Source organism: Plectropomus leopardus, chromosome 4 (assembly GCF_026936395.1).
Source record: "Plectropomus leopardus strain MGB_pleo_1.0 chromosome 4, ASM2693639v1, whole genome shotgun sequence".
In the NCBI taxonomy this organism is placed as follows: Eukaryota; Metazoa; Chordata; class Actinopteri; order Perciformes; family Serranidae; genus Plectropomus; species Plectropomus leopardus.
In genome coordinates, this window is record NC_142179.1 from 36,903,368 (window position 1) to 36,975,456 (window position 72,089).

The 72,089-nt window shown below is 38.3% G+C and overlaps 2 protein-coding genes across 2 annotated transcripts; one reads left to right on the plus strand and one right to left on the minus strand.

Moving 5' to 3' along the window:
• The first annotated feature begins 215 nt into the window (after positions 1–215).
• npr3 (natriuretic peptide receptor 3) lies at positions 216–41,645 on the plus strand. The gene is made up of 8 exons (XM_042489008.2): positions 216–1,211; positions 29,137–29,259; positions 30,546–30,721; positions 30,991–31,126; positions 31,669–31,763; positions 32,395–32,512; positions 32,605–32,689; positions 37,276–41,645. The coding sequence occupies exons 1-8, from the start codon at positions 551–553 to the stop codon at positions 37,385–37,387; spliced, it is 1,506 nt and encodes a 501-aa protein (XP_042344942.1). The 5' UTR covers positions 216–550; the 3' UTR covers positions 37,388–41,645.
• Positions 41,646–65,230: 23,585 nt separating this feature from the next.
• sub1b (SUB1 regulator of transcription b) lies at positions 65,231–70,746 on the minus strand. Its single transcript, XM_042488405.2, has 5 exons — positions 70,613–70,746; positions 68,850–68,919; positions 67,588–67,707; positions 65,778–65,886; positions 65,231–65,594 (listed from the first exon to the last, which is right to left on the minus strand). Exons 2-5 carry the CDS (start codon positions 68,916–68,918, stop codon positions 65,515–65,517), a joined length of 378 nt encoding a protein of 125 aa, XP_042344339.1. The 5' UTR covers position 68,919; positions 70,613–70,746; the 3' UTR covers positions 65,231–65,514.
• Between the last annotated feature and the right edge of the window lie 1,343 nt (positions 70,747–72,089).

Here is a 72,089-nt window from a genome sequence, read left to right on the forward strand (position 1 = left end):
ATATCATGAATAAGTGCACCTTTGAAAAACACACAGGAAAGTTGTGTGTTTGGGCTTGTTGTTTCAGGCTCACAGAACCATAATTCCCATTAAGTCCATTAACTGAGGCTCTCTTGAAGTGACTCATTGTGAGCTCGGCTGCAGTGTCGCTTTAAGAAGGAGGTGGGCAGCGCTCCGATGACGCAGGAATAATCCTGAAAAGATGCTTCAAAACTCCAAGCCGCAGCCAGCGTGTGTGGTGGCTGCTGGCTGAACTGGAACGATCTCCGAGCCTGGCAGGATCAGCTGCTGAGAGAACATTTAAAGCAGGTTCAGGAGCCTATCGGAGGAACTCTCAATGCAGAATAAAACACGCACATCTGGGCAGATTCGCTTATTTAAAAGACAAATAGAGTTATTTACCATAAAGCCATTTACGCACGGCGGAGGGCTCTCAGTTTGCAGCTGGATGTGCACTGCCAAGTGGAGCCAACTTGAGGAAAGAAACATTTGAAGAACATCTCTGCAACACTTGGTCATTTACCTGAAGTGGGACTTGGAGAGTCGAATCATGCCAGATCTCAGCACACAGTGTGTGTACTTTTTGATGCTCCTGAGTCCAGTTATGACAGATACTATCACCGAGGACATAGACGTTTTGGTATTTTTACCTCTAAATAACTCCTACCCTTTTTCACACGCGCGAGTGGCACCGGCGATCCGTTACTCACAGCAGCGGCTGAAGACAGACGGAGGACAGTACTCCGGCTTCCACTTCAACATCCAGTTTGAGAACTCGGAGTGTGTCAATGATGCCCTGTTCAAGTTAGTGGACAGGTCGTGTGGCCAAAAGCCGGATCTGATTCTGGGTCCAGTGTGCGAGTACGAGGCGGCGGCGGTGGTGAGGCTGGCATCCCACTGGGACATCCCAGTGATCTCGGCAGGTGCCCTGGCCGCCGGCTTCAGCAACAAGAAGAGCGAATACTCCCACCTGACCCGCATCGCTCCTTCCTACGTGAAGATGGCAGAGACGTTCACCGCGATGTTCGAGCACTTTACCTGGAAGAGCGCGCTGCTGGTGTACGAGGACGACAAGGAGGAGCGCAACTGCTACTTCACTCTGGAGGGAATCTATCACCTGATGGCTAACTTTGACATTAAAACATACGCTTTCTTCCACGAGAATCGCCTGGACACTGACGACATCCTCCAAAACATCCACGAAACTGAAGGTAATGCATATTTCAATACGTCCTCTGTATCCTAAATTAATTAGATGATATAGAAACTGTTTTTAAGGTCGGCGTTGACCTTTTGACATGATAGTTTTGCATCACAACTAAGTGCTGGTGTCACTTTTACATAAAAAAAGATTAATCAAAGGGAACATATTTTTTCCCACTATGTCGTGTATTACAGTATTACAACACTTTAGAGCGTCATAGCGAGGAGAAAAGTGGGACTGATTTCCCAGGGCCAAATTAAAAGGGAGCCCTGGAAAATTAAAAGTTAAGTTTTATTTGCATTTTTTTTTATTTCTTAGTAATTAGTGACATAACTCAAAGAAAACTGACTAAAGATATTGGATAATCTTTTGAAATGTGGAGTGGCATCACTTCTTTAGCTGCATTCAGACGCTTTTCACAATATTGAGATCTCTAAACCCTTTGGGATTTCTTCCAAAAGCATGGGAATAAATGCATAAGTGTTCCACAGATTGCAAGAAATTGGTTAATTTATAAAATATTTTTAAAAGGCTTGATGAAAATGTTTTGTTTTTGATTTTTTTGTTCTAATTTTCAGGTAAATTTCTTGTACATTTTATTAATTTCTTTTGTCATTGCTCAGTGCCTTCTGTCCATATTTGAGAGTTGAAACTCTCTTTGGCCCCTCTCATGCCTTAAAGTTGCTAAAAGGTTTGACTGCCCCTGCACTAATATATGTTTCTAAACACAGCTAGAGCCAAGTAAATGACTGATTATGCTAATGGAGCAACAAAATACGATATCATGTTTTCCCTCAAGAAAGAAAGAAATAAAAGGGAAAGACAGCAAACTGACTTTGAAAAAAAAACCACATTTTAAAAGGTGCATGAGAGAAGGGTGGGGGGCCCACTGAGACTGCATATGCATAGGGCTGAGAATTTGGTGCTACGCCCCTGGCAATTCTTGTTGGCTTCACTTGTCATTCGACTTGCAACAGGATGAGATTTTTACCCTATGATAACCCTCTCCAAAAATATCATAGTGTTCACAATATCACAATATTACAGAATTAACATTAATATGAATGACCTCAAATGAACAAATGTTTCATCACTATAATTAAACTTGAAATAGTTTTTAATATTAAAGAAGTATGGGGAACTAGTCTCCCTTTTTAAAACAGCTAAAATAGAGGCACCCGGTGGCTCGGATAGAGTGGGTGCCCCATGTATGGAGGCTGTGTCCTTGCTGCAGCGGCCGCAGGTTCAATTCCGGCCTCGGCCCTTTGTTGCATGCCATCCCCTCTCTCTCTCCCCTTTTCATGCCTAAATCTGTCCTATAGATTAAAGGCATAAAAAGCCCCAAAAATAATTTTAAAAAAAGAAAGAAAATAGCGAAAATAAAGATGACATACTCTGTCCAGCTGTGTTTTTTTCAATACCATAAATAAGTAACTATTAATTTTCATATCATGGTATACCGTGAAACCGGTATACCTCTGCAGCCCTAGTTGTCATCTACACACTAGTTTGGAGCTACAAACATTACTGCTTATTAATACCCCATGAATTAATATAATCAGTTAGGCTTTGATAGTCAAGATATTCCAATTTAAAATGTCAAATATTTTTGTGTTTTTGTATGCCATACCATTAGGTATTAAATTTGAGCTGCAATGAATTATTCATTATTAATATTATTATCAATTGAATTATTTTTTTCATTGATATGGTGGTCTATAAAATGTCAGAAAATAATAGAAAATGCACATCACAGGATCAGAGGTGACATCTTCAAATTGTTTGCCCATCAACAGTCTGAAACTCAAGAGAACTACAAAAACTCATGATTAAAGAGTAGGTTTCTAAGACTCAGTTGCCCATATGTAGGCCCACATTAAAACAGTTATTAAGCATTGCAAGGTAATTATAAGATATATTATGGACACTCAAATATAATAAAATAAAAAAATATAAACCAAAAAGATTGCTTTTAATTTCTAGAATTTCTAGTATTTTCTCATTTCTAGTATTACGGTGTACTGCAGTTTTGTGTCTAAGTGGTGTTGCCATACTGCAGCAGAACACTACACATGGACATATTCAACTAACATTAATGTCTTCATTACTTAATATTTGTCACATAGCCAACGAGATGTCTGAGTCAAGTGTTGGTGTTGGCTGCATGTGAAATTTACTGTAGCACATTTAACTTTTTGCATATTCATATAGCATACTATATAGCTGTACTTGCATATGATAAATAATATTATGTCATGGAAAATGAGTTATCAAAATTTAGATTTTTTTGGTAGAGGGACCCAGCAGTCCCCTGGGCGGATTTAATCCCCTGCTTTGTTGACTCCATGGCTACGGCCTTGTGTTATTTTACTTTTTGTTCTAAAGTTTAGCCAAAAGTAGTGTGAGAATTAAGCAGTCTGAGTTAGTGAATATCTTTTTTTTTCTTTCTTTTTTTAAATTCCATTTAATTTGCAGCTCATCGTGTTAACATGATCCAGGAAAACACAGAGGGAACACTGTATTAAACAGACTGATTTTGGAGGATAATCACCTGGTGTGTTAAACTCAGACTGCTGGAGCCTTGTGTTAGCTTCAGCTGAACTGTAGAATGCATTTCACCCTGAACAAAGAGTTTGAAGTTTGTCCCTTGTCACTTACATTATAAATCACAAAAGGAATACATTTTCACTACAAAGTACCAATACAAAACACTTCAGACTACAAGTAGCACACTCTGAGCGTGCCTGAGCACGCGCGTGCTTGAGCAGAGTTCAGACTCATGCATGTGCCCAGGCACGCTGCTCAGCCGTGCATGAAACTGTTTGTACTCATTTTAAATCCAAATGTATTAGTGGAAATGCAAATGTTTGGGAAGTACTGAACCTATGACTGGCTAAATGAGGCTTGGATTATATGGCATGCGTTGTATGAGAGTTTGTTATTGATTTGCTGTTGTTAAATGTGGACTCTGTTTACTTCAATTCATGAAGAAGGTTCGACTTTTTAGGATTCTCACATGAGAAAAACAAAGTTTTTCCCACAAATGAACGGAAACAGGCAGCGATTAACTGATATGGAAAGTGTCATTTTGTAGGTGAATTGTTCCTTCAGTAATTTGAATAAGTATTTGATAGGTTATTAACATTCATGAGCTGCAGAGCTTAATAAAGACACTTCATCCATCCCTCCTGTTAGAGCTGACAGGCATCTGTGTTTCATTTTTCCTCACCCCACCCGCATTCCCCATCACTCGGACATACTTACATAATGTCCCGCTGCTGTTGGCATCACACATTACCATATGTCTACACACTAAAGAGATGAACCAAATGGGTTAGTTGTCTGAAATTGTCAAGAGGACTTTAGGGTTGGGCTAGGTGATGTGGTTTTAGAATAAAATTGCAAAATTTTTAGGCTATAGACTACTAAAATACAAAAAAAAATTAAATAAACTACAGTTACAATATAGTAAAGGAGCTATTAACCAGCAGCGATTCAATCTGATGCCCTTCTGACATGTGTCATGCCTATGCGACAGGGCTGTCCGCCAGCATACAATATAACGGGTTCGGTCTAGCCGCATTTCACCTGATGCCATCCAGCAGCATTTCATGTGCACGCAAAATGTGCCTTTCATTGTCACCAACTTGCACCAAAAGCACTGTCAAAGTGACGTTATTTTCCAAGTTCAAAATTAGAACGAGCCGGAGTGAATGTTTGTGAGCTGAGTAGCAGGTGGAACCTTTTACGGTAACCTTGGCCACCAGTGTGTGAATGTGACAAGTAGCGTGAAAGTGCTTTGAGTGATTGAATAACTAGAAAAGCTCTATACAAACGCAACTTCATTTGCCAAGTCCATTTAGACTTGTATTTAGACTGAAATACAAGTGACCAAATCATTCATCATCATCATCATCATCATCATCATCATCATCTTATTCTGAACAATTTCAAAACAAATGGCAGTATCTCAGGTGGGCCAGTCAGATATTTATGAATAACAAAAATAACTGAAATGTTGTTGGAAAAATAAGAAAATAAGACACTTTGAAATTTTCCATAAGCTTTCAAATGAGAACTTTAAACATATTAAAGGTATGATGTAGCCACATGGCCCTCTGAATAAATGATTTTGGGGGAAAGTGAACCTCAGCTACTAGTCTAATGTAACTGTGCACATACACATGCTGTGTTTTTAAAGCTAGATGATGTGACAAGTCCCGCTGTTGCAGCACTTTTAAAGCCAAACCAAATGTGAATGTGTGTGTGCCGATCCTGTTCCAGCACTGGATCAGCAGCTTACAACTACAATCCTGTGGTCATGACAGTTTCTGATTACATCACATATCAGAGAGGTGGCTGTTGTATAAATTAGCATACATTATACATGCTAAATGCCGCAGAGCCACAAAGTGCACCTGATGGCAAGAAATTAGTATTCCCGGCATGTCAGGTGTCTAACTGAGAGGTTTGAAGGGTTTCAGCAGAGATTTTACAGCTTTAATCAGACTCTGAGCAGTGTTAAAGAGGAGAGGCAGGCTTGCTTCAGCACGTTTTATCAGCATGTTTTATTGGAGATTTACATGCGTATAAAAACTCGTTAACATGTCTAGATGAGACGTGATTTTAAGATTTCCTTTTTGATGATTCTATTCCATTTCTCAGTTTTGCACACAGCTTTCAGTGCCCTGGCACTTGAGCTTATTGTGACTATGCTGCACACTGGAGTCAATCATGCTGTCACGTTTACATTTCCAGTACAACATCTACAGAAACAGAAAGATTGACGTACATAAATGTGGGGTTTTGGGTTCATGAACTCGAAAATTGTGCAAGTGCATAACAATGCAACTGCTAAAATGATCTTGTAATCAATGCCCTTCAACAGTCTCAATACAGTCATTTAAACATTTCTAATATCTATACTGTTAAAACCATTATAGACTTTCAAAATCTATACATATCTTTAACCCCTTTTCCACCAGAGGAGCTCTGGTTCTTGAACTTGTTTCGTCAGGACTCTCAGAACTTTGGTGCTAAACCAGCATGTGTTTCCAGTTTTAGACAGAACTATTGTAATATAGGATGTAACATCAACGGATGGCGTTGCACGATGTGTAATGGAGGTAAAAGCAGTCGCAGCAAGATGGTAGAGTATTGGTTACCTGCAAGGTTTTGTTATGTTATTACTGATATTAAGTTTTATCCAGAAAACAAGCATGGACCAACAATTAATGATAAGAGGGTGTGGAATACTAATACATGCCAGACCCTTTTTTAACCTGCAGAATATGACACACCCACTGATGCCATCATGGCTGGCACCTCAGGTTGAGAAGTGCCATGTTTGGTGGCTAAAAAGCAGTTGAAAACTTGCAAAAGCACAATCGTTTCTATTATTTGTCAGTCTCAAACAGTGATCTGCAGCCTGGTAGGCATCTCCTCTTGGTGACACACCATCCAACATCCTCTCTTGTCAGCTCAAATACTAAGTCACTTTAGAAAGGTTCATATGATATGTATTTGTGGTTTGAAGAAACATACAATGCCAATAATTAAATCTGGTAACTTGCCCGAGGAGTCTGATTGGTTTCCCGTTTTTCACATTTCATGTTTGAAATGTTTTCATAGGCAGAATGCTGCATCTAGCTGGGCCGTGGTCTGTTATAATATTAAAAAGAATAACTTTATTAATATAGCACCTTTAGAAACAATTGTTTACAAGGTGCTTTGACAGACTAAGCAAAGGCAGGAACTTGGGGAAGAATAAAAATAGACATTAACACATGCCAAACAGAGAAAGGTCTAGAACAGTCAAACAAATCCAAAACAAAATGCGAACACAAAGGGTCAACAAGAATAAAGCGAATAAAAGGAATAACGAGCAGATCACAAAAAAGGCAGTAAAAGTACTAAATGAAAAAAGATTTAGAAAATAAAATAACTGCAATAAAAGATGATAAAAATAATACAAGAAGCAATTCAACAAGATGACAACACATCAGTGGGAATAAAACAAAGGAGATAAAAACAGATGAATAAGAGATAGATGAACAACAAGTTAATTTCTTGCATTCTGCTGAAATTTCCTGCATCACGTTTTTTTGTTTGTTTGTTTTCTCTTTTGTTTTCCTGTCTTTTTTTTATGTAAAAGAAAACACAGGGGCAGGTGGCAATTAAAAATTAAAAATAATACTATATGTAATTTGGTAATAATAATAATAACTTTATTTATATAGCGCCTTTTAAAATAAGTGCTTTGACACAAAAGCAAAAGCAGAAATGGGAAATAGGGAAATATAGAAGGCGATACAACAACAGAAAGCCAAACTGAGCACAAGCGAGACGAAACTAGGGTAGAATTAGGATAAAATTAAAACAAGAGGACGAATAATGGAAGATGCAGGACACAAAATGTCAGTATAAAATCATAAAAACAAAAAGACCAAAACCAACAAAAAGCAATAAATGCAATAACAACCACAAATAAAGGGAAATAAAATGTCTAAAACATGAATATATAGTAAAATAAATAAAAAATAAACAAAAAGAAAAAAAGAGATAAAAACACATCATAACATAAAAGTAAGTCTATGAAAATGGGTTTCAGGAATCAATTTAAAAGAAGTCACTGATTCTGCAAGCCTTATCTCCTCAGGTAGGTCATTCCAAAGCTGAGGGGCCCTGCTCGACTTTGGAATAGCCAGAAGGTGATCACATACTGATGACACTTGCACAACAGCTACATATGATATGGAGGCTTATAGGACAAGTACTGTAGTTACCTGAATGTCCGTGACAGCAGTTCAGGGAGATGTGGATGCTGCTCTGCACAGCCATTGATCTGCATGTGTAAACTGTAGTGGCTATGACAGCAATGGAAGTTGAAGAGGGAGGGGCAGTGGCTTGTGTGGTCTCGCAAAATTAAAACTGAAATGCAACCCGCTTTAAATTCAGGATTTAGTGCCATGGGCAAGACTAAAATTTAGAAAATTAGAAAATTAATATAAAAAAATTACTTATCAAGTCACAGGGAAAAAGAGCAGGTGCTTGAGCAAGAGCACTGTGCTAAACATGTTATGTTTGATGTTATTTGATAGCATGAATATTGATGTTTGGGAAAATAAATTGTAAGCATTCACAGATTATTTCCTTTTGTGTTAATGCATCATTAGGGGGGTTTCCATCACCGGTTTGCTCATGACTTAAGCAAATATTTTTGAAGAGTAATATGATGCAATAAAACCTCTTGTAGCGCCTGCTGCATCATGCACGAGGGAGCCAGTTCCCATTTTTTCTAGAGTTACGTGTTTGCAAAAGGCATATTATTAATTACTCATTTCAATTTGCGCAGTTCAGGGGTTATTGAAAACAATACATGGGGCTCCTAGTTTAGATGCCATACATTACTTTTGTTTTTTAAAGGAACATGCAGCTCATTCCTGGCTTGCTTTAGATGCATCAGCATTTCATTTGTGTTGATGTAGTTGCTGATTGAGTTTGTCAGGTTTAGAGTTCAGGAACCCCATACAAATAATTTGCAGATAAAAGATTTACAAAATACTGGTAAATTGGTATAAATAATAAAATATAAATACATAAGCAGGTGTTAATTATCAACACCATATAATGCATTTGAAGCCTCCTTAAAAACACATTTTTTTTTTCCAGTTTATATGATAACTGATTTGCTGATTAAGATGCTTTTTTTGTACTTCAGTTAAAGCGGTCGAGGCCTCCAATATTTCACCACAGTCTTCCTAGATTATTCAGATGGCTCACATTTACATCACATTTACATTTTGAAAAGCTAATTAGACTGTCAGATATAAAGTTCATGGTGTCAAACTGGCATAATAGGCTCATTAAATCCCTACAGACAGCTGAAGGCAGCTGGACAGTTACGTTTATAAATCTGCAGACTCTGGTTGGAGAGGTGCATTATGCACGTCTGTCTACTGTATTTAACTTCATTAAATCACATGCAAATTAGACCAGCCTACCACAGAATACAGAAGAAATCCCCACACCACTACACACATCATGCTGGTCCTTATACCATCAATTTTGACTATTTAATAATAATAATAATAATAATAATAATAATAATAATAATAATAATAATAATAATAATAATAATGATATGTCAGGTTTGAGGCAGGATGAGAACCCAAAAAGCAGAAACACAAAAAAGGAGCCACAAGTACTAATAAACAGCAAGCTTTAATACTGAAGAAAATCCACAAAAAAACAACAGGTGACCAAAAATACAAAGGACAAATTAAAACATAAGCAAAAACTAAACCGTTTGTTTCAGTTTTGTTTTTGCTGCAGGTTGATGAAAAGCACTTGGATAAAACACAGGGCAGGAACCCGGCAGGGAGAACAGGAACGAAGCAGCAGGGAGAACAGGAACACAGCGAGGAAAGAAGGCAAACTGACAAAGGAAAAAGGGAAAAACAGGTATATATACAGAAAGGCACTAATCAAGACAATGACACACAGCTGGGTAGGTGGACACAGGAGCAGGAGGGAAAGGCAAGGATTGGTGAAGTAAAGAAGGTGTGATTGGGAACACTAGGGTGGAGCAAACAAGACTTGAACACAAAAGCACAGGTGACACACAAGGAGTAAAAATAACAAAATAAAACAAGAAACAGAACATCAGTAACTAGAAACAAGGAGAAAAAACAAAACCCCCAAAGTCCACATTATAACAAAACCCCAAAACAATGACATAATAATAATAATAATAATAATAATAATAATAATGATAATAATAATAATAATAACAACAACAATAATGATAATGATGGGACTTATAGAGTAATTACATACAAAATAAAGAATATAAAATACTGAAAGAGGCTTACATAAAACTCAAGGACAAATACAAATACAAAGAACAGAATTTATGGGGGAGATATTGGATTGCTAGGGCTAATTAATCATATGTTACTTCATTTTTTGCATGTGGCATTTCATGTTTTACACTTGAAATACATGACAGTGCAAACACAGTATGACGTGACCACTCATAAGATATATTCTAATTAAAACTGATATGGGGGTGGATAGATATGATTCCCCGCCATGCTTTCTGTTGACTATGTGTATTATCACTGAACTTGCCAGACAACAATATGAATTTCTTGAGAAGCAGATTAATGTGTTAAGTTATTTTCATCATTTATCAGAGGTATGAGACCAGCCGGTGAGTGACGAAGTGTGGGCACGTTTACGTGGATCATGTGACCGACCGAGGGCAACCACATACACACACACATACTCGACAAAAGGGCACTTTGGGCATCGAGAGGAAAAGGGGCAGGTGCTCCAGCACCCTCCGCCCCCCCCCCCCTGCACGTGCCAGGACCAGTGATATGACCAAGAGTTTTATTCACTTTTAATCACCTTCCAATTTGTATTCTGCATCACCCAGCCATTTGCACTTACTGCCACAGCACATACATGAACAAAAATGACATGTGCACATGGAGACACCCAAACAGTCTGTGTACCCAAGACATATCACATAACATGATGTTATACTTGTAGAGTCAAAATAGGGCTCTATTTATTAACTGTAGTGTCCTTATTTTATGAATGACACCAAGATGTCTCAAGTTAACACCAAGCACAGCTGCATGCAGTGTCTCTCAGTGTCTCTTCTTGCGTCAGTACTACAGAGTGGTATTTGTTTCAAGAGAGCATATTGTCATAAGATATTATGACATAATATATTGTACATGTATTTATTTTCATAAGATTATTAGTCTTGCAGTGGGGAAATTCACAATATTACAGCAGCTATGAGAAGAACAAAGAAGTATAAGCAACGAAGGAAACAATACGATAGTAAAAACATAATTACAAATATAAAAATATTAAGATATTAAAAATCAGTCATAGAACGGTCGGTATGATATGAATGAAAATGCATGTAAAACAGTTTGAGTTTGTTTGATATCATACAAATTAGCGGCCCGCAAATGACATTCCATCTTTTGTAAAGTTACTTACGGAGGTTAGATTTATGCAGTAAAAGTTTAGGGAAAAAAAAACATGGTTTGGTGTCACTAGGTTTAGACAAGAAAAGTTATTGTGGTTTGGTTTAAGAAAAGAAACGTGGCAAGCACATACCTTAAAATGACTCAAAGTTCAGTCAAGTTCACACGGTTCTGAACACACATCTTCAGGGGAGAGTTCTGATGGGAAAGACCAGATTTTTCTGACCAATCTACCACTCCAACCCACCTCCTTGCAAGATAGCTCTGGACTGCATCTGTGTTAACTCCCATCAGCACATTGACCACATGATCACAGCCTTTCAAAATATGTGGGATATTTATGAATTTGGGTACATTACTTTTTGTAGGAAAACATTTGAACAGTTAGAGAGAACAGCCTGTTTGGGAGCACAACAAAGACACATTTGCTCCATCACAAAATGCATAGAAAGAAAGATCCAGTGTTTTTATTATTATACCCTGGTCAATGGCCGGACGGGACGGGGTGTGTCTACATGTTTCGACCATTTCTGGGGGATGGGGAGGTGGATGGGTCCTACAAACAACCGAGTTTTGTGTGGGAGTCCAGAATTTGATTCCTGTGTGGATTTCAGAGGGGGGGTTTGTACACTTTGTGCCTTTTTTTGGCCTAAACTTAACCATCCATGACCATGATGGTCTGCATTGGTTGCCATGTGCTTTTGTGTAAAAATAAGGACAGTGTTGTGTCATCCCACCATGTGCATTTGTTGACATCACATCATGGCAACAATATCCTGGAGCATTAACAGCTGACGTATGAGGTTACCTAAAACATCATAAGTAGACACGGAAGGTCACTGACAGAGTTGGGATGAGAATATGTTGGATTAACAAACGCCATCACTCTAGACCTCCACACTTCCCTCACTCGTCTGCCCTCAAACCTTGTCATTAAACTCAGCTGTGACTCAACACCGCCCTCTGTGATTGGATCCTGAGCATCCTCATGGGTAGACTGCTGGATGTGCGGAAAGACACCACCCTTCCTCCCCCATGACTCTGAACACCAGGGCCCCTGAGGGCTACATACCCAGCCCTCTCCTGTTCACCTTATTCACTAACAACTTTTTGGCTATCCAGCTCCAACACCATTACTCGGTTTTCTGATGATATGACTATAGTCAGCTTGATCACCAACTGTGACAGGACAAATCCCTGATATATTGGTGCCAGGACAAACTACCTCCATCTGAACTTCAGCAAGACAGAAGGGAAGACAACAGGAGCGTCAGGTTCCTCTTGGGTAATATCAGTGAGGATCTGAGCTGGACTTGCCACACAGACACCATCACGAAGATTGCAAGACAGCAGCTCTTTTTCCAATGCAAACTGGAGAAGGTTCAACATTGACTCCAGGATACTCTGCAACATCTACAGGGGCATCATTGAGAAAATCATAACCGCCTGCATCACCACCTCGAATGGCAGTTGTACTACAGAAGGCTGTGAAAATGGCACATCACCAGGATGGAGCTGCCAACCATGGAGGACCTCCTCCTGCTGTCAGCATTGGTTAGAACACCTAAAGGATTATCAAAAACCCCATCCTCCCCAGCCACAAACTGTTCTGCCTGCTGCTACCTGGCAGATGGTAGCGCAGCACCAGTCCTGCACTACCAGGTTCAAGGATGGCTTCACCCTGCAGCCAATAAGATCTGAACTCTTGAGCTCATCACTTATTGTCACTACACATTTATATTTGACTTTGTTTTATAGGCTGTGTGCAACTCTCCTTATCAAAAGTTCATGTTATGCATACTATATACCTGTTTACATATGGTTTATTCATTTGTAATGGTCTACCAAAAACACCTTAAATTTTATATATAGTTAACTTCTGCCATATTTTATGTATTAGATTAGCATTTTGATTACCTTTTTTTTTTACTTGCATGTTTTTATTTGATACATATTTAATGAGAATTGTTGGAGGGAGCCTGAGATCTAATAACATCAGAGTTCAGGAGTTCCTCGCATTAGCTGGCTTAAAAACCTGAAACCCTATTCAGGGTTACACAATGGTAGCTCCCTTTTGGTCGATTTACTCAGTACAACATATACATTATGGGATATCACGCCCCACTTGACCTACCCAAAAACACCTCTATTCCCACCTCTTAAAGCAGATGATCTGTGGTGATGTATGTGAGGCCCCAGCCTGCATATATGTGTCCAGCCATGGAAAAACCAGGAACAAGTCGCCTGGGGGAATTTTGAGTTATTTGCAGATCCTGAAAGTGTAGTTTCTAAGCTTTCCAATGATGTCTAACACATTGTTGAATGTAGACACTCCTCAAACTAGTTTTGTGAGAAATCCAGCCTCAAAGTTTCTGAAAGATTCTCACCTACCTGGGGAGCCAGATAACAGTGGCTGCTCATTTACATCACATTTACATAAACCCAACCCACATACGTATGCATACATCTGTCACCACTGTCCTCCCCTGGTTCAGAAACCCTTCCCCGAGAGCTGACAGTCAAGGTCGTCTGCCTATGTTCCTTGATCATCTCTTGGAGTACGCCACTGTCAGACAGACCACTGTCTACCCACATTATGGTGCCCACTTATGGACAGTATTTGGATCTGGATTAAACAAACAAAGTTGGCTTGTTCACTCCTCATTCTATGGAACCATCCCTGGCAGCTTATCTGACCCTGTCTCATAACTATGGCATTGGAGGCCCCACAGCCCCTCCATCCAAACACTGCAAGTTCTTCCACTTTGCAGCTAGTGAAGATTTACAGAGTGCAGGCAGACCCCACCTGCTTACTGAACAGTGTAATCATGCTCCAGACATACCAAGCCATGTGTCTGGCAGAGGTGAGAACACTAGTACACCCTGCACCTCCTCAGAATGAGGTTAGAATTGCTGCAGATCACATTCTCTGTGTGTCACACTTTGCGGTGCTCTCCCATGGCAGAAAGTTGGCATCTATGGTAATGACGCAGAGGCACCTGTGGCTGATCCATATTAAAAACGCAATTGTAGTGGTTGAGGCAGCAGCAGTACTGAGGGTGGAAAGAAACACTCATACAAGAAAGTGATACCAGTGGTTCCCGCTTCAGAGGAGAATAAAGATTAGTACAGCTTTATTTAGTTATGTGAAAGAAAGGCAAAGGACTTCAGGGCCTGCAAGTGTTAAACAAATACTTCTTGACTTACAAGTTTAACAATCAATCTCCCAGATGCTTATTGTCATGTAGCAATACACCTACATCACAGATAATTTCTAATGTTTGTGTTCAAAGGCACAGTTTACAAAACCTGGTGCTGCCATTCAGCCTGTCACTGGCTTCCTGCACCATTACCAAATGTGTAGAGGCAGCTTTAGCTCCCCACCAGGAGAGAGACATTCTCATTTTGGCATATCTGGATGATGGCAAGCTCACGAGAGTGGGCAGCAACGCAGCCGTTGCTGGTTCTAGCGCACATCCAAGCACTGGGCTTCTCTGTGGATTTACAGAAAAGTTTGTTTACCCAGAGTCAGTGGGATCAAATATGGAATCATTTTGGCATGGCAGAGGTGGACATCTTGGCCTCCAAGGCCACTGTCCAATGTTCTTTTTCATAACAGACCACAAAACACCTCTAGAAGTGGGTTCACTCATGCATCTATAGCCCAATTTGCATCTGAGTGCACTTCCCCCAGTGGAATTGATACTGCCTGTTCTGGAGAGGGTTTGCCAACAGTGTCTGTTCCTGATCTGGTGGCCTCTTGGTGGCCAGCAAAGTGGTGGTATGCCGAGATAATCAGTCTGCTGGCAGTGAGTCCATTGCAGCTGCCTCTCTGCAGGGATCTCCTCTCTCAAGCAGGAGGAGAGCCTATTCATCCTCATCCAGAACTGTGGCTACTGCATGCCTACCTGTTGAGAGGTCAAATTCAATAGCTGTGGGTCTGGCAATGATCCCAAGTGCAAGGGCTTATCCACTAGAGACCTACATGTCTATAAATGGGTGTAAGCAGTGGTGTCAAGACCAAAGTGTACATTCTTTTCAGTGCTCTATTGAAAATGTTTTGAAGAGAAAATGTTTTTTCAGGAGCTGCTGGCAAAGGGTCTCCACTATTAAGGTCTAATTGGTGGCTTTATCTGCCCGTCATGTTGGTTTTGATGAAGTAATGCCAGGAGTTTGCCTTGTTGCAATGCGTTAAAATTTCTTTCATACAAGACTACACTGTTTTTCTTTGCCCTCTGCAAAGTGGGTGGGCGACTTTCATGCTTTGGCTGTGCATCCCTTTTGCACCCAGTGCACTTCAGATGGCCCCAAGGTCACATTGAGCCCGAACGCAGCATATTTGTCTAAGCCTATCCCTGCAGCCTATACCTTTATGGTTTTAGAGCTCTGTGCTTTTGTCCCCCACTGTTTGCTTCCGAGGGGCAGAGGAGGTGCATTTATTTGACCAGATATTGGTCTGTTTTGCTAATCCAGCCACAGGCAAAGCTCTGTCTAAACAGACTCTTTCTTACTGAAGGTCTTTTGCTGCTTTACAGTATGAGGGCACATTTAACCAGGGGCATTGCAACCTCATGGGCATTATTTAAAAAGGTGTCTGTGAGTGATATCTGTGCTGCAGCCAGGTGGTCATCAGTGCACACTTGTTTGCTTTTACAGTTCGGATGTGACAGCCCCTTCAGTGGCACAGTCTGTTCTTCCTGCTGGGTCTATGATCCACAGGTTTCACTCCAGTCTGGTGGCTCTGCATGACCATACTGTGTTGTACTGAGTGAACTGACCAAAAGGGAATGACATGTTTTCACTAAATTCTGTTCCCTGAAGGAGAGGAATGAAGTAAAATACTTTTGTACTTTTGTTTTTGTTTTGACAGTCAGTGTGCTGTGCAGTGTACTTTAGTCTCTTGACTTTGACACTGCTCTTATAGTTATAGCTGCAGACATGCAGACAGCAGCACAGAGGCAGGAAGACTGCACCGTAAGGTAGAGAGGTGGTGAATTTCCAGCTAACAACAACTTAATACAATACAGTCTCTGGCTTTTGTTCGATATCAAGCATTGGCAAGAAAATTTGCAATCCGTCGTTAGTGCCGTTAGCTTGTTTACTACATTACATGAATACCGCTGTCACACTAAAGTCCCAGTGAGCCCGTTCAACCCTTAAACTTTCAACAGAAAACCCCAAATCAAATCTTTAAATATATGCATTTAAATTTAGAATCTGATTCAGCTTGCATGATTCTGAGTCGAGTACAGCCCAACATTTGTGGCTTAAAGGGCATGAACAGAGGTGTCTTGAGTATCATAATATAGGCCTATACTATGATACTCCCCATCAGGGAAGAGAAGTTTAAGTTATAACATTTTGTTATCAACTTTCTTTTTGAAACTCAGGCTCTCTTCATAAGACTCAGCAGGTTTTGGTAAAAGAGGCATTCGGTGTCAATTGATACTGTTGTGAAAATGGGGCTGATCACTTGCCGCCTCCTTCTGTCAAAAGCAACAGGTCATCACAATGGTTATGAAAAAGAAAAAAAACAACAACAACCACATTGCAGCAAAATGTAACACATGCCACAAATAAGGCAAGAGGGGAATGGTGGTAAAAAAAAAATGCTGATCGTGTTAATTCATAAGTGAATATATTTATTTTAGCACCTAATGCGGTCAATGTGCCTACCATTTATTTCTAGAATGACAGCTGCACATTGTACAGCTCTTACACTTGCTTTAACTTGATGCAGCAGATTTAAATGTTACACTCAAGAACTGCATTTATTACACTGTCCAACAGAGAAGGACATGAGAAAATTTGTTTTTGGTGAAAATCAAAGTGAAATTAATTTTATTAATTAAATATTATCTTTGCTAAATACCAATAGACTAATTCCTTTTCTAATTGGTGTTCTGTTTGCAGAATAGTAGTGACAAAAGGATTTCAGCAAATCAGGACTAAGCATAAAAACGTAATCCAAATGTAGTTGTTGTTGCTTTGTCATTCTTTTAGTTTATGGAGGATATGTTGTGTAAAATTTGAAGAGATAATATTACCTGAAGCAAATGGGGGGAAAAAATGAGTGGAGGAAGACTGGAAGAGGGCCAGCTCCACCAGACTACACAAGTGATGCTGTGAAAGGACTTTCTATGAACAAAATCACCCTCGTATTCCCCTAAGGCTCCAGTGATGTGGGTGCACTCTGCTGCACTTATGACCCTAGGGAATCCTATGAAGGAATTATACCGCATTTCATAAACAAGTAAACGTCATATTGATTAATAATATAGTCAACTATTAATGTATGCTACCTGGGATTTACAGAAGGCTTCTTTTAGAGCCAGCCTGGGCAAATGGCCAGAGAACACAACAAATATATTCACTAGTTCTGTGAAAGCAAGAACAGCCTTGCAAATAGCACAGCAAACAGTATTCTTGCTCAGATTGAATGCATGTTGGCTCCTGTGGCAGAAGAATGCAACACAATACATACAATTTTGCTATTGTGCATAGTTGCATTCGGTGGCATTACCTTTGGGAATCTGCTCCAACTGTGCAAGAGGGTGACAACAGTCAACCAAAATTTCTGATTTCTGGTTTCTAAACCTAAGGAAGGAGTTTGTTGCCTATACCTATTCACACAATTTTGTTGCAATGTGCACCATTTTACTTTGTTAACCACAAGTGTAAAAGTACAACTGTTAACCAAACAAACACAGAACTTTATCCAGGTGTTTGTGTCCCATGTGAAACCAAAAGTCACGTTGAGTTGTTTTAGCAAGGTAATGTAGTGTGTCATGTGACGAATATCATGTGAGATTCGTCGCATTACATTCTGTTAGTAATAAAATATACCAATTATAAGCTAAGCCATTATGTTTTTTCTCAACCTAACCAAGGAGTTTTGTCACATTACGTATGTGACATATAACATATGTCATGTTTTGTTATGATATGTCACATTACATCACGTTACATTACGTTACATTATGTCTCATTACATTATGTCTTGTTACATTATTTCATATAACATTACATCACAATATGTTATGTCACGTTAAGTCATGCCACCTCATGTTACAATACCTCACATTACATCACCTCCCTGTAAATCACCTCATGTTACATTATGTTTGTAACAAACACACTTCTTTGAACATAATTAATTAAAGCATTATCTTTTTTCTAAATTTACCCAAGGAGTTTTTTTGCCCAAACATGACCATGCAGTTTGGTGCAACTGGGACCATTTCGTAACATTAACTTTTTTTTAAAAGCTGCAACTGTTTGGCCTTATATGAGCTCTGCTGCCATCCACCAGTAGGGGCAATACTGCGGGTCGAATTAGAGGGTGGGAACAAATGTCCTATGCGGCTGTGTGGGTTGGAGGACTTAATGCGTAACAATGTATACCTCCAGCAATGCAACCTCATGGCAACAGGATGATATTATTGCAATATGTGTTTTCATTATTGTTATTATTATGACCATACATGCTACAAGACTACAAATCTTGCATTTCATTTCAGTGGTATTACTATGGATAATTATAACCTGATAATATGCTTTATATCTATTAATTTGGTGCAGATAAACTTTTCAGCCTAAGAGGTAAAAGGAGCAGCGGCTCAAGTCACTTTAGCTGCTATGAGACCTATTTAAAGGATCTATAGCACATGTTCTGAATTGCATTGTACAATTGCATTTAGGGTGTGCCTAACTTTTGCCAGTTAAACATTGCATAATCTTGCCACAAGGTAAGGCGCAAGGGGTTGTATTTACTCCCTTAATTAATGCTAGGTGTGTTTTGGGTGTGACATGCAGTCAATCAATCATAATGTTTTCTCCTGTTGTCTTTAAAAGCCAAATGTGCTTGCTCCTGGTGAACTACTGTTTGTATGACTGATTCGGGAAATTGGAGCAGTGTGCGTTTTTTGCTGAGAGTAATTCAGTAAAAACAGTAGTGTCAGTGCAGCAAATATCACAGGACATTTAAGCAGCAAAATTTAAAAGTTTTGTTGATGGAATGGAATTAAGAAACAACTAAACATTTTGCTTCTAAAATAATTAATGCAGTTGCTCCTCAAGAGAGTTGCTGTGCACATTTACAGGTAATTTGGAGCTGGACACAAGCTGCAGCTCTGCTCTGCTCTCTGCTATATTCACATTTTACAGAATGCCATTAATATTTTCATGAACACTACAAAATATTACATTACTAACACACATACACTTGGCACTGCTGACCTCTCATTTTCAGATGATACTGAGTACTAGAACCAAAAATTCCATATTCTTTCTACAGATAGTTTGATGAAGTGTAACAGCCAACCTACTAGTGGTGTAAATGTTAAACTAACACAAAAATAACAATATCCAGCATAAACCACCATGTTTGAACAGACATTATGAACACTAGGAAAACTATGCCTTTTTTTTTTTTTGCTATATGAGACATAAAACGGCAAATTAAAGTGCAAACTACAAAGTAATCAGTATAGTACTGGGCATGATGGGAAATGTGGGCATCGCTACAATATTGACTAAGCCTCACATTCACCTTTACATCAGAATAAGTAGGAAGAATTCACCTCATCAACACAGATTTTGCAGTGCATAACACAGGTACACTCAGTTAACACCAACACAGTATATTAACTACTAACATGACCGCATCATCTGTCCACATTATTATTTCTTGATCTGAAAGTAGTGCCACGCCACTATCACTGTCGCTATCATAAGAAACACGTTGCATCATCAGCCTCAAATACTTTTTCTATTTGTCTCTGACCTTTCTGCTCCACCTTTTCATTTTTCCATTTCGAAGATGTAGCAGGATCAAGGACAAACATATGTAATTTAATTTTTTTTAAATTTGACAAATAAATCTACCTTCTACCTTCTTCTTCTACCTTTTAGCTTCTCTATCTATCTTATTTATATTTTCTCTCCAATTACTCTGCTCTTTTCTTTTGGTTTGATTTTATTTATTTCTAGCTGGTACCTGCCTCACAGTACTGATAGGCTATTGATAGTTTTCACATTGTGTAACTCCAGTAACCTCCAGCCAAAGTTGGCTAGTCTATTTTTTTATCCCTAATATTTTTTCCAACATTGCTGATGGTAGCCTTGCAGCCCACAACGTCATCTGGCATTTGCCAGAATTGCCTAATGGCACTTTTCTGCTCCTGTAAAATAGTAAATTGACATTTATAGACTTACATTTTTTATATACCTTAAGTTATGTTAGCTTTCTTTAACTCACAAATGATTGTTAACCACGGGCACAGATGCTGGCTTGCACAGAGACATGTTAACCAGTCATTTATGGCATTAACACTAAGTTTCTGTGATTGATATATTCTGTCAGTGAGACTGTCATTAAGTGAGATAGTGATTTTCAGTGCTGGCTGAAAGTCAGGCTCCTGATAACCGGGGTATTTTACACAATGCTCAATGTTCAACAAATCCAGATATGTTATCAACCTGGAATCACATCCAGAACAGAACCAGCTATCTGAATTGAGCCCTAGACAGTTCCTTGTTTTTTTTTTTAATTGCTAGGCAAGTTTCCATTAATCCTAAAATTGCACAAATTGAAAATGGGAATGTAAAACACACCTAATGGAAACGTTTCAATTTTGAAGAAAAACTCACATTTATCAAAAAGAAATATTTATACTCACATGCGGATGTATTGCAGGTGATTAAAAAAAAAAAAAGCCATATTCCGCAAAACTGAACTAGAAACACTTTTTTGGCTTTTCTAGGTCACATGATGCTATGGCAATGTGCTCATCAGTAGGAACTGGCTCCCTCAAGATGCAGCAGGAGCTACAAGAGGAGAAGTCACAGAACTGTGTTTTATCAACACTTATATTGCTTAATTATATTGCTTTTGTGCAAATCTGCAATGTTAATCCACCTACTGAGTGTATATCTCAGATTATTCCTCCTCTGCACAGTGAAACTAGGTATTCTTCATTCTGTTTGAGCAAACAACTCAAATGGGTAAAATTATTACCCAGACTGTCTGTTGCAAACATCACTTTCAGAGACTTGCTTCCTGCTTTAACTTTTACCTACTTACCTTCCCACTGTAGTTGTGTGCAGTCAGTTTTATGCTGAACAACATTTGAGGTGTGCTCACTTCTTCACTTTATGCGACCTACAGATAAAGCGATTTTGATAATCCTGTCAGGCTGTCTCATTGTGTTTCTTTACCTGTCAGAATTTTTTTGTGAGTGATGTCACCATGTTCCCAGATGATTCTCAGTAATTAACTTAAGCACACAAGGCTATCATAAGCTCTGGGAATGATTCAAAAACTACACAAATAAGACCCAAGTTGTGATAAAGTAGAATCATTACTGAAGTTTGAAGAGATTGCCTTTCTCAACAGCAATAAACCTGAGCACTGTCTGTTCCTGTCTGTGTATCCTCAATGGAAAACACAGGTTACCACAGGCAGCTGGTTGGTACATCATCAGCTTCTGTCCAACAGGTCTGGCAGAAGTAGTGCCTGAGGCTGTGCATTTATAACTGGATTACAGGTAGACCTGTGGCTGAGCTGAACAATATGACGTAACTGAGCCAAATCAGTTTCAGTTACATTGGACAGTTGTGAGACTGAAAATGATTATTTATTCTTGAAAAAATGCTGTTTTTATGGACATTTTTACCTGTGAAAGGTTTTTTGGGGGCAAGTTTGTCCTTATTGAGGATCTAGAGATAGATGTCGTATGCTGTACACATTGTAAAACCTTTGAGACATATTCAAGATTTATGATATAGATACATTACATATAATGGGTATTGTATATATGAGAATTTTTAAGTAATTATAAGGGGTGGGAATCACCAAAAGGCCCAACGATATGACTGATACTTAAGTCACTATACAAAATTATTGCAATTTTAATACAGCTGCCCCTTTAAAGTTTGAGATTCAAAAACAGAGATCGCTTCAAGCAGAGCGTTTTTTTTTTTTGTTGTTGTTGTCTGTTCTGTTTTGTTTTGTTTTGTTTTGCTAGTCACTGTGCTGTGCTGTGCACTTCTGGAGATGTTTTGTTTTTTGCTACAGAGTGAGTGCTCTTGATTTTCACGCTACTCTTTTGTACAAGCAGACCAGACAGCAATTTAGTACGACAGTGTCTCTGGCTACTGTTGCAAAAAATACTGTTACGCATTTGCGATCAGTTGTTAGCACCATTAGCTTGTTTCTTATATTACATGAATGACACTGTCACACTGAACATCCCTCTTAGCCCATTCTAACTTTAAAACTTTATATGGAAAAAAAAAATATGAATATTTGCATTGAACTGCCGAATCTGATTCGACTGACATAATTCTGAGTCAGTTACAGCCCTAGATTTAAAAAATATTGCAATATATTAAGTATTGTGTTTGATTACAGACGACTGCTGTCTGTAAATATGGAGAGTTATTTCCTCTCACGCAGGTGCAGAATATATAGGTCTGTTGGCCATGGGTTTGATGTGTCCATGTCCAACCTTTTGGCAAAGACAAAGCAATGTGAGTTGACACAGCAGGAAGCTTTCATTGCCTCTAGTTCTCATCTGTTGCTTTGGTGTGTCAGGGCCTTAAGGCATATCTTACGCACTTAAGTTAGGATAATTATAAGGATTTCCCAGCTTGTGGAAAGCGGCCATGATGAGACACTCTAAAACATTGTGTGTGGGGGGGGGGGGGGCCGTTCCATCACAGATTTGTTTCTAAATGTTGATAAAACACAATTGCGAAAGTACTGCTTTTCCATTGAGTGATGTTCTGCGACTTCTCTCACGATAATATTCCAAGAAGTATGGTGATGAATGTTCAGAACAAAGCAACTTTATTTCTATTGCAGCTTACGCACTTGACTGCATTATTTCTAAACCAAGGCCACGTAAGCGTGTAATAATGCATAGGCAAGCCCCTTATAAATGGGAGCAGCTAGGTATGAAGGATTTGTGGGAGGTGATAGTCCACAATTTCACAGAAGAACTGTAGATTCAAAACCTCAGAATGATCCACTTAATTTTAGAAAAGTTATGTGATGCAGTAACACCTCCTTTAGCTCCTGCTGCATCATGAGGGAGCCAGTTCCTACTGACAAGCACATAGCCATAGCATCATGTGACCTAGAAAAGCCAAAAAAAGTGTTTCCATTGCAGTTTTGCAAAATATTTTGCAAAGCACCTGAAATACCACCTCATATAAGCATTAAAACGTTTTTGCGTTGATATGTTTTCATTAGGCATATTTTATATTAACAATTTCAAGTGCACAATTTGAGGTATAATGGAAACCTGCCTTGAGACTTCCTGAGATTTTGCATTCACAAGAAATGTCAGTCAGTCATTTTCTGTAACCGCTTGTCCTTGTAAGGGTCGCAGCATTCACAAGAAATGGACATAGGTATTAACATGATGCCTCATACCACAAAAGTCGACTGTGTGGAGGATAAATGTTTCTATTGTAGTTCTGTAAAATATGGCTTTTTTGAATCACCTGGAAACCCACCCAATGTGGGCATAAAAACGTTTCTGCGATACATATTTAAAACTGACTTGGAAACCTGCCTACTGTAATAATTAACATTTTAAGATTTATGTAAAAACAGATATTTCAATGATTGTTGTGTGCTCATGATAAGAACCTCACCCTCTCTCATTGTTTTCATGCTCTTGTACAATAATGTAATAAAGTCTCACCAGCCTTTTTGCACATTTCAGAGAGACACACACTAACATTCTCGGCTGACACTGGACATCATTCTTAGTTCTTTCCACGTCTCCACTAATTTGCTGCAGATTTCTGTAGCATTAGCTGCACAATATTGCAACATGTAACAAACGTTAAGAAGGGGAAATGAAGCACCTCGCCTGTGATTGGTCCATTTCTGATGCTAATCCTCCTGAGACATGCACTCCCATCCTGGGTCTGTATGAAGTCTTTGTGTTTGGAGAGAACTCCCCTTGGACTTCAGCATAGTTGTAAGGCAATAACTCACTTTTACTGTACGCCCACAAATGTCTTATAGGGCAGGACAATACTGTCAATAGCAACAACACACGAAAATCATCAGTCTACTCATCATTCAGTCAGTTGGTGATCAACAGTATTTATGTGTGTCGAGATTTGTCTCCATCCAGCTGACACACATCATTTCGATACGAGCTCGCCCCTCCTCACTCTCCTTTCTTCCTCCTGTTCACCTCTCTGACAGACGGATCCAACAACATAAATCCTTGTATTTGGAGTAATGGCATTACAAATTTGCACAACAGCCCCCTATTTGCATATGCTCTGGCTTTAGAAGTTTACAGCCAACACAGGGCACTTGAAATACAGTGTGGGCACTCAGTAAGTGCACCATGTGCTGCCCCATTCCTGAGTTAATTTGTAACTAGCATCAGTGCCTTAGCAAAAAGGAAAATCCAGAAGTTTTGAAATATTGCTGGCTCCAAGCGCTGCCCCATGGAATGGCTTGCAGAGCACACACAGGGCCAGTAGTGTGTGTAGAGCCCAGTGTAATTAAAGGGTGCTATAGTGCTGGCAGGACTGAGGTGAAGTTTGTCCCACTGACTCAAGGGATATTTCAGGAGGTGTGTTTAAGTGACAGAGTTGTGAGGAATGTTCCAGCAAGACTCTGAATCTTCCCTATTAACAGGGACGCTGGGGTTACTGTATTTTCAATTGCAACCCTTGTTTGTGTAGCGGCTTGTTTGTTGGTTTATTTATTTTTAATCACCGGGACACTGGAGGAAACGTTTATATCAACCCCAAGACATACATGCTTACATTTGATATTTTTTTGGGCTAATCTCTTGCTCACTATATGGCTTTCAACCATTATATGTTTAGTTTGAAACAAATGGAGCTCCTAAGGAGAATACGTCAGCACTGCTGGATTTTCATCACCGCTAACACAGTTGGCAGTGTATCAGTCCTGTGCTCACTCTGCCTCAGACCTTTTAGGAGGAACATAGTAAATAAAGGAAGAATTCTAACTATGGAGGGAATTACTGCTGTAACTCCTTCTCCCACATTGTCACTGACTCAGTGTTCTTGTCTGTAAAACCTACTGATGTGAGCTGAAGATGATAATTAATTGTTGTTTTATTGGACCCTCCAACACATTGTCATCCCAAGTCGTCACATGTTGCAGTGGACTTTCACGTTTAGAAATTATAGTCTAGGTATCCCTCTGCATCAGCAGAGATGCCACTACCATGACATTGACACAAGCACATGGTGTAATTACACTGTGCATGGTTATGTTTAGGCAACAAACGCACATGGAAACCAATACCAGAATGTCAACAAACACACATGCTGTCACAGATGGTTAGGATTAGGGGGAGGAGGCACATAGTCAGGTGTAGAAAAAAACATCACATTTAGACAGGAAGCAAACACCAGACTCCCACATGAAAGTTTGGGGTTTGTTGGATCCATCCACCACCCCTCCTGCCCACCATATAGATGCACTTGCACTCCTTAAATCACATTGTTATCGGCAGCTTTTCAGCCTGCCGCCGTTCTGTCACACTTTATGTAGTTGCGTCAGGTTCAGTTGGCTGCATTCTCACGTGATGCCGCTTGTCTTATGGCTTTTGGCATCTGGATCTTACTCTAAAAGCATCGTCAAAGCCGAGGTATTTGATGACCTCGGAATGGCAGAACAGACTGAACCCTAAGACTTGACTTAATTATAGTGACACATACTGGATTTTTAGGTCTGATGCAGATGCCGATGTTAGGGACAAAAACAATCCCACTATTGATATATTTGCGAATATTCTATCAGTCAATTTTTTTACAGGACATTGGGGGCTTAGCGTGAGTCTGGGGTGATCCTCCCTCTGAAAGCTTTTTTGATGGACAAGCTCTATATTTTCTTGATTAAATACAGTCTGGTATTATTTAAACTTAATTCATTATGAATTGTTATGTTAAAAATACTAGTGGTTGTAAGTCTATCTATCTATCTGTCAATTCAATTATCCCTCAAATATGTAATTGGGACAGGATATTTTACAGTTTAACCGCAAATTTTGATGTAAAAAAATAAAATTTGTTAAACTTTAGTTATTATAAGTAGTTTCAAGCACCTTTTTCTGTATTATTTACTTTAAAAACTTCAGTGCATACTGGACAACACATATGCTTGTGCTGATATAGCTGTGAGAGGCCAATCTCTGATATAATTAAATGACCAATATATCATTCTCTATGGTTTGATTTTGATTAGCCCATCTTGCAGCAGATAGGATCAAAGTCAAATGGAACTCTGTGTGAATTGTATACACTGATTGTGTGACCCTGAGATTTCAGTGCACAGCAAATTAATAAAAGACATGCAGCTTTAAACAACACAGAGAGATACGGTAAAGATTATGAATAATCTGCTATTCCCAAAAGCAGTGTGCTGCATGGAGTCCTTCAGCTGATTAACTTTTCCTGCAGCCCTCCGAAGGCAGCAGATAGCTGTCCTATCTGCAGGCTCTAATCAGACTGACGTACACCAGAACGCCAGGATCACACACCACAGACCCACTGGTTACATTTTCTGCAACTAGCACGAGACTGCTGCAAAGTAACCGTAGAAGTCTCTGTGCTGTAGTGCACAGCAAACTTGGTGTTTATGAATAATCTTGAACATGTTGGACACACATCAAAAACAGTGCCATATAAAAATAAAATAAAACATATCCCTCCTTCAATAACTCCTCCAGCACCGTCTGTTCCTTCCTATTCTCTCCCTGCAACTCTATTAAAAAGCATAGAGTAAGCGGGGGCAGACACACACACATGCACACACACACACACACACACACACACACACACACACACACACACACACACACACACACACAAACACACTCACACACACACTTCATCTACTTCTGTTTAGTTTGATTGATGGTGGGACTAACAAAAATGTGCCTGTTCAGTTTACAGTTTGTTAACCTGTACCTTTTGCCTGAAGGCATACTCCTTATGAACGATGTAGTTTGGGTCAGCAGTGATTTTTAGGACCTGCATCCTCACTGTCTCCTCAAATATCTCCTGCAGAGCAGATGGGGGCAGCACGTCAATTACTTTTCCTGCCTTTCTGATCAGGTTTTGGACATGGGATTTGATTTGACAGTCAGATTACCAAACCGTGTCATAATGTCATAACAAATAATAGATTCAGTGGCTGTTTTGTAAAACAACAACATCATATTTCTATCAACTCCATGTAACATGTAACTGCATGTAATCAGCCTTTGCAGAAAATGCTGGCGTTTAGTGGACAAACTGATGAGCCCAATGCAACTGAGAATCAAAATGAATACCACAATAAGAACTCGCATATTGTTACATGCTCAACTCTCTCCCCATTAACCCTTTGAAACCTGGAGTGACACCACTTTTCTTGTGCTGCTTTCACAAGTATTTAACCCTTTGAACCCTGAGTAAATTGATGTTTCAAAAACATGGGGAAAAGGCAATGAGCAACTTGGCAAGAAATGAACCACAAAGTGCTGTAAGTGTTCTGTAAGTGAGGTAATGTTACATTAAAATATTTTTTGACTATTGGCTTTACACAGCCAACAAACTGTGGTCTTAAGGGTGAAAGTCCAGTTTAATCCATCCACTTCCCCTTCCTCCCTTGCCCTACAATGGCTTCTCACTGTTTACACCATGCCAGTTGCTCTAAGCATTTTAGAATTGCCACAAACAGGTTTACATTGGAGTTAGCTGAAAGCCTGGTGTGCATATTACACACTGAGTAGCATGGCAAAGTGCCAGTATTAGACTAACTAACGAGCAGAAACTGTACATTTCTTCTGAAAACGGAAGTGTATTTTTTTAACCTTTGAAACCTGTAATGACAATCAGTTTTCTGCATTTAGACACCTTTCACATGCAACTAAATTGAAATTAAACTAATTTAAAGAACAGAGGAAATGTCTTTTTTTAGGGAACAATTATTATAATTATTATTATTATTATTATTATATCATCATCATTATTAGTATTGTTGTCGTTGCAACTAACTGTTTTATCTATATATTTATTTATAGTTCTGTAACTTTTTCTCTGATTTTTAGCTAAATTTGAGGTATTTTTCTTGCAACTTCTTCTGGTGTTTTTAAAAGCCCATTCGCTCAGGTTTCAAAGGGTTCAAGAAACAATACATATAATGAGTGTAAATTAGCATGCTGTCCCCTAATGTCCAAGCCTATGCAAAGAGGATGCCTAGCCCAACGAGTTAGGATGTGTTCAAAATTTCACACTGGGCTAATGAAAAATAGAAAAAGGACAAAGGACAAGCACCTCTTGCTGAAAAAAAATCCACATGAGGCAACCAGTTTTGAGAAACAGTTAAAAATATTGTCTGTGTTATTACTGTGGTGGAGGTGAAACATTAACTATGTATGTGATCAAAATCCCCAACCAGTAGGTAATGTAAAATTCACTCAACCTTCTCATGAGAAATAAATCTTGTCTGAATCTGACATTTTAAAATTTTATCAATATTAAAAAAAAATGCAAAATGAGAACAAAATTCCAAGATATAGCATTTAATGATAAATGCTGATAAATGTGAGTGTTAAACCAGTCTAATCTGGGGATTAGGAATATATTTGCAAAGTGCTCTGCCAGAATCTGAGTATTAGCCAATCAGTGGCTGGACTGTGCTTTTGTTGGTGTCTCAATAAATCAGTAAGGAGTCGCTCTCTGTCTCTGCTGATAGATAATTATTCAAAATCTTTTTAAAGGATTTTCGACTTTGAACTGATGAAAATACTGAAAATGTTCCCCAAATGATCCAGTGAGCATTGTAACTAAGATTTGTGTTTCATGGTTTAAGCTGCTTGCTCTTGCTAATGACTAACTGTATTTGTCTCTGTTATTTTCCTGCAGTGGTGATCATGTGCATGGGAGCAGACAAAATCAGAGAGATCATGCTGGCTGCACACAGACAGCGGCTGACCAATGGCAATTATATGTTCTTTAATGTTGAACTCTTCAACGCCTCTTCTTACGGTAAGATTAACATCACATAACTTCTAAAAGTTTGTATTTTTACAATCTTTAGGGAATGATGAACACCTGATTCAATTATTGTACATCTGTCTTAATGTATGCATAAGCTTTCTATTTCTCTAGAGTGCAGTCCGTAAGCACATAGACAGTGACAGATATTGTGACAATGTGAGGATGACGAATAAAATCTTGTGACAGTGTATCTGGAACATTAGTGCCACATGCTAACTTCTAGCTTTAATTTGAGGGTATTTACTCTTAGGTTAGGTCTCTCAAGAGTTTTTGAAGACCAACCCATAGCTAAAAGTGAAGTGAATTTTAGGAATTGGACATTCATCAGGTGTGCACAAACAAGACCCCAATGCTCATTAACTACGTCATTTTAGGTATGATTTGTATTAGGCTTGGATAATCTGCAATACTTTATACGCGACCCGTGGTTTAACTAGTAATCTAGCAAGTAGGTCTACTATTTCAACAATCAAAAGTTCCAGTTTGGTTGAAATATATCATTAATTCACCAACTTAGATGTAAAAAAACATACTGATCTTCCCCACGCTCTCTCTGCGTTTACTGGCCGCTGGCTGTATACAGTCCTGTTACTTCTCCCTCGACCACTAGGTGTAACAGTGTCTTTCACTGAAGCTGCTCCACAGTAGAGACCAGAGACTGAGCTCTGGTGGTGCATGATGTGCACTACATACAATGAGTTTAATAGAAAGATGATATCCTACATTTATGACAGTTTAAAAATCATACCTGTAGGATTTCTAACTACTCTAGCATACCATAATATCATGATGTTTGGTTTAGGTACAAAAACCAGTTGAATAAAGTTAGGAAAAGATCATGTTTTTTAAAATACCTGCTTTGGGGGTCACAATCCCTGCTGGAACACAGTGAGGGATCAGTCCAAAACACCTATGTTTAGGTTTATGGTTTGCTGAAGCATACAATGCCAGTTATTTTCCTCTGGTGACTAAGCTGAGTTTGTCATTAAAGTTTAACATGTTACATGACCACTGACCTCCCCAAACACCACTTTTGCTTTGGGTCGAATTTGTGCACTACAGAATTACAATGTATGTAAATCCAAGGGACACTGGGCAGAATTCAGAGTTGAATCTTTAAGGATTGCACTGTAGCTAGTTACAGTCATCTTACTTCAGAAGCACTCAGTTTAACTTCAAAGATCAGTATTTTAAAAAATGTATATTGATCAAATAAAAATGTTCAACACTAATGTCTGGAAATGTTCCTTGTTCCCCTCTAAAATAAATTCCAGGCAATGGCTCATGGAAGAGAGGCGATATATATGACAATGATGCGAGGCAAGCCTATGCTTCTCTGAACACTGTAACGCTACTCAGAACAGTCAAGCCTGAGTTTGAAAACTTCTCCATGGAAATGAAAAAATCCATTGAAAAAGCCGGGTTTCATAACTGCAAAGACTGCGAAAGTGTACGTATATCTGGTATCTCTCTGAAGCATTGGTGACTGATGTATGTTGAATTTGCTGCTGCTAAGTGATAACATAATATAACTAAGTTTCACTTTCCTTAGGTTTAGGCACCAAAACCACGTTGTTAGGTTTTAAATTAAATACGGTCTATGTCTGCATTACTTTAAGCTGTTAACTGTCCGAAGCTGTAAGAACTGTCTCAAGAGGACATTGCAACTGTTGTGCATCATGCAGTGTCATTTCAATCAGACTATTTGTTCCATTTCAGGTAAACATGTTTGTTGAGGGATTCCACGATGCCATGTTGCTGTATGCCATTGCCTTGCATGAAGCCATGAAAAATGGATTCAGTAAGAAGAACGGGACAGAGATCACCTCACGCATGTGGAACAGAACTTTTGAAGGTAAAACACAATGCTCACACACTGAGGCCTAGCCCACATTTAGAGGTGTTTTTGAAAACAAGATTGTTCTTCCTTTATTCTCCAAAACAAAATCTTGTCTCCACAAGCACTGTTCTATTTTGGACTGATGATGTTTTAAAGGTCAAAGGTCAAGGTTAGGGTTATGTTTGATCAAAGGTCAAGGTCACTGCAGCCTTGTCTGTTTCATTCTTGTGAATGCGATATGTCAAAAACGCCTTGAGGAATTTTCTTCAAATTTGGCACAAACATTTGAGTAGACACAAGGATGAACTGATTAAATGTTGGTGGTCAAATGTCAAGGTCATGGTGACCTTGCATACATCTCATTCATTTTAGACCAATATCTCAAGATGGCCTTTAGGGAATTTCTCAAAGTTTGCACAAACATCCACTTAGTTAAGAGTGAACTGGTTGGAATCTGGTGATCGAAGGTCAAAGGTCACAGTCAAGGTGATCTCATTAAACATATTTTTGGCCAAAATGTAGCTAAGTGTTGTCATTGTTTTCATGGTGGTTGACAGGAATCGCTGGCCAGGTATCTATGGATGAAAATGGTGACAGAGATGGAGATTTCTCTTTGATGGCCATGACCAATGTTGAGGCAGGGACCTATGAGGTAAGGGGAGACAACATTTTAAAACTGTGACAATACATCTCGAGCTAACATCTTCTCCAAAGGCCTAGACACACCAAACCAACATCAGAGAACTAGTGGTGACAAAAGTCTTCTGCTGTATCACTCACATTGTGTCTCAGCCAAAACGTTACACATGACCACACCAAAGCAACAACCAATCTTGTTAGCCTGTTAGCATATTAACAACCAACTCCAATGTTGAAAGAGTAAAGCATTTTCACCATGCACCACTGAACAAAAAGAGCTCTGTGGCTAAAGAAAAACAATCTGACCGTATATTAAAAGTTTGTTTCGACCTCACCCCCTCTTAAGCCCTTACTTTCCTCCGTTTCTCTTCTTGTGCGCTGAGCTGAACTGCCAATCAGATTTTGTTAACCAACAGACTTTGCCATCAGTTTAATAAGAATAATTGGCAGCAAAAAGCAGACTAGTGTAGATGAGGGTCAATGGTGCAGGACACACTACAGTGACAAGGGCCATGGACACTCACCAAAGACCCAACATTGACGGCCAACCTTTGGCTTGGTGTGTCAGGGCCTTGATCAGCAGAAGACGGTAAATGTACTTGTGGAAAATCAACTATATGATAATATGGTGTACTAACTTCCAGGTGGTGGCCAACTACTTTGGGGTCAATGGAACCTTTCAACTGCTGCCTGCCTTCAACACTGACCATTTCACTCTGAGGGGGAGGCATAAAGTACACACAGAGACATCGGACAAATCATGTAAATGAACACTACGAAATTCAGCTTCGAATTTGTATGTTGTCCTCAGTGTGTATGATGGAGTACATGCTAATAACTGATCTTCCAAACAGGTGGACTTGGAGTATCAGCTTTGACTGGAGTCATAGTGGGAGCTGTTCTGGGAACTGCAATGCTTATAGCATTCTACTTTTTCAGGTAAAAACAGATATTTATCTTTTCATGTGTAAGCCTATCACACTCAGTATGTTTACACGATGTAGAAAAAGTAGAAATATTGTGTTAGTACGACGCAAACTGGACTTTAAAATGAAACGTTAGTCTGACTGAAATTGTACTAAGCTGAATTGCTTGAAGTCAGACTAACACACCTAATATGGTAGTGCAGTTTGGGGTCGATGTACTCTTTCATGGTATGCCCCAACAAGACCTAAGCTGGCCTAGGCGTTCTGCACATGTTCCATGGTCCTCAACACCGGCTTTGACTCAGAAGTCAAACAGCATGAATTTGTCGAAGAAAACTGGGAAAAACAAAAGAAGAAGATGGAGGGAAGAGAACAAAACAAGACTAAGGTAAAAAGTAAAGGATAGAGTATGTATGAAATGTAAAGCAACTAAAAGTTCCAGCCATATTTATTAAATATTTTACACAAAATTGTGTGACTGCCTCAGATCATATCAGGAAAAGCTTATTGCGTAGTGTGATAGTGAGTGTGTGGTTGAGCAAGAGAGATAGAAACAGAGTAACGGTGGATGTGCTCAGAGCAGACAGGTGTTGGTGATTGGAGCACAGAAGAAATTAGCAGTAAAGCTGTCAGGTGCGAATACATGTACAGTGTAGGTTTCAGTTTGTCTGTGAATAAATGCAGCTCCTTTGCCAAGTAAACTTCTCGAAGTGAGCATCAACTTCAGCTCCAGAGGCAAAACAAAGTCTCCCCTGTGCCTCCCGACCACGGTCGGCCAGCTAAAGCAGGAACGGTTAAGACTGGCTTTATGTTGTCCCCTTGCATATTAACTTTTGTAAATAAAATCAAGCCTCCTCTTACATTAAATAACTGTCTTGACCAGTTTTTCATTGCGTTGGGTCAGCCTGTACAACAGTTTTTAAAAACAAGTAATATAAAATAAATCTATGCAGCACAGCACAAGGTGAAACATTGTTTCAGCAAACGATTGGAAGATTAATTAACACTCTCACGCCAAAAATTGCATCATTTCGATGAGTAGCAAATGCAATTGAAATGAACAGCATAGATTAAGGTCTAGTTGTATATACAGATGTAACAACACCACTGTGTACCATAAAATTAAGAGAAAGGTAACATGTTACATGCTTTTGTCCTTTTTTCATGAATGCACTATCTCAAGAAGTCTCGTAGGGATTTTACTCAAATTTGGCACAAACGTTCACTTTTACTCAAGAATGAACTGAGAAAAGGCCACTGTGACCTCACAAACAATACTGACTATATGATACTACAACTGCCCATAACTCAAGAAATCAAATGCTAACCCTTCGTCTTTCCTCTTCCACTTAACCCCTTTTCTGTTATAGTCTACTTAGATATGTTGTGTTGTCATCGTTTATGTTGAAAAGAAATTTTGAAGATGGTTAAAATATGTGGCTCGCAGACTGTCACGGTCTTCACAGACATATTAGTTGTACAGTCACATCTTAATTTAGCTTCTGTTAGCAAAACTCTAACTAACTACATTAGCTACCTAAGAGGAATAAGCTAATGTCAGGTAACTGATGCCAGCCACATTTGCTTCCTCCTTATTTCTTTGGTAACATTAAAGAATTTTGGAAAAGGACAGATATTTGTACGTTATTTACATATTTTTAACATGACATTAATTGTCGTTAATCAGAAAAGATCAAGGCTTATGCTTATTTACATTTTCTCTAAGGCTACATGCTGCCCTGAAGTAACTTTCCAAACTCTCTAGTGATGAAAGCATTTGGTCGGCACTACAGTTGTATATAGTACTCCAGGGATGACGTTTTCTTGTAGGCTGACCAAAAAAATGTCCTGGTTTCCTTGTCGAAAAGCCTATTTGTTAGTAACCACCTTTGTTAAGACGCATTAAAGCTTCAAAATTCATGAGTGGAATATTTACTGACACCACAGACCTTATTTCAGGCTTCTAATCAAAAACCCATCCAAAATCCCATTGACTTGGAGACCAGGGAACCACAGACACTGAAATTATAACTTATTTCTGGGTTTTGGGACTCATTACTGACACACGTGAGTTCAGATGTGGACCCAAATGCAGAACAAAAAGAGCAGACAGGTGTACTAAAAAAAAAAAGAGCTTTAATGCCGATTATGATGTCCAGAAAAAAACAGATTAGGGTAAACAGGGTAGGATAACAGACAAACTGATGAGGAACAAAGGGAGACACACAGGTATATATACACAGAGAACTAATAAGGATAACACGCAGCTGGGGCAGGTGGCAGGGAACACACGGGTGGAGCAAGCAAGACTAAAACAGCACAGGTGTGCAGGGAGGCTGGTATCAAGGAAGGACAAATGAGACTGATACAAGACAGGTGTGACCGATAACAGGAGGGAAACACGCAGAGGCAGGGAGAAATAAGGACACGGGAAAACCGCAAGGAAAAGTGAGAACAGTACAACTAATGAGGGACAGGTGAAACCAGACATGACACATGAGGAGTGAAATAACAAAATAAAACAGGAAACAGAACATGAGCAATAAAACCAAAACCTAAAATCATGACAAATTGCTGTGTTTTTTTTTTCAGTATTAAATATAGACTACTCTAGCCGTGCAGGAATTTTGTTGTTGGTTTCTACTTCTTCCTACTTCTCCCTGAGACTAGAAGCTTTATTTTGCGAATTTTTGCCCTGTTCATAACAACTTACATTGTATATCCTTCCATCACACACTGTTGTCCTTTTCACTGGCTTCTTGAAGCTACAGTATATTGCCTGACTCCTAGAGACTATTAAATAAACACCCAGCATCACCAAATTTCATTCTGGGAGTCCTTTTGGCCCTACTTGAGAGATGGTCCATCTTTGGCATGGATTGGCATAGCCAGCTGTGGTTTGGCTTGGCTTGGCTTGGCTTGGCTTGGCTTGGCTTGGCTTGGCTTGGCTTGGCTTGGCTTGCCATGTTTTGGCATGGTGTGGCGTGGTGTGGCATGGCATGGCGTGGCGTTGCGTAACGTGGCGTGGCTTGGCATTGCTTGACGCAGCTCAGTGCATCTTAAGCCTCTTGCAGACTGTGAGATTTCTGCAATCTTCGAAGTTTAGTGCATTAACACTCTGCGACATGGATCTTAAACTTGGATACAACATCAAGTTTGATGGATGCAGACTGACATCATCTACTAAATCCCAGGGTAATCAAGTCAAGTCAAGTCAGTTTTATTTATAAAGCCCATTATCACAAAACACAGTTTGCCTCAGAGGGCTTTACAGCATACGACATCCCTCTGCTCTTAGACCCTCACATCACCCAAGGAAAAACTCCCAAAAAAGAACCCTTGTAACAGGGGCCAAAAAAGGAAGAAACCTCAGGAAGAGCAGCAGAGGATGATGAGGGATCCCTCTTCCAGGATGGAAAGATGTTCAGTAGATGTCATAAGTAACAATTGAATCACAGTTATGACAAAAAGGAAAGAGAAACAGAGCGGGGAAGAGAGGGGGAGAGAGGGGGAGAGATGCACAGCAATAATGTGAACAGACACGTCATATTACAATAACGATAGGTGTAAAATTACTAAATGCACTCTATGATAATATTGTGGGTGTTGATAAGAGTCCCATGCGTATATTGATAGTGTAGGCATGGCTCATAATAATGGCAGTAGAAGGTTGCGTCAAGCACGAACACAGGTGTAGCTTCAGACAGGACCACAGCAATGGCAAAAAAACCAAGACCACGATCAGGGCGACGATGGTACAACCTTCATCCATCAACGCCAGTACGCATGAACAAAATGTTGTCAGTATGCGTCATCCATCTACGTCACTGTACGGGTAAGAGAAAAATGTTTTCAAAAAAACAAACAAACAAATAAAGCCCTTGCTACAGCGGCATTTACTGTATGTGTGTTGAAAAAAGTCAGAAGAAGAGCAGGAGGAGAATGTGGATGCAGTCATGGCTGTGGAAAAAAAGCCAACTTGGCACGCCAATTTTGCAGTGAGAGCTTTAAGTAAGCATTAGCATCTACTAACACTTAGCAGTGTTGCACTAATCACTACGTCATTTCATACTGCATTTCTATTGGTTGGTTGGTAGACGTCATAACAGCAGTCACACAGTGAGATTCTTATCCCAAATTTTTGACACTGTCAGAATTTTATCCCAGGCTGTCTTTGATCTCACATCCATGACAACAGCCATCTTTAAATCTCTCTCACTGTGTGACATAGGACCACTATTTTAGAGCCATGATCAAAGATATCGATGATCTTTCGTCTAAAACAGCCCAAAATCACATTGGCTATTAACTGATAATGGAAAGCCAAATCAATGGTGCATGGTTTGATTTGATGCAACAAAGTGGTAGTGGAAAAAGGGTTAAATAGCCACTTTGCAAAATATAGTAGATTTTTAAGCACAGTAAAGCACAGTATAGATAATCATATTCAGGCGTCCTCCATCAAAAAAAGGTAGTAAAACTGTTTTAGTTGCTGATTCTCTACTGATTTTGGTGAGAAAGTCTTTATGACAACAGAAAGCAATAAAGGTTGGGACTACAGGTTGAAAAACAACATCTTCCTTTTTTTTCCCTCTACAGAAAAAACTACAGGATTACCATCGAGCGCCGCACGCACAGTGAAGAGTGCGACACTGGAAAGCACCGTCAGTTACGAGAGGACTCCATCAGATCAAACTTCTCAGCAGCATAATCGTCAGCAGCAGCAGTCCCTTCACAGAGAATCTCACATCTGAATGTGACCAAAGACTTTAAAATGGTTTTCAGTGGAGCCATGCTGTTAAAAAATGTTGTGTTTGTATCCTTTTAATGTTTTGACTTATTGTAACTCAGGACAGTTAACAGTCACAAAGCACCACTTTACTTGGATTGTCCTCCATACAAAAGGTATATGATTGTATTAGTGTATAAAAAGCTTTGTCCATAATATTCTAGGATATTATAAGGATATTATTTTGGAATATGCAGATTGCAGTTACCATGACTGTGAATGATTCAGAACAGATGGCTATATTTGCATGCACTAGCGGGGTCAGCTGAGGTCTACATTTGCCTCTCAGGTTGACAGGACAAATAGAGGTCTCATGTTTAGAGCTGGGAGACAGTAACGGCAGAGCAAAATATTAAAGAAATGATACAGCTAGAGCTAACTGACTGAAAAGAGATATAGGCTTGATCTATATCTATAGGCTATAAGCTACTGATACTAAGCTACTGATATTTTAAGGTTTTCAGTTCACCATAACCTTGCTACAGCCTTCATACTAATGAAATGTCATATTCCTAACTGAGCACATTCTCGTAAAATGAGAAACACTGGGTCACATGTCAATTTGATCATGTCTCTTTTACACCTTTAGATTGGCTCATTTACAGAGATAAAAACAAAAAAAAAGTCTATTTCGTTCATTCCAACCTGCTCTTATTCCGAAGTCATCATACACTGCCGCTGTGTTAGAGATCTCAGTGTAAGAAAATGATGCCAAAAGCCATCTTTTCGCTGTTATGACAAGGTGTTGGTCAGCTGGACAGCACCTGGTACAGCCCAATGATACACAGAAGAGCAGCGCCAGTTGATAACGCAGCCAAAGGGAATCTGTCGTGGCTGCATCATATGCCGTCAGACAGTGTCAAGTTGAAATGCAGCCAGTAATGATGTAATATAAGAAGCGTGAGGGTCCCTAAAAGGCGGGTGGGTTGGTGGATGGGTCTGACAAACCCCAGACTTTCACCTTGGAGGGATTTGCTTTCCGTCTGAATGTAGAGCCAAACCATGATGTTATTTTCCGAAACCTAACCACGTGCTTTTGTTGCTTTAACCTGACCAAATCCTAACCTGTGCTTTTGTTGGCATCTCGGAGTTGGTGGCTATCTACTTTAGTTGCATAAACATAACTAGGGCTTTTGTTGCCTTATCCAAAAATCCGTGCTTTTGTTGATATTACAGCACTGGTAACGGTATCCTGGACTGTCAACGGCTGATGCGGGTGGTTCCCTAGAATGTAATATGTAGATGCAGAAGTCCACTGATAAAGCGGCAACTTTTTGATGACTTGGAATGGGAATGCGTTATTCATTCAGTTGCTACCTGCACAACCAATTGTGGTACTACTCTCATTTTAAAGGTTGATAAATTATTCACTAATGCTTTGTAGGTGAGTAATAAGCCATATTAAGGGAAACTTGGGCTGTCATTTTGACTTAATAGCTATCAATTCTACCAATGTATTAAAGGATCCATGTGTGGATTAAGGGAGGTATATTTGCAGGAGTAGAATTTAATATTCATAACTATGTTTATATTAGGGTATGATCGCCTGAAACTAAGAATGATTATGTTTTTGTTACCTTTGAATGAGCAGTTTATATCTACATATAGATCGGGTCTTCTTCATAGACTTTAATAATACCTACACAACGGACCAAAATTGGTGCCCATTCATTGCAGTGGCATTGCTCGCCTGGTGCATACGCCAAAAAGTTTTCTCCGCCCGAGTTCCCACTCAGCTGGTTGAATTCACATTGTGATGACATCTCAGAATTTTAAATTGCTTTTCTCGGCTCAAGAAACAACAACTATGGCTCAAAAAATCAGAAATGAAACATTATAATTGATTTTGTAGAAGATTTTGAAGTTGAAGGTTTTCCGTCAACCCTTTTACGGACATATCTTTTATAATGGGAGCCTAAGGAGAAAATGCATTTGAGGCAGCAGGGTATTTTTTTTGCTCCAAATCACTGATGGGCAGTAACGCGTTAGAAGTAACGCGTTACTGTAATCCAATTACAGGGCCCTTCTCCTGCTAAACAGGTGAAAATAGACTTAAGACCGACAGGGCTCAGTGCCGCTGAACTGAAGAAGCTCGTCGCTGGCTATATTGTCGAGGACATGTTGCCCATTTCCACTGTAGACTCTGAATCGTTCCGACGCATCGTAGAAAAAATACCGACCAAAAGTGGTGTGAAGCTGCCTAAATGTTCAGCAATTTTCTTCAAGTCAGAGACTGTTACATTTCATTTAATTTTTGCTTGATGCAATGTGCATGAAGTTAAAGGATTGAAACTCATAAAATAAGTTAAAAAAGACAGTTTCATTTGATTCAGTTTTATCTAATGGAATATGCAGAAAGAATAGAATTAGGCTGAGAGGTCTATTGCTTTATATTGTATTCAGGTTGTGCATCATGTTTTTGAAAAGTAACTAAGTAAAGTAATTATGAAAGTAACTAATTACTTTTGAAAATAAGTAATTAGTAAAGTAACGGGATTACTTTCTTGGAGAAGTAATCAGTAATCAGTAACTAATTACTATTTCCAAGTAACTTGACCAACACTGCTCCAAATCTGCAAGTGGCCACTGGGAATACTTTGCTGCAAGGCAGAGCAGCTTTCCTGGCCTGTACCTCTTCCACAGAGTTTGCCATGTTGTCTCTACAGCAGCCTAGGTGGGACAAGCCAAACAATGGCCTTAGATAGAGTGCCCCAGGGAAGGCATCTTTCTGTAGGCAAACCCAGAAGCTAACATTGCCCTGGTTCCCTCATCGAAAAACCCTGTGGGATTTTTCCATTGGATATTGAATCATTGCAGAAAATAAGCTTTGTCATACTTACAGGTTTTGTTCAGCAAGATAACCTTCACATAATAACACCACTTTCCAGATTTTTTAAGCTTATATTCAGTCAGATGTAAAACGCTTATGCGTGGCTATAAACAAACAAGGCCTACAGAACAGTTGCATCGCCACCACCACCGCCTCAGCCACTGTAAATTTACATCTTTGGCACATAGCAGAAGTTTTATTTGGTTGCAATCTGCAACGTCATTGCTCAATTCCAGTAATTCTACACACAACATCTAAACTAAAAAGGGGAAAAACTACAATGTATTACAGCTTGGGTTTTTTTCTAGCTCTGGCCTTTAGTTCTACCACATTTTATCATCTGATCTGTCTGATATTCTCATTTGTTGCTCTGTTGAACCTCTTGTTTTGTTTTGTTTTTTAAAAAAATAACTGTCTTCTGAGATCCAATTGATTATTATTTATGTATAACAGCTTGAACCAATGGCCAGAGCACATTTCCTGCGGAGGGAGGATAAACAAAACTGTTTTTATTAATGGCTTATTACTGATGCATTCATTAATAAATGATTTATTAACACTACCAAAGACAAATTCTAAATCCTTAACAATATATTACTTAAGCAACAGTGAAATTGAAATCATAATTGATACTAATAGTCATGATAGATAATTATATTTCTGTGTTATAAAGGCAGTGTGAGATGCTTTCCATACAGAAATGACTGCATTAACAAAAAGTATTTCACTCTGCATTACTGACATTTAGTTTTTATTAAGTAACTAATTTGGGTGGTATTATATATGCAGGATTAAAGGTTTTTACAGATGCAAAATAAAGACAGTGACATTGGTGACCAGCCTGCCCAGCCTGCTGGTTCAGTGTGTGTGTTGGGGACAATATTCTGAAAGTAAACTGATTTATTGTATTAAAATTTAAAAACAGTTTTATTCTGCAACACCATATTCATTTGCTTTATTTAAAGCTCTGTATGATATTACCATAATAACGTTTGGTATCTGGTAGAATATAGTGAATTAACAGTGACCTTAATGTGTATTTAAATTATTTTATGTTATTTATAACATCTATATTTTAAAACATGTCTCTCGTTATTGAAATTATAGTGATTTTATTAAACTTCATCTTATTTGATTTCTCCATATCATGATTTCTCCAGCATATCTTAGATTGCACCTACACCTCTGTTGTACCCAACAATGAGTTCATGGTTATGATGATATAAGTTTTAATATAAGTAAAGGACTGTTTGACATGTATTACATTTCTGGCGATTCATTTTGATTTTGTTCTAGTTCAGAAAGTGTATTTTAATTATTAGGATTTTGTTTTATAAAAACTTGAGACAATTTATTCATAATCATTAGCTTTTGTTTACTTTCTGTCAAGCTTTTTTAAATTATTTTTGCAAAGCTGTGGTTTCTCCTCAGCATTTCATTGTTTCTATCCTATTTGCATAACAGTAATAATAACAACAAAAAAAAAGAAAGTTAAAGCAGTTAGTCAATTTTTAAGCATAACAACCTCACCTGCTGTTGTCCAGCTGAAATAAACTTGCAGAGAGAGATCATTCCTTTGACTCAGAAACAGAAGAGTGAAGCTGTAGATTTTAATGCCACGCCTGGTGCACATGATGGCTGCTTTGTATATCCTGCATCCATTTGGAGCATTGAATGTGCACGTCCTCAGAAATGAACGCTACATGTACATAAAATGCAATACAAACATGGACGGTAGAAATGTAACATACATACTTGTAGAGACATGCTTGATTTAGAAGCTTTGAATAATATCGCTTTTGTTTCCGCCATGATTTAAGAATTGCCAGTATAGTAACCTCCTCTAGTTCCATATGGTTTATTTATTGACATCATACAGAGACAGAAGTTCTTGATGGAGTTCTTTGGCGTGTCCTCCGCTATCTTCCTAACACCAGTGGTGTCTCCAGGGGAGGCCATGGCCCCTTTAATATAACTACAAATAAAAGGACAACCAGCCTATTTAAAGAAAATTGAATCACTTAACAAATGTAAACAAAGGATACATTAAAACATGGTACTGGTACTGGTATCAGGCACATCAGATAATTAGTATAGGGCTAACAACATTTACATTTTAATCGCAGTGCAATAAAAGTTCTTTCATTAGTTTTTTTTTGTTTGTTAGTTTTTTTGTGGTCAGTCCTGGCCATCATTCCTGCCTTAAAGGTGCTATACCAGGCTGAGTGATACAACTGGTATTATATGAAACTAGAAGACCTGAGGAATTCAGCAGGTACCAACCATATCATGCTAGCTTCTCAGGAAGGGGGCTTAAATAATGCTTCAAAAGTGGCACAAAAAAACAACATGGTCATTTCACAGGGGTCCCTATATGCATATAAGGGTCCCTAAACAGACTTGAGATTGCTCCCACATACGAGCTGGGCATACAGTTGCAGCTAATCAGACTGATGCCAGCAGGCAGCTGTATCGCCAAAGCCAGCAGGAACTATTTTGGAGTACATGAATCTCTACAGACCTGTGGATGAAAAGAAATAGAAGTCAACTACAGTGCTGCTAAATGGGTGGAGACTGGCTGCAGATCAGTCAACATGATGGAAGGCTCGGGTCTAAGAGACAACCCTCAGGTTGACATATTTTAATCAGTAATATGTCTTAGTCTCACGGGGAACAATAGTTTCCTGATGAGTGTAAATGCTGCCTTTGATTCCCAAACAAGACAACCTGGTAAGAATTGCATATATATATACATATATATATATATACAACAATAACAATTAGTAAGCAAATTCCTAAAATTCAGTTACAGCCTGTAGCTTTTTGTGTGCCATCCCAACGTTTTCAGTGGGTCTATCTGGCCACCTTCATGAATAATCTGGAACTGCCATTATAATCATACTTATATGGAGCATTATAGAGATAAACCAATAACTTAAACTACATAACAATCTTTTCAGCGTCATACAGCGTAGTTCCCACATCATTCAGATCATCAAATCATCACAAGAGACGGATGGAATCTTAATAGTAGCTGCTGATTTTAATCAACTCATCCTTCAACTCCAAAGATGTAGCAGGATTAAGGATAATTGTAATTTCGTTTTTTAAACTGTGTTTAAAAAATGACCAATAAATCTACCTTCTACCTTCTATGAAGTGTGTGTGTGTGTGTGTGTGTGTGTGTGTGTGTGTGTGTGTGTGTGTTTTGGTTTTTTTTTACTCAAGGTCGACCCCTTATCTTCCAGACTGGTTGGAGTCTCAAAATATAACGTGGAAAGCACTGATGCTTCTTAGGTCAACATATCAATGCACAAATTAGGCCTTCTCATGAGACACAGAATCAAACTTATTTCTTTATTATCAAAAATTCCTTCACAGTACATAGACAAGTATGTAAACAGTTCTGTTCATGACGCAGCTGCTTGTTTATGCACACGTCGATAAAATGCAGGCATATATCTGGCCTTAAGGAGAATCATTTGCAATGATGTCATGGGAATCTGGATTCCAAGAGTTTTTCGGCTTCAAGCTGAAATATGTGCATGAAATCACCTGTTTCAGAAAAGGCACATTATCATATTTATTATCTTCAAACATGCCTTTTCTTTACCTGTGTATAGGAGAAAGTGTCATGTTAATTAGTCTGTGCGTATGTATGTGTGTGAGAGTGTGCGTGTGTATGTGTGTGAGAGAGTGCATGTGTATGTGTTTGCCTTTGTGTGCGCCTGTTGTTGTCAACTGTTATGGATTACAACATTCTGTACGTGTGTGCATACATGGTCTGTTGAGAGGCTATTTTATTTATGCTTTACACCTGGATGCTTTTAATCACATTCTTTAATGTCTTTTGTTTTTTTCTGTGAAGCACATTGAGTTTACCTGTGTTTGAAGTGCGCTATCCAAATAAAACTGCCTTGCCTTGCCTTGCCTTGTAAAAAAGAGGTGATTGCAGACCATATTTAAGACTACTTCAGTTCAAACCAAGAGCCTGTGGTTCCTTTTCTTCCTTTTCACCAACATGAAAGGAAGGCTGTTTGGGTTGTGTGAAACAAATACTTAATAGTTCAGAAAACCAGTCCTGCAGTTGAAGTCAAACTGTAAAGAAATCCTAAGACATTTGTGTGTATCCTCATTGTGTTTCTAAAATCCAAATAAGATCCTGAAAAAGGTTATTATGGGATTTATGCTCAAGTAACCAAATGCAATGTTCTAAGATGGTGTTCCACTAATTCATGTGACAGTCATTCACTGAACACTTTGGCCACTTTCTTTTGGAATTTCACATTTATGAACTACAGTCAATTTGAAAGCATTCAAATGAAAGACTTCCTTAAGCTGGCTTCCAATTTTTATTTGATTGAATGGACTGAATTCTAATGATACAAACATTTGGGGTATTTGAGGTGTTTGGAAACATGTAATTGCTGTTTTACAGCTGCTCCATCTCTAATGATTGTGTATTGGAAAAAGGGCAGTTGATCCAGTGTGCATCACATAATGCTTTGCATGGTTTAGTTTGGTCACTGAGGCCAAGTCGTCTCAAAGTTCTTCCTGAAGGATTGTTGTTTGTCACATTGAGGCTGTGGATGCAGATTAACCCTATAAAACCGTGTATGAGAGGAAAGTAAAGTAATAACTCTGTGAGCAAGAGGAGGAGACAGTAACAAAAGAGGATATAGAGGAGAACAGAAAAACAGGTGCTTAAGAAAGGAAATATTTACAAAAATGTGTTCAATTTTTGAACATCTATTCTCTAAAAGTAAAATAGAGAAATACAAAATAAAAAAAATGAACTGACAGTTGTTTTATGAGGTGGCTGGATTTCCTGGATGTCCCTGGGGAGCTATGAGCTGCTGGATGGGTGCTGATATATGTTCCTCCATTCCATTCTCGTGAACCCGATATCTCAAGAACGCCTTTCTTCAATTTTAGCACAAAAGTCCACTTTAACTCAAGGATGAACTGTTTAGATTTTGGTGTTTAAATGTCAAGGTCACTTTGACCTTGCCATCTCATTCTTGTGAATGCAGTATCTCACAAACACCTTGAAGGAATTTCTTCAAATTTTGCACAAAAATTCACTTGAACTCAACGATGAACTGATCAGATTTTTGTGTTCAAAGGTGTGACCTCATAAAACATGTTTTTTTTTGCCATAACTCAAGATTTCACGTTTAAATTTCACGCAAACGTCTAATAGGATATAATGATGAAGTGATGACATTTTATATCCAGTTTAGAACACAGATGAGAACGCAGATGAGAACGTCCTTGAACAGAACCGATGGTGTTGTTAGTATACACAGACAGCTGGATGACACATCCACATGCAACACCACATGAATGCCGTGGATGGAACCGGTTTCATGTGGATGAAATGCTGAAGGGAAGCGTCAGGTAATTATGCTGCTGGTAACAATCCAATAAAAGGTGCCAACTTTCACGTGGAAGTCCAGAGTTCAGTTTCTGTATGGATGCAAGGTTGTTTTTTTTGCTCTACACCTTACAATGAGCCTTTTGCCTAAACCAAACCATCCATGACTTTGTTGCCTAATCCTAACCATTGTAACGGTCTGTGTTGGTTGGCATGTGCTGTTATATAAACATAAGGGCCGTGCTGCTTCATCCCACCATGTGTATATGTTGACATCAGCTGACGTAGAAGGATATCTAAAATGTCATAGGTAGACACAGAAGGTCACTGACAGAGAGGCACCATGTGACAAGTTGCAATGAGAATGTGTTGATATAAGGCATTCATGTTTTCGCAGACATGATTATAAACTCTAAGTGCTGAAACGGACTTTTCAGTCTGGTGTGTGGAGGAATTTAACCACATGGCATTATATCTAGTTTATGCTTATTTTATTCTCTCCTAATCCTGCTCAGCTTTCTTTTCTTTGATAAAACTGCAGGAAAGATTTCCCCATTTAATGTTACAGTATATTTTTCTCCTGTACTCTTGCCTCTATTCGCTTTGCATTTATTTACCTTCAACCTTCCCCCTAATGCAAACTATTTCTGCACTAATCAAACTTGTCGCCTCCTGAATTTCTGAGTTTTCCTATCATGAGTTTAGTAGTTTTGTAACAAGGGTGAAAGTTGCATGCATGCATGCATTTGAAGAGTTTCTAACCTTCAGTGTTTTGGAGACATTTGCAGGAAAATGGCAAAAACAACATATTACACAAGCGCTGTGCCCAGGAGCTGACAGGAACAGAAGCAAGGCGTCTATCAGTTTCCGTGGTAATGGATGTTTCCTGAGAGCAGTGAGTGTATCCCACAATTTACTTGTTTATTTATACCCGCCGCCTAACAATCCACAGCTGCAACAGTAGTTTCATGTCAGGGATACTCCATGCTTAAGTGCTAAGTGAGGGACAGCAGTTAGAGAAAGTGTCCTTAATGTCCAATCGCAGCATTCTTCACAAAAACAGGAAGCAAAACGTACAAAAGGTCTGCACATCTGCTTACAATGTTACGATTGGTTCTCTAATGAATCCATTTACCTCACCTGGAGTGGAGTCATGCGCTACCTTCACAAAGCAAGTCTTACAGTAATGCTCAATAAAGATTTGTTTAGATTCAGTGTTTTAATGTAGCTGTTCACATTATTGTTCAAAATGTGGCTAACATTCAGACTCCAGTGTGAACTGGTAATAGCCCTGATGTAGCCCGCATGCCTGAAAGAACAAAAAAGACGTCACAAAACAGTCAGAGGGTGAATGAGACAAAAAGCTTTGCCAGTGTCCACCTATGGCTTTTCTCAATGCCCATGTGCAATTTTAGATTGATTTTAACTGCTGTGAAAGAATGAAAAAAATGCACTTTTTCTGTCATTCAAGCTGCATTTCCACCTTCAACCACAATGTGGGTTGGAATGGCAGAGTGGCGCTGTCCGTGTTTTCACTCAGTTACTCCACGGGCAGAGGAAGGAGCAAGTCAACCTCATTTATGGCCAGAGATATACTTGCTGTTAACTACCCATATGTGCAGGAATGATGGCCATTTGACACATCCTCAAAAATGAATGTGACGCAATGAGACGAGATGCAGTATGTATATTAACAATAGGGGCAGCAAAGAGGCAGAGCCTGGAACCTGGTTTCAAAATTTTTCAGGCCCACAAAAACACTTGTCGAGTGGACGAAAAGCCAAACCAAAAGTTTAACATTTCGTGCAAGAACCGTTTCCATATAAACGGCCCCTTAAAACGTTCAGCAATTTGGTTGGTGGCCCTGCACTTCAAACTATGACATGTTACTTATGCTTTTATCATTAGTTTTGCACATTAGTTCCCATTTGTTACAGGTTTTTGTAATGTATTTGTATTGTTTTGGCACCAAAACTACCTGTTAAGGTTTAAGATAAGATCATAGTTTGGATTAACCTAAGTACGGTAAGTATGTGACATAGCTGAAGTACTTGGCATAAGTTAGGCATGTTATCTAAGTAAACTTACCTATATTTGTTAAATTAAGCCATGGTTTACTTTTGGATATAGGACATGAACAGCATTTCCCTGGGTGAAAGTCCTGTGTTTGTTTAACCCATCCATTGACCTCCTCTGTACAATGACTGTCACTCTAAATACTGGGTCACCTGACTTCCTCCTTTGCCCTTGTCATAATTATTACAACCAAGTAGAGCTTCATATGTTGAAGCATACAGCCTATGTAGGACCTCAGGAGCAAACATTAGGTTTCCATTACAGATTCACGCGAAAGTTTAAAATGTAGATGAAAAAAATTGCGAAATGACTGGGCTTCCATTGAGCAAGCCATTTCCTACTGATAATCACATAGCCATAGCATCATGTTTCCTATAAACACCAAAAAGGTGTTTCCATTGCAGTTTTGTAAAATATGGCTTTTTTGAATCACCTGAAATACCACTTCATGTGAGTGTAAAACCTTTTTGGCAATAAATGAGAGTTGTTTTTTTGGGGTTTTTTTGCTTCTTTTATTGACGTGCTTCCATTAGACATATTCATATTTGCAATTTCAATTTGTGAAATTTGAGGGTTAATGGAAACCCGTCTATTGCTAAAGAACATAACCCAGGCAGCAGATATTACCTCATCTTGAGTAATGTGTTTTGAGTCACATGTAACTTGAAAATGTATTTCAAATCACACCATTGATTAAATGTTGCTCTCATTTATGATGCTGGTACAAATACTATTTAAGAGCGTAATAGCCAGTTGTATTTTCTTTATGTTCCCAGGGCTTCAAGAATGCAACATTACAGGATCACCTAGGCCTGCAGCCAGCCTCAGGTACCACAGAAGGACCAGGTCACAAAGCACTAACTAAATCAAGGTGAATTTATGGTGACTTGTGGTTAACACTGTGAGCAGTGTTGATCATTAATTTGCTGAGTGCACATGGTGTTTAGATCTTGCAGGGGAAAGATAAAACTCTGTGTTGACATTATGCAGTTGCATGTGAGGCTGTAAAACGGTGGCATCCAGGCGGGATGTTTGAAGTGATGTCTGAGGTTTGATTGCTATCAATGTTGTAAACATAACAGAGGGAGCCACTCAGCGTTAGCCTCAACAAAGAAAGTTCATTTCGGCCATTTCCCTATTACCCCTATCAGAAAGTCTAGGAAAAGTCGATTTGGACATTATCCATCAGGCCATCATCTGTTGACTCAGATGACGTCAAAAACCTGTTATCAGATTGAATTCTCACACTATACATGGCTAAGTTGACAATTTGCGATGGAATGCATCCGCTCTCAGCTTGGGAAGAAATGGCTTCCTTCCTTCTTTGCTTTATACTTCCTGTCTCATTAGTCCTGTACATGCCTTATGGTTGTTTACTTTCCTTCTGCATACCATGGTGTTTTTCATATGTTTGACTTAAGTATATCAATCATGCATTTTTACTTGAATGTAAACTATTTTGTCTTTCTAAAGTAATCCGTAAAATGCAAGGATCTCAAAGGAATGTTTCTGATACAGTAATTGAAATAAACGCTGCAGCTGTTCCATGACAACATTGAAAATAAAAACATTTAAAGGACTTTACCATAAGGCTGCATATTGAAACATTTAAAACAATGTTACATGTCAAACAATGCAGCAGAGAAGACTACAAGTCTCCTAAATCAATAACAGATTAGTAGACCATCATCATATAGTAATTAAACATAGCATAGCATTCAGCTTTTCACACTTTACACAGTTTTTTGCAGCTACAAAGACATGCAGTTTATCCATCCACCCACTACAGTCTCCAACTGCTTACATGTTGTCGGACATGGTTTTCTGTGAAGTCCTAAAGATGTGAAAATGGCGGTGCATGCACATGTGATGTGCAGCAGCACATGTTTTTTTTTAGATTTTTAGATTTTTTTCCCTTTATTATCAAGGTATAAGGTAACTTTATTGACATTTTTATTAATAGTTTAAGAAGAAATGACATTTTAAGGTGATCCTAAATCGTGCTACACCTTTTGGCGTTGAAGGAGGAGTTGAGGAGTCTCTCGACCTAGGGAAAGAAGCTGCTCTGTAGTCTGGTGGTTCTGCAGCAGATACTTCTGTATCTTTTTCCAGATGGCAGCAGGGTGAACAGACTGTGGCTGGGGTGGCTGCTGTCTTTCAGTATCTTTTGGGCTCTGTGCAGACACCTCACTTCACCGAGGTCACTGATGCTCTGGAGATGGGAACCAGTGATGTTCTGGGCAGTTTTAATCACCCGTGCACGAACCATGCCAGTTTGTGATGTTTCCAGTCAGTATGCTTTCTATTGCTCCTCTGTAGAAGTTAACCAGGATCTTGCTCTGGAATTTAGCCTTCCTAAGTTTCCATAGGAAGTAGAGCCTTTTCTGTGCTTTTTTAATCTGGGTGGTGATGTGTAATGACGAAGATAGGTTCTCAGTGATAGTAATTCCAAGAAACCTATAGCTGTTCACCTGCTCTACCACAGCTTCGCTGATGTAGACGGGGGTGTGTGTCTTTGCCTCCTTTTTTCTAAAATCAACAACCAGCTCCTTGTTTTACAGACATTGAGTAGTAGGTTGTTCTCTGTGCACCACTCTGCAAGATTGTTGACTTCCTCCCGTATGAACTCTCATCGTTGTTTGTAATATGGCCAATGATGGTGGTGTCATCTGCATACTTTACAATAGAGTTCTCCTGATGTCTGGGAGTGCAGTCACGGGTGTACAGTGTGAACAGGAAGGGGCTGAGCACACAGCCCTGGGGGGCTCCGGTGTTGAGCACTAATGTAGAGGAGGTGTGACTGCCAATCCTAGCTCTCTGGGGTCTGCATGTGAGGAAGTCCAGTATCCAGTTGCAGAGCATTGTACTACTGAAGCCCAGAGTGTTAAGTTTTCCAATCAGCTTCATGGGAGAGATTGTGTTAAATGCTGAGCTGAAGTCAACAGCATCCTGATGTAGCTGTTCTTATTCTCCAGGTGAGAAAGCCCTTATTACCTATGCAACAAGTTCTTTTCCTAAGTCGTCACAAATTTCCACTTGGTGGTGGACTTGCACATCTTTATGCTTAAGCCATCCCTCTGTTTAAGTCCGAAGTGAGAACAGGCAGTCTGGTAACAGCCCTGCATGCACACATCAGCGTGTTAAAAGCCATCAAGAGATAACACAGATAGCTGTCCTAAACATGACTTTGCACTTAGTTGCATTGATTACTCCTATTTTTCCACCCCCCTAAAGAATAAAACCTCTCGACATTTCATCTCAGATTTGTTTGTGCACAAACTCAGAATGTGCATAAAACGAGGTGGATGGAAACACCTATTTTTTTAACCAAGTGATTAATTGATTCATTGAAAAACAAGATCTGTCCATTGGCATTTATAGATAATGAACAGAATCATTAGATCAGGAGTCTGCAACCTGCAGCTCTGTGTCTCTTTAGCCCTCCTCCAGTGGCTGCCTGCAGCTTTGAGAAAGAAATCATGTGGAAAAGGAATAACGGTTATTTTATTTCACAATTTAGATTTTATTTAACATTGTTGTAGGCATAAAAGAATTATTACATTCTCCAATTGTAAAAAATGTGTAGCTTATGCACTAAAAAATGTTTTAACTTGTCGTCAACTAAAATACGCATTGTCTGTCTACATCCTTGTGCTTTTTTTTCCTAAATTTTGCCAGACCTCAATAGTGGTGGCTTGTCTTGAGTCTCCCTCACATGGCTAGCTATGGTTTGGAAATTCTAATATGGTTAAGTCTTGGAGGAACAGAAGAATTCAACAGTGCGTGGACAGATTTTTCCATTGCCAACACTGCAAAAGTACCAAATAATCATAAATCGTCCAATCACAGCCATAGGAAACATATTTATGAATGCTCATGTAGACCTATTTGTCATATTGATGCTGTTACCTTCATTATAAGACTCAAATGTGTTTTGAGGCTCCAGACAGATTTCTTTGTATTATTTTTGGCAAAAAATTGCTCTTTTGATAGTAAAGGTTGCCGTCCCCTGTGTTAGATTCAGCCCTACACCATAATACACTCTATGATTACTTTAAGTCAAACACCACAACCAGCGTGAGGAATGATGAGCATCCTGTCTGCAGTAGGTCCTGGATGACTTGTGAGCCTGCAGTAAACAACAGGACTGCCTCATTTATTTTCTAGCAAGATAACAAACCCAAATGTAAATCCAAAGCTACACAATCAAACAATGTTAATGCACTGGAGTGTCCTGCAGTCCAGACTAATGTTCAGGATGTACAACACGTTCCCATACAAAGTCGTCATATGTCACCACTTTGTCAGTGGGCTTTTGCCTTTAGGTTTCCCCCTGCGTCTGCTGTTGATGTTCAGGGTTGCTGCAACCAACACCAGGGTGTCAACTAAAGTACATGTTTAGGTTTAGGCAACAAAAGCTAGTGGTAAGGATTAATAATAAAACCACCATAGTTTGGCTCTACATTCAACACCAGGTTCCTGGGTGAAAGTTGGGGGTTTGTTGGACCCATCCACCACCCCTCTCAAACATCCTATTGGGTCCTTCATACTTCCGATATTATGTCATCACCTGTAGCGTTTCAACCCAATGTTGGCCCAATGAGGCGCCTCTTGCTGTCGCACCAGGTGCCGTCCAGCCAATTAGTGGCATATACTAATTATAACACTGTGAAAGGTTTCGTCTAACTGCGTCACGGTGCATGCCTACTATACACAACCAATTTGCCTCAATTCATGTCCGCTCTGCCCACTTTCTACCAGCTCCACTGTCCACATAAGGGTGTTTTTTGTTTTTTGTTGGTTTTTTTTACAATGAAGAAAAAGAACAAACCCGTTTTCTGTCATATTTTAAAAGCTTGAAACGGAAATGGTTGATTCACATAAATAGTATTGCCCTAACTGGAACATTTGCTGAAACTAATGTTGTGGGTTTTTTTACATGGATAGATAATTAACTGCTATAGCATTTTGCAGCACCCCTTTCCTCCTCATAAACCAACAGTCATTATCCGCAACCATTGAGGAAGGCCAATGTGGCAACTGGGAGCACACGCAGAACACTGAGTCCAGTAAAAGTCCGACTGAGGTATTTCAATTTCAGTCAGACAAATATGTTTACATGTATTTTAAAAGTCCAATTTTATTTGGGATAACACAATAATTTGACTTTTTCTAACATCATGTAAACATACTGATTGCTGGTAATAGAAATGATAGTTTGCACTGAACTAAAGGGTTTTGCACTCAGGATAGTCAGTTTATAAGTTTGTAACAGATTTTCACCATAATGACATGTCATTATCTCATACAGTGCCTGTATAGGAGTCATTACAACAAACAATCTCTCTCTCTCTCTCTCTCTCTCTCTCTCTCTCTCACACACACACACACACACATACACACACACACACACACACACACACATGCACACACAAATGCAAGGTCTTCTGACTCATAAGACATAGCAGGAAAAAAATGATTTAAGGTTTTGGAGTCTACACTTTTCCTTTTATACAGTTTTGTTTTTTTGTTTTTGTTTTTTTGCATGGTATTGGAAGTACTGCTGTCTCTGCAGCAGGTGTATATAAACTGGCTAAAATTCCCAAAACACCTCTGACATTGGTTAACAGTCATCAACACCACATCTCACGGAGCTCCTCAGTCTAAGTGTAAAAATAGCCTACTCATAACCAGTTTGAAGAGAGTTGTCACATGGCCATTGTCGAGAATTGCCCACACTGCCTCCACACCAACGGTTACCAAGGAAACTGTGTATTATGCTTACTAACTTAGCAGTTTCCTCTTGACTTGTTACTTTGACAACAGGAATGTCAATTAGCTGTGCTCGCAAAGAAAAAGTTTGAGCAGCCTTTGTTTGCCCGCCTCACTTCTTGTAAGGGTGATTTGAGCTGCTATAACTAAGCGCAGTAACAGCTGCTGTAAATCAACGTGGTTTCTCATTAACGTGCCTCAACTGCCCTCTTTAGACATGCATTCCAACGTGATGCTACAACCTGATGTCTGCTCATGTTTGCTGTGTTTCCTGCATGGATGCATTATGTGCTATATCATCATCTGCTATCTGATATTTAATGGTTTTCAAATGTTCAGAACTTCAGTGATTTGTACTGCTTTCTCTTGGTCCATGTTGTTTCCTTGTGTAATCATAATAGAGCTTTCAGCCACACATTACTTTTCTTAAGTGCTGTTTTTATTGTTAAAAGGTTCAATCTGCCTATATGTAAAGGTAAGAAATAAATTCAACAAAACAATTCTAAAGAAAAAACGGTTACAATATGCTATTAAGAAATATATATATATATATATATATATATATATATATATATATATATATATCTCAAATATGCAGATCCGAAAACATGGGCAGAAGTTAATCAGACTTAAGTGTTTAAACCTTTGAATGAGCCCTGAGCAGACTGGTTTGATTTTTTTTTACAAAGAGGCAATCACCAACTTGCCATAAAATGTGTTGCAAATTGCAAGGAATGAACAAAAAGTGACAAAAACTACCCCTAAAATTAAGAAAAGACAGAGAGAATTATTAGAACATAGAATCATAGAACAAGGGGACACGTCCAGAAAATTACATATATAGTTCTTATAACTATATATTAAAACTAAGTTACTATATATATATATATATATATATAGTATCTGTATGTATATTGTTTGTGTGTGTAGATAGATCGATCGATAGATAGTATATTTATTAGATTATTTCTGGGGGATTTTATTTTATTTTAGCACTTTTTTCCAGGTCACGTCCTTATTTTTTTTGCTTTGTGTTTGTTGTGTTTTGCTTTGTTTTTACTTTTTTGTGCTAATTTTCTTTTTTTTCTGTTTTTGTGTCACTTCTCATTAAGTTGCTCATTGCCTTCTTGCTCAGGCCTATTGGTCCAGGTTTCAAAGGGTTCAAACCACAGGGGAACGCTTCTTGGTGGATTTATGAAACACAGATGAGTCCAGCTGTCATTGTGATATACAGATACCCACCCAAACCTGGAGGCTTTAAACCACTTAGGTACTTGACATGCCATTCTCCTTAATGAGATTACATTCCTTTGTCAAATTGCATTTCATGGCTTGTCATTCACTTTGGGTTGCAGCACCACCAAGCCAAAGCATGCTGAGCCCACAGTTGGGAGATGGATGATTCACACGAGCACACAACGAGATGGCCCTCAGATTTTGGAGACTCCTTTTTGTTCTGTATTGAGAGCGTTGTGGTGTGTGGAGATCGCGGTGAACATTTAACACACTGCACTAGATAATAAATAATTTAATAAAAGTTAGGGAAAATGTCTTGAGAAAAGGGGAAAAAGCTAGAAAAACATTTATAATTATCTAATTATCAGAATTGAATATTTAAAATTGTGTTTCAAAATAATGATAATTTTTAAACATGTTTTCCAGGTCATTTCCTTGTTTGTTTGTTTTTTTACTTTATTTTTTTTCTAATTTTTCAGCAATTTTCTTGTACCTTTTACTGATTTCTTGATAATTTTTTGTATCATTTCATCTTTTGTTGCACATTGCCTTCTTCACATTTTTGAAAGAAATTAATCCTACGCACTAAGGTTTCAAAGGGTCAATGCAAGCCAGTGGAGTTTACGTTCTGTTACAGACCAGCAATAAATAAGTAAATTTTTAACCCCTTGAAACCTGGAGCTACATGGCTTTTCTTGTGCTGCATTTGGAAGCCTTTCACAAGTATTTAAACTTCTGAAGCCTGAGGAAATAGGTTTATTTTGAGGCAATGAGCAACCTGTCAAGAAATGTCCTTAAAATTACAAAAATTAGTAGAGCTGGAAAATTACTTTTTTTAAAAAGCTTGGGAAAATGCCTGGAGAAGTTGTTTCTACTTATCAAAATTATAATGAAAAATACAATTTTTAAGCAGGGTTTCTTTCATATTTTTCTTTTTACTTTCCTTTTTTCAAGTAACTTTTTATTAATTTCTTACAAAAATTTGGGTCACTTCTTTCTAAGTTGCTTTCTAAGTCTATGTTTTTGAAATAAATTATTATTATTATTACTATTTATTTTATTATTATTATTTTTTACCATCCCATAGTTATCATGCAGTTGTAGAATTTTTGAAATGCTGGGTACTAAGTTATAACACCAGCCTCTTGTTGTACACAAGAGAGAAGAAAAATCTTAAGTCTCCCTCCTATGTGTTTTTCTTCTCTTCATGTCCCCTATATTGTTTGACCTTGACTATACTTGTATCTGTGAAACATTCCTCTACACAGCAGGTGATTTGTTAATTTTTAACGGGGGGCAGACCTGCTTCTTTTCATTTACACTTCCTCAGTTCATTTTTGACAAGCTAGCAGCAAATATTTGAACTTCAGTGTTTGTCAATATGGACATGCCACACGTCTTTAGGGTTGTGAAATTAAATTTTTCAGTTAATTTTACAGAGACCATGAGCACCAAAATAATTCAATCAGTTTTTTAAATTTTATTTCTTTTTTTTGTATTCTTATTTATGTATTTATGTATCTTAGTTTATGTATTTATTTTTCTCATTATGTCTCCATATTCTTATTGCTAGGCACTACCTTCACTAGTGTTCTGTCTGGGATTATTATATTTTATTTATTTTATGTCATTTTTCAACTTCTGCTGTACATTTTTACTGTTTCATATGGAATTATGAATTCTTGCTACCATGAAAGAGGTCTGTGAGGTGGGGTTAGACTGAATAAGGTTTATGGTTAGGGTGAAGGTTCTGTTAAGTCTTTGTAAAAAAAAAAAAAAAAAAGATGAAGAAAAAAAATATTAGTTCTCTATTTGCTTTATGTACCATCAGCTTGTTTCAATAAAATATTGAAATAAAAAAAAAGATTTACCAGCATGTAAACAAAGGTAACAGAAAAGAAAGTAGTGGCCTCCTACCTTTGAAACAGTTCTAAAGTCTGAAAATCGGCGTGTTCCTTGATTATTGATATAACCTGCGATATCTGCTTCATTATGTTGTGAGATAAAACTGCACACTTTTGAGTCCTTTTACTGTGATCATCCCAAAGCACAACTTTTAGTAATGATGCTGTTCAGTCAGTGGCATGATATGCTATACCTGTCAGGTGGATGGATGATCTTTGAAAAGGAGAATCCAGATTTTGACAAATTGCGTAGCACAATTTGAGTGAAATGTATCTATTGAGTGCTTGAAACCAAAAGTCTTGGATCTTTAACTTAAAGATGTGAGCAAAACCAAAAGTTTTGTGTTTAAATTTTTGTTCAGTATAAATACAAGTAAAATCATTTTGGTGTCAATGCTTGACCAGCATTACTGCATGTGTTGTTCTTTTATATTAAGGCTGTTCACACCAATCAATAATACTGCAGCATGAGTGTTAATGGTGATTTTTCCTTGTGTAGCTCTTGACTTGAAACTAAAGATTGAATTTTGTCAGTATGACTGCTGACTGTGGGGCCCACTCAGCTAGCAGGGAATGTTCCCACAGCATTGGCTACTGTTTCCTACAAGTTGCAAAAAAGAATGTCTAAGAATGTTTTTTTAAAACCAAAGATTTCTAGCTGGGGAACTGCAGGGACGGGTCTCCAAAAAACACCCATGTTTGGTGCATTCATGGGTTAAGCATTACATAAGTGATAAGTCATTAGTCATAAGTCATAAGTCATGTGTGTCACGTGCAAACACAATTGTAAATAAATACAGAGCTGTTTATAAATAAACTCATTTCTGGGACCATCGCAGTCATTTCCTGTTCAGAAAGGATGTGCAGCATGGAGGACGGTCTGCTGCAGATAGAGGAGGTATCTGCAGAGAATTCATGGCTAATTTAGAAGCTCATTAACAAGTGCAAACAAATATAAAATGATTTCATCTCTTATCATTTGGACCCTTGAGTAATGCAAAAATAAGCAGTGTAACATCCTGTCAAAAGTGCGTTTGAAGATATCAGCTCGTAGGAAAGCAGCCACTGCAGCAGTGACCTGAAACTGTATTAACTGGCAGAGGCTAGAGATAGGTATTATTGCAGGATGTACAATTTCGCCATTGGCATTTACAGTGGCAATGGAAGTAATTATCAGGGCATCCAAGTGGGTCGTAGGTGGAAAATGGGATGTGTCTTCCACCAATTAGGGCCTACATGGATGACATGACACTAGTTACTAGAACAGTGCCATGTACAAAGAGGCTATAAGAGAAGGTAAATAAGAACCTCAAGTGGGCCAGCATGAAAATCAAGCCAAGTAAGTCAAGAAGTATCTCATTATGTAGAGGGAAATTATATGATAGGAAATTTTTTATAGATGATGAGGAAATTCCAACAATTAGGGAAAAGTCAGTGAAGAGCCTAGGTAGGTGGTACAATGTGGATTTGAATGATGTTGAGCAGGTTGTGCAATTTAGAAAAGATGTTGCTGAAGGACTGGATAGAATAGATGAGTCAGGGCCCCCAGGAAAGTTGAAGTTGTGGTGTTTGTAGTTTGGGTTATTTCATAAGTTAATGTGGCCACTGTCAATCTATGAAGTCCCAGTATCTGTTGTGGAGAGAATGGAAAGGTTGGTTAGCTCATATATTAGGAAGTTGTTAGGCGCTCCAAGGTGTCTAAGCAGTGTGGCATTGTATGGGAAAGGGATACTTCAGCTGCCAGTATCTAGCTCAACAGAGGAGTTTAGGTGCACGAAGGTCAGGGCAGAGTTGTTGTTAGCCGGGAGTAAGGATGTAATAGTTAGGACTGTGGTTCAAATCCTTCCAAGGGGAGAAAATTGAACCCAAGAGTGGCAGTTCAGGACGCAGAGGCTGCACTTAGGCATGCAGAGATAGTAGGTAATGTTCAGTTTGGCTGGGGAGGCCTGGGGCTTGGGCCAGGCAAACTGGTGTGGAATACAGTAGGCCCCAAGGATAGAAGAAAACTGATAGTGGAACAGGTACGTAGGCAGGAGGAGACTGTAAGGGGGGCTAAGGCAGTGGCTCAGGCTAAGCAGGGTCAGTGGTTGAATTGGTAAAGTGTAGAGAGGAGGAAGCTTAGCTGAAGGGACCTGTGGAGTATGGAGGAGAGCTGCATTAGATTTCTGATCGGGACTACATATGATGTGTTGCCAATCCCCCAGAACCTGAAGCTCTGGGTAAATGGCGACCCATCATGCCCATTGTGTTCAGGTACAGCAACCTTAAGACATATTTTGTCAAGCTGCAAAATTAGTTTATCACAGGGCCGGTACATGTGGCGACATAATCAGGTGCTGAGAAGTTTAGCTGCAGGTATTGAGGGGAGAAGAAGACATGTGAATTCAGGAAGTTTTAAAAAAGAGAGTCTAGATATCCAGTTTGTATGTGAGGGGGAGAAACAAAGAGGCAGTAAGTTAGGGAGGAGGCAGGGATGTGGTTGCCTGGAGGGAGCTTGTGGGGGTTGTGGATGATTTTTAGTCCGTTCAGACCTGCCACCCTGGCTCTGCTTCCTCTTTCCTTTTGTTTTGTTTTCTTTTTCTTTTTCTATTACTGCTCTCTGGCATTCATATTTAAGTCATAATTGCTGATCAGTGACCCTTGGATCCTCATTGAGTGCTTATCCTTTTCTGGAGCACAAGTTTCTTTTGTTTTAGTTGAAATGTTCTGTACGTTTAGCTTCAGGTAATGTGTTGACTAATGACCATATCTATTTGTTTTTAATGATAAGGGTAGAAATAATAAAACAAATAACAAGTAACTGGTTGAAAATGAGAACATAATAATTATCATAAAAGGAAATATGTTGTGAATAAAATATATGAAATGGAGAGGATTACTACAGGAATTAGAAATGAAATATATATATTTAAAGAAAGTTGGGAGAAACTGATTAAATATAAAACAAGAATGTTTTTTTCTCCCTTTTTTCTTCTGTCTAACCTGCAAACTTATTTATCTCGTAACATCAAATTACATTATTTATCACCCTTCAATTTATCAACTGTGAATGATTTATGAACTAAATGTTTTGATTGCGGATATTTATTATTGTTATCATTATTATTGATTTTCTTTGTCTTTATACACACACACACACACACACACACATATATATGTATGTATGTGTATGTACGTATGTGTGTGTGTGTGTGTGTGTGTGTATACACATACATACATACATACATATACATATATATATATGTTTGTTTGTTTTTTTGTCATAACAGTTACAGAGCTGGCATACTCAACTTGCTCCACTTGAGGGCCACTTTTGCAAAATGACAGGAAGTGTTGCTACGACTTTAGGAAATTTCTAGGATTTAGGGACATTTCTAAGGTTTACATTTCTAGGATTTTATAGCATTACAGGCTCCTCTCTCTGGGACTGCAGGGGATCCTCCACTGGCACTATTTCTTAAAAACAAGCTCTATGTTGACACTGTTTTTTGCAATGTGGCACCTTATGTTCACTAAAAGCACAAACAATTCCCAGCGTGATTCGCTTTATTGTTGTGGCCTTTCCACATCCACATAATGTAGTTTGGGTAGATTGATGAATAAATGTATCATTAGCTGATTATTAGCTGCTTTATGCTGCCCTCTATTGGCTAAACAATAATGCAGGATTGATATGTTTATGTAATAAACACAATTTGGTCCAAAAGGCACCCTTGAATAAATAATAACCTAAATATTAACAATGAATACTAAACGTTTACGACACAAATTAGTCCAGTTGTAAAGTATAATAACACAACCACACAGACTGAGAAATGCAACCTTATGCTCCTTTGAAGTCCCCCGTCCTCAACCCAGTCACCAAAATAAAATGTTGGCAATGTAAGTTCATGCAAATGATGAATATGTTACATTTGCATGTTTTATATACCTTAATGTTTCTAAAGTGACATATATGAGTTGACTCTGTCACAGGGAGGTAGAGGGGAGTGGTACATGTTGTAGGCAAGACGTCTTCCAAATTGCAGATTACTGTTTGAGACTAACAAATGGCAAAAGCAGGGAGATGTAGCATGCCATAGCATGATTTCCAGCGGCTTTTTAGGGACCAAACATACATGTTTCTTAGCAACGCTGCTTTTCCAGCAGAGATAGTGTGACTAAAAAAGTTTGTTTTTAACTGAGACATTGCTGCTTTGCCAGCGGGGATTGTGCCTCCCTAAATGAAGTATTTTAGACTGTTTGGGACCCCAATATGAAGAAATATTCAAATACAATACTTGACAGTAACATATTTATACTGCATGCAAAAACATGCATAGTTTTTGCCTCAAACCTGCATGGTATTAGTATAAAGTGAGCATGTCTGTAAAGGGGAGACTCACAGAACCCATTTCATTCAGATATCTTGAGGTCAGAGGTCAAGGGACCCCTGTGAAACAACCATGCCATTTTTTCATTGCCAAATTTTAGCCTACCTTTCAGAAATGGACAAAGTACACAAGTGTATGACTTGAGACAGAGTATAGATACTCCTGCTCAAATAATACCCCAATAGTACAATACAATAGTACAATAGTACAATAGTATCATTTGCTGTAGATGCAGCTTCTTTAAAATAAAATGGCCTAATAAACTTCCTACCTTAACATCTCAGTTAACAGCACTTCAGCTATCACTCTAAAAAGTCATTCAGAGGACCTGTCAACACCTCCTAATTTAACACATGGTTGAAGTATACAAATTCTAATTTATTGATTTAGATTAACATTTTAAGTTGTAAACATTATTGGATTACAACTTAATATCACATGCAATTTAAATACAATATTTGTCTCATGTGAGTTCAGATATTGACCCAAATGCAGAACAAAAAGAGCAGGCAGGTGTACGAATGAAAAGCAAGCTGTAATGCTGATAATAACATCCAAAAAAATAAGCGGGCAACAAAAACACAAAGTACAAATTAAACATAAATCAAAAACTCAACTGAACAAACCAGAATAACAAGGAAGAACTTGAGTGAAGACAGCAGGAAACAGAGGACAGAGGAACACAGCAAGGATAACAGACAAACAGACGAGGGACAAAGGAGACGCACAGGTGTATATACACAGAGAACTAATCAGGACAAAGAGACACAGCTGGGGGAGGTGGACACAGAGAAAAAGGAGGGAAACACAGGGATTGGCTGAATTTTGAAGGTGCGGCAGAAACACAAGGATGGAGCAAACAAGACAAAGACACAACAGGTGTGTAGGGAAGACTGACATGGAGGACAAAGGAAACAGACAAAGACAGGAAGTAAAACCAAACATGAAACACAAGGAGTGATGATACAAAATAAAACAGAAAACTTAACAGAAAAGCAAAAAACAAAGTCAACAATATAACAAAAAAATGACAACTTTCCACATTAATTGGTTTAAAACAAAATTCCAGTTGACCTAACTTCATGAAAGTGTCTGGATGATTTAACTTTTCTCCCCCTTGAGTTCAGGATTTCAAGTCCCCTCGTATGACCACTTTGCATGGCAGAAAAAATTATACACAACGGAGAAGGTGTCATTTCATAGAAACTTAAAAAAATCAACTTGAAAAAAAAATGTTTATGTTAATCAAGTTAGCGCTACTGATTTAATTTCCCTGACCGTCAATGTAGTTTGTTTGTTGCACGTGATTTCCTTTCGAAGTTGTCATAACTCAAAAAAGTGAAAATCTTAGAAATGTCATAAAAACCTAGAAATATCTTTCAGTCTTGGAAATGTTCTAAAATCCTAGAAATGTCTTATAATCTTGGAAATGTCTTAAAACACTGGAAGTATCCTAAAATCCCAGAAATGTCCTAAAATCCTGGAAATGTCTGAAATTCACAGAAATATTCTAAAATCATAGAAATCTCCTAAAACCCTACAAACATGTATGGGGGTGCTATGACTGACATGCCATTTTGCAAAAGTGGCCCCCAAGAAAAGTAAGTTGAGTATCACTAGTGTAGATGTATAATTTGTAACATACTTTTTACAGTTTAGAAGTATGGAATAGGACCCCTGCCAGGAAATTTATTTCATTGCAGAAAATGTGATTATCTGAATTTGTTCCTCTACCAGGCTGTATTGTGTAACTTAGTGTATACAAGCAACATGCAGACATTTCGCCCGTGTTTCCGCTGTGAGCACATGCTCGTACAGGAGAATCCACATGAGTCTGTCTCACAGACAAACTGCTGTGGAATGACCAGCAAACCTTTCAGAAACAGAGCATTTCCCTGAACCGTTAGGGACGTCCTGACTCTGGGTAAAGTTCACAACTGCTGACGCCTGCTGAGAAGAAAAGGCTGATGGGAAGTGTTTGAACAGAATTTACTGTTTACTGGTAACCTGTCAAGGAAGAACAGGAGTGAAGGACTTGTTGACATTTCCCAGGCACTTTCTACTGTGTGCTCATGTTTCTGACCAAGAGTGACACCTAACAAAGCGCAGCTGAAAAACACGTTCTTCAAACATTTCATGTGCTTGTTGACTCGTGTGTGCCTGCACCCTTTACTCTCTGCTCTTCTGGACCAAATGACTCAAGTGCTGGAAGCCGCAGCTCTACAATCAAAAACAATGGTGTCCTCGTTACGCCTTCGGAGAATGTGGATTGCCCTGGAAGTAAAATAACATACTGTTTATTCTCTATACTTCCATGCCACTTGGGTTATAAATAATTGGCTCAGACAGGCCATGTGCTTTGGGAATAAAGCTGTGTTCGCTTAATGCTCCGACTTAACCCTTTGAAACCTGGATTGACATCAATCCAGGTTTCAAAGGGTTCTCAAGCTCAAGGGTTCTCAAACTGCATTCACATGCCTTTCACAAGCATTTGAACTTCTGAAACCTGAGCAGATTGGTTTGTTTTCTTCTGAAACATGAATAAAAAAAGCAAGGAGCAACTTGACAACAGATTTCAGGCAAATTGTAAGAAATTAGGAACAGGTGACAAAAACATCACCTGAAATACTTTTTTAGAGACAGAGGGAAATTATTCAAAGTTAATAATAATAATAATAAACAAAAGGGAAAAAAATCAGGAAACAGTACTTATAACAGTTATTATAATTAACTTTTTTATCTCTATATTTATATTTTTCCTTTTCTCTATTTTTCTGCAGTTTTTTGTTGTTTTTTTTATTGTTGTTTTTTTTTCTTATTTTCTTTTTTTTCCCTGTTTTTTCTTCTTCTACATTTCTGGTATTTTTTTGGCAACTCATAACTGCATTTTAAGGGTTGAAGGGTTAAATCAGAAAATCAGATATTTCTGGCCTGATTTGAACCAGTTGTAAATTCTATGATATTTAACTCCTTTGTTAATTCTCTCTGTTCTTTATTTTAGCTTCCTTAATGATATTATGGCTTTTAAAAAAATAATATTGTATTATGTGTTTCATAAAGGTGGCTTAGCAAAGCAGAACTTAGCAGGTGTTCAGACCCAAAGCAGAACCGTGCTTAAACTATGCAATAGGTAGCATTGGTGGGGGCATGTTGATTCAGGTAACAGTGAGACAACAAAATAAGTCAAATTTCAGTGACAAGTTTGTCTTTGAAGACATTTCAGTTGCAAATAAACAACACCTTAAAGTGTAAAGAACTACTTAAAAGAAATGTCCAGAAAAATAGATATTTATACTCATTATAATTATATGAGAATTATGTTACATCAAAAAAAAAAAAACATTTAATTTCTGCTCTTTTTGTGGACCATTTGGTCTTTTTTTGTTTTTTCTTTCCTTTATTTCTTACTTTCAGACTATTTTCTTGTCTTTTTTTTCCTAATTTCTCACTTATATATATATATATATATACACATGTATATATATATGTAATGATCATAATTCTATATTTAACATAATTTTACAGACTTGCATTATTATTTTTATTTATATACCTTTTTTCTTTGTTATTCCCATTGTCATAACTTGCCCATTGCCTTCTCCCCATGTTTTTGAAAGAAATCAAACCAATTTTCTCAGGTTTCAGAGGATTAAACAGGAAGTGTGAAAGGGGTTATAAGGAGTATTGTCAGGAAATGCCTACAGATATTTGCTAGCACTCAACAGTAAGCATTAAATATTGTTTATTCACACGCAGCAGGCAAAAAACGGAAGTGCTAACGACTTCCTTTTACTTTTGTAAATTTGAGTCAGCACCCAGAACACTCCAAACGATTTGTGAGTGAGCATGCCACTTCTTTTGTTTCTACAGATATTTGCTCTCGAGTCAGTCAAATGTTGCCATTGCCCCCCTTTTTGGTCAAACTTGCTTAGTAGTAAATCCCTCTGGTTTATAAGTCATGCAACTCTCATAAAAATTTCTTTCAATAATTTCATTTACCAGTTTGTTTACAGTATCATTTATTTTCAAAAAGCTAATCATGAATCTATTCAGCTGCAGGTACAACAGACAGACTGGACTCTGGCACTGACATCAGGTGCTACAAAAAAACAAAAGGTCCGATGAAACTAAGTCTTGTGATTTAAAGATACATGATATTCAAACTGTGGATGTGAACTTACACACTGAAAGACAATATCAAGCTAGTGATTCGTTTTTATTATTCAATACAAAAACATGACTGTGTTGATACACTCTACCCACCAACTGTAATCATCAACCACCTACTCATCCACCCACACCTCCACCTCCATGGCTCAAAACAAGTTCCACACAAAAAAAAACAGAATATGCAGACGACACTGGGTCTATACAGCTACAAACTAAACAAAAGTCCATTAGAAAACAATCCCAGACTTTTTTTACAAAACTGATTAGCCGACACATTAAATTAGTTCCACAGATATCAGTGAAAGGAATGCTTATATTCTCTTAATGGCATCATCAATTTCTGAAATCTGGTCCTTCAGTTGGTTCCACTGTTCAGGATTGAGGGAAATACCTGCAGGAGACATGAAGCACACGTTCAGGCTGTGTCTCACACCACAACCACAAATATCACTAAAAACATCAAGCAATCATCTTAGATCTTAGATATGTAGATACACACACACACACACACACACACACACACACATATATATATATATAGAGAGAGAGAGAGAGAGAGAGAGAGACGTAGTACCTTTCTTCCCTGGCTTCATCTCCCCATCTTGGTTCATCCAGTACTCTCTGATGTCGATCAGGACTTTGCCTTTGAAGTCCCTGACACTGACATATCTCATCTTTCCAATCTGGAAGGAGCAAAATGTTAACTTGACTTTTCTGCACATTACATTTTTGGGGAGAAATATATTTTTATATATTTTATTTTATGACATTTATAATACAATTCAACAATAACCTCTGACTCAACACAAAACATGAAGGTGGAATATATATATTATATATATATAAGTATTAACCGAATATGTTATGTGCTACTAGGGATGCACAGATTTATCATAACTTGAAAATAAACTGGGCTAATATTGAGGAGCTATTGTATTGGCTTATTTGTTGTCTGATATATTTGTTGTATACGGAAGCCCTAAGCGGACGTGTTTTTTTTGGGTTTTTTTTTATAAGCCGTTTTCTCGATATAACGAGATATTATCTCGTTATAACAAGATATTATCTCGTTATCTCGAGAAAACGGAGTTTGTTTTCCTGAGATATTATCTCGTTATCTCGAAAAGCGAACTTTGTTTTCCGAGATATTAAGTCGTTATCTCGAGAAAACGAACTTTATTTTTTTTTTAACTTTATTGAATGAACATCAGAAGAAGAAGTGGCGGGTGGATGATGTGACAGCAGGTGCCGTGCGGTGTTCAGCGCGGACAAATGCGCAAGGTAAGATGATTATTACAGGAACACATCACCCCAAATTCATCAGTAATCATAACTAGATTATTATACTGTTGCTCCGGTGCTTTTTGGTACGTGCAGGGGCGAGGACCTGCACGCATTTGTCCGCGCTGAACACCGCATGGCACCTGCTGTCACATCATCCACCCGCCACTTCTTCTTCTGACGTTCATTCAATAAAGTTAAAAAAAAAAAAAAACAAAGTTCGTTTTCTCGAGATAACGACTTAATATCTCGGGAAAACAAAGTTTGTTTTCTCGAGATAACGAGATAATATCTCAGGAAAACAAACTCCGTTTTCTCGAGATAACGAGATAATATCTCGTTATATCGAGAAAACTGCTTGTAAAAAAAAAAAAAAAAACACGTCCGCTTAGGGCTTCCGTAGTTGTATGATATGTACTGTCTGAAAAGTTTATTTTTAACAGAACATAATGGACAAACAGATTTATAATTATCAAAATCCCTTTAAGGTTGACAGTTTCTCATAGATAGATAGATAGATAGATAGATAGACAGAAAGATAGATAGATAGATAGATAGATAGATAGAATCGGCACCAGCCCCAAAAATCCCCTATCAGTCTGATAATGGTTAAATAATGAAGTTCGAATGATGTGTTTAAACGCCATCTTGTAAAGTTAAGTCATTAGGAAGAAACTTAAATAAATACAGCTGTTTGAAGATGTTTGTTGAAGCTTTTCACAGCAATATCAATATTATATATCAATATATTAAAGATGGAATTATGACATATTATATATAGTAACAGGGCCTTTGAAGCAGTTTTTTTAATGTGAAAGGAGGTTATTTTTTATAGGTTGTAAAATATGTATGACTGAATTTGTGCCCACTGAAGGGCTTAATGACTCTTATATATATATATAATTTCTTTGTTCCCCTGGCACAAAGGGGGCAATAAATAACAACAAAAAACCTTGGTATCTTTCAAGAATTTTACCATCAGTGCAACCCTATTTGCAACAGACACATACAAAAGCCTGACTACACACATGTCTAAAGCACACGGTGGATGCATTTTTTGGATGTCTGAACAGCTTGAAGTAGAGTAAAGCTGTGACACTAACCTGGAACATGTTGTCATCACCGTTTCCGCTGCCTTTGGATGAGCCGCTTGGCTTGGAACTCTCGCCACTCTTTGGCTTCTTGGCTGGTTTCTCTGGTGCACTGGGCTTCTTTCTCTTTGCCTAAAAAAATTGGACAAAGTCTTTTAAAAAATATAGTGCCACCCTCATCCTGTCCTTACCAAAGATATGATACGATACACTTTAGCATAAGTGTACATGATTGACAGTCTAGAATTATATTCTATAGAGTGTAGGAGTGAAGAATAGTAAAGCAGGAGTGAGCAGATTGAGAGAGAATGATATGAGGAGGAAAAGTGAGAGGGAACACTTATGTCTAACTGTACGAGGAAAAGACTGTATCAATTCAGGGGTCAACCGATAATAGTTTTTCAGGATCGATACCCTTCATGAAACCAGTAACCGATATTTGAACCCGATATGCATTTCGAATAAAAAGGAAAATAATTTATGTTGAAATTCAGATATAATATAACAAACTCCAACACAAAAATGCCTTTAGCAAATGTTTAATTAAGACTGAAACATCCCAAATCATATACAACATGATCCTTATAACATGTTTAATAAAGTCAAGTGAAAATTTAATAATAATAATAATAATAATAATAATAATGATACATTGGATTTATATAGCACCTTTCTGGGGGGGGGGGTGCAGAAATAGGCAGAAATAAAATAAATAAAAAATGAATAAATCAAATATCTCCCTGAGGTTTTAAAAAGTACATCCTCATGCTGACACTTACTTTGAATTTATTGCAGACTGCCTTCCCTGCTGTTGGTTGAGTGTAATATGCACACTTTTTCACTAATTAATTTCATTGTTGATAGTTAAAATAAAACGCTGATACAGATAATTGGCCAAATTCTAAAATCAGCCGCCATGATTGGCCAGGCCAATGATCTGTCGACCTCTTTTATCATGAATACATATTTAAATTCATACCTGCTTATCCTTTTCCCCTTCAGTGTTTATGTCCAAAGGCTTGATTTTTTTTTTTTCTTTTTTCAGTCAATTAACCTGATATTTAATGAAGCACCTGCTCATCTTTTTGGTACTGGTGATTGAACCAGCAGAGTGTCATGCCATCTAGCCTTTACGTGTGTAGACTGTCAGTCACCTAACGTTGTCTGTCTGCCTCAAAGAAAATCTGCTTTCAATGCTCCATTTTGTATGCCGAGACATATTTAAAGTACATGGATAAAGTTCACAAATCAGACCTTAGTAATCAAACACAAACCTTAGTCTCTACTTCACTGTCGGAGTCACTTCCAGATGTGGAGGACAGCACTTCCTTTGATTTTGGCATTCTGTCGATACAGGGATCAAATATCAGACTTCCATTTCAGTACAAAACATTAAAAAGACATTTTAGAGTGACATATCCATCAATCATTCAGACTTTATTTGTATAGCACTTTTCATATAAGATGATGAGTATTCTAGAGTGCTCTTTAAAGATCCTACAAGGTGATGACACTCTTCTGTCTGGGTGTTTGAAACAGAATAAAAATGTATGGTTTACAGTACAAATCCTTATCTTCTGCATCTCCTCACAGCCAGTATGGAAAGGAGGAATGCTTTCACTGACTAATATGGTAAAACAAAGATAGGCATGTGAGTACTGCAGTGAGAAAAAAGCTGAAAAGTCTCATTGAGACATAGTAAAACAGCAAATGGATGGGTAACAAAAAGTTGCCATGTTTTTGGCACTAAAATCAGGTTTCCACCACATTTTCATGGATAAAGTTTCAAAACTTTTCCAGAACTTTTCAGTGGTTTCATAATGACTTTTTTTCTTCTTTTCCCACTTGCCCGATGGTTATAAAATATATTACATTCAAACTCTTTACAACATAATGTCAGCTTGCTGCTACATGCAGGGAGAGATGAGCACAGGTAGAAAATAACAAACACCAGCACACATTAAAGCTATGTTACGTCAACAGTGACAGGAATTAAATTTGCAAGATTATTCACAGAAGATTGTGTGGCAATTCTATTTCATACACCACAAAATTCCATGACTTTTCCAAAACGTGCAATAATTTTTTAATAATTACACAAATTTTCCAAGCCTGGAAAACGTGATTGTGAAGTTCTATTACATTTTTTTTAGGTATTCCATGACTGTTGGAACCTTGTAAAATGTGCTGTACAGCATTTCAGCCACTGGCGAATTGCAGAACCATAATCAACTTTATTGGCCAATGTGCACACACACACACAACAAAATAACTTTTTTTTTTTTTTTTTTTTGCACAATGTACATACACAGATATAGATATACAGCTAAAACCAGGAGTGTTCACACACACACACACACACACACACACACACACACACATAAAAAAAACATTCAACAGCTGTGCATACATTTAAAAATATATAATTTTTATCTATAACAAAAATAAAGCTTGAAAACAGGAGCAGATTCTGTAATAGTAATCAAATATCCTTAGTTAGTTTTGTGTTACAGTATTCTCTGACAGTAGGAGGTTAAATGATCTTTTGGTCCAGATGGACAGAGGATCGTGAGGATATGTTTTAGGGGAGCTGAGGGGCCTGTAGGGGAAACTCAGGCTGCGCAGCTTCTTTCTGTTTCTGTGTTGAGACGTTAAAACGCTCCAAACTGTATTCCGCGGATATTTGAATTTACAGAAACATTTAATTTAGCTCCTTCACTAACACTGTGTCCCACACGCTGCTGCAGCAAACTGGGGACGCATTTAATCGACAGCTCTCACTGTAATAAGACTGCTTGTAGGTGTGGACATGAGCTAGCGAGCTAAAGCTATCTGTAGAGTTTAGCCTCGGTGGCTAACGTTAGCAGAGCTGAGGCTCCGCTGCTCATGTCTGCTGTCCCGTTATTTTAACATGATATTAACTGTCTGTAGCCGGTGCACTGCGATATGCAGCAAAACACCGACTGTTCCTCTATTACAGCAAACGTGTTCGCGAAAACGGGTTTTAGTGTATTCCTTACAGACTGTTAATGCTTACATGATGTGATGGAGCGGAGTGGATCTCTGGACAGGAAGCGGAAAGCTGAGTGACTCTTCGGTGCGCCAATTTTTTTTTCTCCAAGAATGGCAAAGGTAAGACCCGCCCCACTCGCCCTGTGATTGGCGGATACTCTCTGGCTTCGTTAGCTGGATTTCAGGAATGTTTCATTATTATGATAAATCTGCGGGTTGTTTGGGAATTAACGACGGTCTATTAGGGCTAAAGAATAAAACAAAATAAAAAATCGGGTATTTTTTTAATTTATAAAGTCATACATTTCTTGAAAAAAATACATCTCAGCTATTCTCTGAGTTTCTAAAGTAACACATTTGTGAGAAAACATCACTCCACTTTAGATCAACCTTATCACAAAGACTGCCGCCTATCGTGTATTATTCCTGCAGTGGATGGATTTATCAAATTATACTTTACAAATTATACTGGATTTTGCAGTAAAGAAATACTCCAGATTACCATCAGCATCCAGATTTAGCAGACACTGCCGAGAACTGCGCATAGTCAAGATAACAACATACTGATTTTCCCCGAAAAATGTTAAAATATGGTTATGTTTAGTAACAATTTAGTTTGGGTATTTTCTTTCATATGCTGTCATCTGCAACTTGGTGTTTAACTCATTTATTATGAGGGTAAAGTAGGGTCACATATTCTGATGACTGCTGCTTGTCAGAAATTGTGCCTCTTTGATACAGGCTCTGGATTACTCAGGGTTAGGGTAATTCCAATACAACTACTGTGCTTGGAATTTTTTTACAACAATTTTCTATTCGTGGGAACCTGATAGCTCTCATAAAAGAACACACACACTCAAAGTGTGGACTGCATTTATATAAATAAAACTTTTATCCATAGCTTTACACTTTACCATACATTCTTTTCACTTTGTTCAACCTTTCATGCAAAAATTGTCACACAGATTGCGAGAAAGCTACTGTGCAGTGTGCTCAAGACCATCAGGGGCCGTATTCACAAAGCTTTGTAGTCCAAAGAGTTGCTCCTCATGACAAAATTCTAGGAAAATTCTGAGGATTGTGACAATTTCTATGAATTTTCCCTTAAAGTTAAGACAAGGTCCTGGTAAAGATCAAATATATTAACAAAGCATCTTGTAGCCCTGAAGAGAGCTCCTAAGGTGAAACATTGCTGGGAGTGTGGAGGGGGACTTTTTAGAGACTTAAGAGTTTCTCAATCAGGAGAAAATAATGAAAATGAGTTAATGAAAGGCTTTAGATTAGATGGTGCAGGGACAATGTTTGTGTTGCTCTCATTAGAGATGCACTCACTCTCCTATCCAATGATGTAACACTAAAACTCCAGAAATAAAGCAACCACAACAATAAAATATTTGGCAACTGGAACAACATTCAGCAGTGTTATCACACAAAAAGCACTTTTACAGCCCCTTATTGTGACACATTTAACTTCCACTGGGTGTCCAAACCTTGCAGGCTCA

Excerpts from the sequence above, each read along its gene's own strand:
- npr3 (XM_042489008.2), top strand. The coding sequence starts at position 551 with ATGCCAGATCTCAGCACACAGTGTGTGTACTTTTTGATGCTCCTGAGT. Across the intron at positions 30,722-30,990 it reads ACTGCAAAGACTGCGAAAGT|GTAAACATGTTTGTTGAGGG; the intron begins GTACGTATATCT and ends GTTCCATTTCAG. Across the intron at positions 31,764-32,394 it reads TTGAGGCAGGGACCTATGAG|GTGGTGGCCAACTACTTTGG; the intron begins GTAAGGGGAGAC and ends ACTAACTTCCAG.
- sub1b (XM_042488405.2), bottom strand. The coding sequence starts at position 68,918 with ATGCCAAAATCAAAGGAAGTGCTGTCCTCCACATCTGGAAGTGACTCC. Across the intron at positions 67,708-68,849 it reads ACAGTGAAGTAGAGACTAAG|GCAAAGAGAAAGAAGCCCAG; the intron begins GTTTGTGTTTGA and ends CAATTTTTTTAG. Across the intron at positions 65,595-65,777 it reads GATGAAGCCAGGGAAGAAAG|GTATTTCCCTCAATCCTGAA; the intron begins GTACTACGTCTC and ends TGTCTCCTGCAG.